General features: G+C 37.0%; 3 protein-coding genes across 3 annotated transcripts; 1 reads left to right on the top strand and 2 right to left on the bottom strand.

The window, feature by feature from the left end:
* The first annotated feature begins 18,111 nt into the window (after window positions 1-18,111).
* LOC144201803 (mitogen-activated protein kinase 14A) lies at window positions 18,112-27,359 on the top strand. Its single transcript, XM_077724589.1, has 12 exons — window positions 18,112-18,331; window positions 19,168-19,297; window positions 22,090-22,148; window positions 22,351-22,462; window positions 23,654-23,683; window positions 23,807-23,854; window positions 23,962-24,076; window positions 24,148-24,219; window positions 25,399-25,478; window positions 25,574-25,652; window positions 26,927-27,100; window positions 27,210-27,359. The coding sequence occupies exons 1-12, from the start codon at window positions 18,207-18,209 to the stop codon at window positions 27,269-27,271; spliced, it is 1,086 nt and encodes a 361-aa protein (XP_077580715.1). The 5' UTR covers window positions 18,112-18,206; the 3' UTR covers window positions 27,272-27,359.
* Window positions 27,360-29,442: 2,083 nt separating this feature from the next.
* LOC144201796 (keratin, type II cytoskeletal 8-like) lies at window positions 29,443-35,613 on the bottom strand. The gene is made up of 9 exons (XM_077724577.1): window positions 35,040-35,613; window positions 33,972-34,180; window positions 33,819-33,879; window positions 32,485-32,580; window positions 32,231-32,395; window positions 31,390-31,515; window positions 31,065-31,285; window positions 30,922-30,980; window positions 29,443-30,194 (listed from the first exon to the last, which is right to left on the bottom strand). Exons 1-9 carry the CDS (start codon window positions 35,508-35,510, stop codon window positions 30,004-30,006), a joined length of 1,599 nt encoding a protein of 532 aa, XP_077580703.1. The 5' UTR covers window positions 35,511-35,613; the 3' UTR covers window positions 29,443-30,003.
* A 12,055-nt stretch (window positions 35,614-47,668) lies between these two features.
* krt8 (keratin 8) lies at window positions 47,669-55,472 on the bottom strand. Its single transcript, XM_077724563.1, has 8 exons — window positions 54,965-55,472; window positions 52,165-52,373; window positions 51,434-51,494; window positions 50,603-50,698; window positions 50,284-50,448; window positions 50,064-50,189; window positions 49,714-49,978; window positions 47,669-48,515 (listed from the first exon to the last, which is right to left on the bottom strand). The coding sequence occupies exons 1-8, from the start codon at window positions 55,379-55,381 to the stop codon at window positions 48,232-48,234; spliced, it is 1,623 nt and encodes a 540-aa protein (XP_077580689.1). The 5' UTR covers window positions 55,382-55,472; the 3' UTR covers window positions 47,669-48,231.
* Window positions 55,473-72,089: the final 16,617 nt, after the last annotated feature.

The raw sequence follows: 72,089 nt of genomic DNA, 5'->3' as shown, positions 1-72,089 counted from the left end.
AAGAAATAAAAACAGCTTACTGGCACACACAGTGTGTATTTCTGCTAAAACTACAGACTTGTTTTATCCCAAGCATGTTTCATCTGAAGCCAAGGCACCCATGCAGACTTAATCCTGTTGGATCCAGCAAAAAAAGGCACCAGTGAGGGGTGCTTCTAATTCACCTTTCGTTGTTGATGGCAAATTAGAGCCGTCAAAAGCTCTTGCTTCGTAAATCCTGTGTGCAGGTCGTTTTTTTTAGGTAATAATTTGTTTAAGAACAGACTAAAATGAAGAATATTTTACAAACATATCATGCAATGTAGAAGATTTGTGGAACAAAGAGAGGGTGTTTATGTGGCATACAGTAAGTACTGAGATAGAAAAACTATGGGCTAGAGCAAGGGTGTTAGACTCGGGTAGGTTCGCGGGGTGCTTTAACGTCAACTTGATTTCACGTGGGCCGGACCATTTTAGATATAATATTTGGATTTTTTTTTACAAATGGATTAAAATAACTATTAAAATCACTAAATATTCAGTTTTTTATAGAACTAAAACAATGTTTATTTTAGTTTTTTTTTTTTTTATATATTTTTAGATTTTACAAAATGTTTTTTGAACCAAAAACACAGAAAAAATTGATGAAAAAAATACAATTATTGATTTAAAAGGGGGAAAATCAGCAAATATGTAATATTTAGATTTTATTTTTTGCTATAAATGGATTAAAAGAACTGGATCAAAATATTAGTTTTTTGTATAGATCTAAAACAATGGTTATTTTAGCTTTTTTTTTTAAATATATTTAATTATTTTTGAACTAAAAAACAGAAAAATGATTAAAAAATTACAATTATTGATTTAAAATGGGGAAAATCAGGAAATTCAATAAACATCTATACTCTTCATTTTAATTTGATCCTAAAACAGAAAATCAGCACTCATAATTTACTTTCCCGGGCCACACAAAACGATGCGGCGGGCCACATTTAGCCCCCGGGCCGCATATTTGACACATATGGGCTTGAGGTAATATGAAGAACAAAAAAGCGCTTGTTCTAATAGATTACTTTGACTGAATCGATTTCCTCTTACTTTTCCTATTGACAAATGACTGGCGTGTTGAGTTTGTTGAGATATTCTGGCCTTCTGTCAGCAAGGCCAAGTGACGGACAGCTTCATTAGTAAGTAAAAGAACGCCCCTAGAGACACGCCTTCAAATCCGGCCTCCCGCCTTGTCAGCTTCCTCGGTATGGAAAAAGGAGAACAATCTAAGCAGGTTGTTTTTGAGTGGGAGGTCTTCAATTGTCAAATGCTTAATAGACTGCACTCTCTCCATCTTGTTCAGTTTCAAACACACACACACTCATACACACACATGGATTCTCAGTGTAGTAACCCTCACACTAGGCATTGCCCTACTATCTGAATTGCTGGCAGAAAATCAAAAATGATTGATGGTCGGAGCGTGGTTGTGTAAAGCTCAGAGGTGTGTGACTGTGATCTGAAGACAAAGGAGTTATTGCCAAAGGGTTGAACACCCGATAAAACCCACAGGAAAGCAAGGATAGGATGCTAGATGTCATTAATCACAAGGACAACACCCTTTTCATTCACATGTCATCACTTTGAAATGAATGGCTAGCAATGTCACCCTCAGCTGTAGTTAGGCCCCAACTGCACACCTACAAATGCATCCAATCAAACGAGTTGGTCAAGGCAGGCTTTTATACCTGTGCCACCATAACAATCATAAATATAAAGTATCAAAAACAGCTGTGGTTAGACTACCACCAAAGGCCTTATGTCCAACAAGCTACAGAACGAAAAAAACATGTCAGGCTTGACAATTGTCGACCAAACTGCAAACTGGAAGCATCAAGATGGCTTTGTCTGAGAAGGGCATGGGCATGGACCCAATACTAATGTGGCTAATGGCTTAGGGAACCCCATTGCTTTTTTTAAATGAGGCCACAGCACCCCTCGTCCAGTGGGGGAAGAGAGGAGAGATAAGGACGAGGCAAGACGAGAGGAAGATTTGGGAGAGCAATATGGATTGTATGTGATGTTAAAAATACAAGGGATAAAGACACCTTCTGTGTGTGAGGGGAAAGAGTGAGAGTGTGAAAGAGATCAGTCTACATAAGGAGTGGTGAGCAAATTAGAATGTCCCATGAGGCCTTGACGACACCTGGGTTCATCAATGTTTGATTGAACCTGGGGGTTTGGCTAAAAGAGAGAAAGAAGAAAGGAAAGAAAAACTATTCAGGGGTAGAAATGACAAAAAAATGGAAATTGTATAGGTTTTTTTTTTATAGAAAAGGAAAGACTGGAGTTGACAGTCTATATGTGATGTGTTTTACAGAGGGCAGCATCAGAAGAATAGATTTTGGGAATTATCAATATATTTTTGCATCGTAACTGTGGTACAAAAGCAGACTTGTAACTCAAAACCTTCAGATCCAATTATCATCAACGATTGTTTAAACTACAACCAAGTCCATTTGTAAAGGAGCAAATTTTCTATTTTAATCTGAAGTGTATACGGATTTCTATCATCAATTTTTTTCGTGACCGGACATTTGGTCACCGGACGTTTGGTCACCGGACGTTTGGTGGGCCGGGACGTTTGGTGGGCCGGGACGTTTGGTGGGCCGGGACGTTTGGTGGGCCGGGACGTTTGGTGGGCCGGGACGTTTGGTGGGCCGGGACGTTTGGTGGGCCGGGACGTTTGGTGGGCCGGGACGTTTGGTGGCCCGGGACGTTTGGTGGCCCGGGACGTTTGGTGGCCCGGGACGTTTGGTGGCCCGGGACGTTTGGTGGGCCGGGACGTTTGGTGGGCCGGGACGTTTGGTGGCCCGGGACGTTTGGTGGCCCGGGACGTTTGGTGGCCCGGGACGTTTGGTGGCCCGGGACGTTTGGTGGCCCGGGACGTTTGGTGGCCCGGGACGTTTGGTGGCCCGGGACGTTTGGTGGCCCAGGACGTTTGGTGGCCCGGACGTTTGGTGGCCCGGGACGTTTGGTGGCCCGGGACGTTTGGTGGCCCGGGACGTTTGGTGGCCCGGGACGTTTGGTGGCCCGGGACGTTTGGTGGCCCGGGACGTTTGGTGGCCCGGGACGTTTGGTGGCCCGGGACGTTTGGTGGCCCGGGACGTTTGGTGGCCCGGGACGTTTGGTGGCCCGGGACGTTTGGTGGCCCGGGACGTTTGGTGGCCCGGGACGTTTGGTGGCCCGGGACGTTTGGTGGCCCGGGACGTTTGGTGGGCCGGGACGTTTGGTGGGCCGGGACGTTTGGTGGCCCGGGACGTTTGGTGGCCCGGGACGTTTGGTGGCCCGGGACGTTTGGTGGCCCGGGACGTTTGGTCGCCGGGACGTTTGGTCGCCGGACATTTGGTCAGCTGTCAAATGTACTTAGATATTAAACAGTATTTAGATATTAAACTCTCTCACGAATATAATTTTGAGAGCTGGTTTCAACAGTAAACTCTCGGTCACCATTTGACCGGCGACCAAATGACCGGCGACCAAACGTCCGAGCACCCATTTTTTTTAGCGCAACATAAAATGAAAAGGAAGTATAAAACTGCAGTTCTGTAAAAAAAATAATATTTTAACATACCAGATTCCCTCCAAGTTGATGAATTTGACTTCTAATGCATAAAATAAATAATCTATATATGTCAAGCAACTTGAGGAAGCAATGAATTGGCTCTGACTTTTCCCTGGCACGAATACTGAATATTTGAATAAAGGCTTGGATGCACGCTCAATGTCAGAACTGATGTTTGAGGATGCAATATTAATAAGAAGAATCTGAGTGAGTGTTGGTTAAGATTAATTATGTTATTATCTTTGAAACAATGCCTCTCCTATAGTATTCTGTGTAACTAAAACATACATTTTTGTCTTGTCTTTGAATCTAAGCAAAGTCTTAATGTTAAAAACACCCCTGCCTGTTGAAATGATTTAGTCCATATTTTTCCATTGCACAATGTTATCGTATTTCATATATATGCAGTTTGAACTTTTACATTTCAAGATAAATTGCGTAATGGGGAAGGAATTCGGTTCATTACATTTAAACATGCGCGTTTGTGTCCACCATTTTTTTTTTTGCTAACAAAGGTTCCTGACTGGTGATCACCTTGTGAATGAGGCAGATTTTCTATCTTCCTCATTCATCATCCTGACACAAACATGTGGTCAAAAAATGATCCTTGTCATCTACCATGGTTTGTTGTTGGTTTCAATTAGTGGACTCAACATCCGAGATTGGGCCATAGTAGTTTCTATTGATTGGCTGACGGCACACAAAGGCAAGTGTCAAGGGCAACTGGGGTCAAATCATGCACCCTGGAAAAGAAAAGACTGCAACAAATGGCAGCTGGGAGGAACAGAGGGAGAAGAGGGAAGAATACAGACATGGTCTGTCAAGATTTGGCACAGTAAAAAGAAAAGGGAAAGGAACTTCCATTTAGCCACATAAAGGCATGGGTATAAGGGGGCGTCTAATGGAATACATGATAGGTTACTGTTGACATTAATGAATAGGCAAGAATTTGATTTGAATTGTTCACGCATTAGTACATTCCTGTCATTGGATGTTCTGAGAAATATTTTAGATTTGACTTAGTTGTGAATTATTTTCTTGACCTTGATTATAAGATGTCATCCTTTAAACACCTCAGTGACTCCTGTTTAGCTTTTATAGTGCTCGGACGTTTGGTCGCCGGTCTTTTGGCCGCTGGTCAAATGGTGACAGAGAGTTTACTGTTGAAGCCAACTCTCAAAATTATATTCATGAGAGAGAGTTCATAATATCCAAGAGAGAGATTATAATATCCAAGAGAGAGTTTAATATCTAAGAGAGTTTAATATCTAAGTACATTTGACCGGCGACCAAAAGCCCGGCGACCAAGCGTCCGGCGACCAAGCGTCCGGCGACCAAGCGTCCGGCGACCAAGCGTCCGGCGACCAAGCGTCCGGCGACCAAGCGTCCGGCGACCAAGCGTCCGGCGACCAAGCGTCCGGCGACCAAACGACTGGCAACCAAACGTCTGGTCACGAGCTTTGATAGCTAGCCGTTTCAAATATCAGATCTCAAGTTGGCAAATATTTGTTAATAAATTACTTATCTGCAAACACAACCTTAACATGAAGTTCTTAATAGAAAATTAGTCAGTTCAAAGTAGTAATGCAGAAGTTTTTTTCAAGTCGAGCCCCACAAACTTTAGTTTCTTGAAGTACTACAAGACCACATAAGAGAGGTGGGGTTGCCACTCTGTTTAACCACATTTTCCATCGCATGAAAATGCCACGTAGCTAGTGGAAGTCCTTTAAATATGGTGCCATCCTGTTAAAATGCACTTGATGAGCTGTCCCAGTGACAATTCACCGACCACCCAAATACCATGCAACATTTTTTGAGTGTGCCAAACAACTGCCTATTATCACCATGGACTGTGTGTGATGTTTTAGTGGGCGACATTTACATTCATGTTGGTAATCCTGAAGAAAAATATGATGGAGTTTTAAATAACCCGGGAGAGATATTGCCTATGTCAGCATGTAAAAGTTTTACCACCCAACAGAGGACACATTGGATCTATTAATATACAGTGTTCCCCCGCTACTTCGCGGTTTAGCTACCGCGGACTCAGAGCTTCGCAGATTTTTTTGGGAAAAAATAAAAATAAAAAAATACAAATATTACATTGAAACAACATATTTTACAGTTTTTTTTGTTATAACATGAATTTCACTCTCTCTACCCGTATTCTATATGGTGTACTGTATACAGGGGGGTAAAACATTATTTAAAAAAAAACGTTTAAAAACAAAAACAAAAAAAATGTTGGATTTAAATTCAAATTAAGCATTTTTGAAGGGGAATCCCTACTTCGCGGAAATTCACTTATCACGGGTGGGCCCGGTCCCCATTAACCGTGATAACCGAGGGAACACTGTATATACAAAGGTGTTAACATAATGTTGCTCTTTCTGACCATCACTATGTTTTGTTTAAGATGGTTGCCTTTCTCAACAACAACCTTTGCTCTTAGCCCCAGTTGACAAACTTGTTGATTGGATATAGCTAGAATCCAAGCACCCAAAAAAAATCAGTAATTTAAAGCCACTATTTAAAATTCAATCCCAACCTGAAAGATACATTTCACACTTAATGGGATTACCCATTTCCTGTTAAGATGCAATTTACCGGCAAGTGAAATACAGCACAAATAATGTAGGAAATGGATCCAAATAACATTTTCCACCATTTAAGATGAGTAAAGTGGAGTCATGGCTGACTTAGGTGTGATTATCTTTAAGTCATACCAGTTATTTGCAGTATTGGCAGAAAACCAAATGTTTTGAGTGCGGTAAGAATTATTTTACACAGACAACTGTGGCACAAAAAATACATGACCTTTACATGACAGTAAGAGTCATGCCTACCTTCAAAGAAGAGGAAAGAAGAGGTTCCCATTTATGAAGTATGACAGGCTTATTAAATAATAACCACATCAGTTGTGTGGGGATGGCTGTTGTGCTTCTAGAATGAGTGGAATGTCAGAATTCATTTTACATGCTGCTTCTGAAAACAGCATGAAATATGAAGACGAGCAATAAAAAAGTACAACAGTTCAAAAATCTCTTTACCACAGTAGGTTTGAAATTGTCAATCCCAATTTGGTAGAAATAAATATCAAGGGCTGTGTAGGGTTTATTATTAGAGCGGTATGAATGGAATTGTTATGTTTTTCCTACTTCGTTCTTGCGGGTTTCCCAAGAAAAGTGAGTAATGACCTGGTTAAACAGGCATAAGTAAGCTCACTGTGCAGTTGGTAAACAACAGAAGGGTTACTAAAAAGTGTCATAGTTATGTTACCTTTCACAACTATTGGCAATTGAAACCCAAAGGAATTCTCAACCGGAGAACACAGTACTGTTTTGTTTAGGTATATTCAACTTGTCAATTGCAAGTATAAAGTTGATTGCACTCTATTACTGCTTTCAATTAGACATTTGTCACAGCCGTTATGATTGCTGGAAGGTAAAAAAAAATAAATATACCGTATTTTCACGACTATAAGGCGCACCGCATTATAAGGCGCACCCTCAATGAATGACATTTTTTCCATATATAAGGTGCACTGTATTATAAGGCGCACTGTCTATTTTGGAGAAAATTTAAGACTTTTAAGAGCGCCTTATAGTCGTGAAAATACGGTAATTGCTATTGACCTTCAGGTATGAAGCACTGACTACTTTACAGTCACCTGTAGAGCCAGCCATTGTTGATGTTTTGGATTTTTTTGTATACAATCTTACAGTGGGGGATGAGCTATATGATGGAAGATTTTGTAAACTAAGATGGCATCTTCATATTTAACCGTATTGTTTCAGTTCAGGCGTTTGTGTTTTTTTTAATATCCGACAATGGTGGTTTTTGGTTTTCTGTTTTTCTGTTTTTTTTTTCCATGTATAAGGCGCACTGGATTATAAAGCGCACTGTCTATTTTGGAGAAAATGTAAGACTTTTAAGTGCGCCTTATAGTCGTGAAAATACGGTACACCATATTTTACAAGAGTTTTAAGGTATTTTTAATCTGCACTGTGTGAAATTATTGAATGGTTACAGCCTCACAGTATTGGAGTCCTGGGTTCGAATCCAGGTCATTCCTTCTGTGAGAAGTTAGGGTTCTTCCAGGGATTACATGTTTTTTTTTCAATTTTACTCAATTAACCAATTGGGATATTTATTTAGAAATACTAGTAAAAGCCCTTGCTTTTTGTGTTAAGGAAAAAAAAACAACAACCCACCACTAGAATGTTTGTACTGGAATTTTCAATTAAGGTCGTGGCTAAGATACCACAAAACCCTAAAAAAAAAAAACGCTTGTGTGTTGATTTCATACTGGGTGGCGGGCAGCCTAGAGGTTTTATAATTTAATCATCAACCTTATTACTTTCCCCACAGCTTTCTTATTAATCAGTGGGAGACTTATGAGGGCTTTATCCCGCCAACATCAGAGCCATAAAAAAGTACAGTGCAAGCTGATTCCCCACTGTAAATGCCGCAATAATCCTCCCAAAAAAGGGAAACAAAACCCATAAATTTTTAAGAATCACAAAACAGCTCTATTTTATAAACAGCCACTATTAAAAATCCAGTTGTGTGTGGAAATAATGTCCTTCTAGTCAGCAAATTCTACCGGAACTAGAACAAACAAGTCTTTCCTACTACAGCAATGTTAATCACTACATAAAACCAAAGTAGAGCTATTTCAGCCAAACGAACGGTCACACCAAGAACATGGTTCAACAAGGATAGATAGCTTGGCCCTTAGGGGGAAAAGATTCCTATTCATCCTTTTCTCCTGAGGACCCTGAGGAGATCTGACGAATGTACTATCGCACATCCAGACTGACATGTTTAAATCCCCTTTGCAGCTAATAAACATAAGAATCAAATGAACCTTCTCATAATAGCAGAGACCTGCAGTCTCTAAAGTCAGCTTTGCATAGACTTAGAAATAGCCTGAAGACCTGCTTTATATCTGTACAAACATCTAATCCCAAATCCATTTGCTATAGCGACAAGAGAATAAAGCAGTTAAGCCGAGTTCGCTTGATCAATCAATTCCCAGCAATTTATCTTGACAATTGTGCAAACGATATTGATTAAGCAGAAGCTTGGTAGAAAATAATCATTTAGATATAGCTATTGTAAAGAGAGCCATTTGGCTACTGTAATAAATATGACTGGCAGCTGCTTTTACTGCCATACCGTAAAAATGCAATGAATGTCCTTCTTGATCAAAAGGAATTCTCCAGCAGTGAGTGAGTCCAGTTGCTGGCATAGTTCTGTAAAAGCAACTGTCCTGGGGTTTGTCAGTGCGTATTAGGGCCAAAGGCTTAAAAGGAAGCAGGTTTACGTTTCTGGCTCGGGCAACTGAGCTTGCAACAGGAAAATGACCAGAGGGCCTAAAGAACAGACAGTGAGCACTTAGGATTGTGCTTGATTATCGTTTGATTCCATACTGGATTACTGTAAGGAGAAGCAAATTCAATTGTGGAGAAGACCATTTACTAAATAAGGGGACATTACTACCCATACCAATCTGGATATTCATCAGATAAGAAAATGAGTTCCTGCAACACCCCAATCACCCATTACTCATTCAAATGAAAGTATTCCAGAAAATAATGTACCGTATTTTCACGACTACAAGGCGCACTTAAGTCTTAAATTTTCTCCAAAATAGACAGTGAGCCTTATAATCCAGTGCGCCTTATATATGGAAAAAACAAAAACGAAAAACCACCACTGTCGGATGTTAAAAAAACACAAACGCCTGAACTGAAACAATACTGTTAAATACGCAGATGCCATCTTAGTTTACAACATCTTCCATCATATAGCTCCTCCCCCACTGCAAGATTTTATACCAAAAAAATCCAAAACATCAATAATGGCTGGCTCTAGAGGTGACTGTGTAGTGAGTGCTTCATACCTGGAAGTCAATAGCAATTACCGTATTTTCACGACTATAAGGTGCACTTAAGTCTTAAATTTTCTCCAAAATAGACCGTGCACCTTATAATACACTGCGCCTTATATATGGAAAAATGTAATTCATTGAGGGTGCGCCTTATAATGCGGTGCGCCTTATAGTCGTGAAAATACGGTGTGCAGTTTATAAAGAACATTAAAATCTTCAGTTTTTTTGCTTCAAGAGTTGAGGTTATAGTCCGAACTGAGTCTCTCTCTAGCAAGGGTCTCCAACTCTGGTCCTCGAGAGCCCCTATTCAGTCTGTTTTCCATGTCTCTCTCCACCAAAACACCTGAATCAAATGATCAACTCATCAGCTAGCAGTCCAGCAGCTTGATAATGACCTGATTATTTGATTCAGGTGTGTTGGTGGAGGGAAACATGGAAAACTGATTGGATAGGGGCCCTCGAGGACTGGAGTTGGAGACCTCTGTTCTAGAGATTTGGGTAAAAGGGACAGGAGCTGGGCAAATGTGCCTATTTGGCAAGGGGTTGCTTCAGTATAATAGAACCACACACTCCTCTTAGTCTTTCTTATGTACTGCTATAAACAGATTAGATTTTGAAAAGTGGATTACCTAACTCTGGTTTAATCTTTCCATGTTGCATTCGATTAAGATGTAAACAATGGTTTAACTTGCCGATTTCATGAAACCAAAAAGTTCTTTCATTCTAACAATGCTCAACAACCAATACAAGAGGGATGTTTTCTATATTACATGATGAACATCTGAGGAAGCAAAATAAGGATAATGGAAAGACCAATCCAGGAAACTTCTATATATTAAAGCAGTGGTCTCAAACCGGTCCTCAAAGGGCCGCAGTGGGTGCAGGTTTTCATTCCAACTCAACAAGGATACCTTTTGCAAGTGCAATCAGTTAATTAGAGTCAGGTGCTACTTATTTTAAAGATACCTGATTGGTTAAAATGTCGGCACTGGATCGGTTGGAACAAAAACCAGGACCCACTGCGGCCCTATCTGGAACCGGTTTGAGACCACTGTATTAAAGAGAATGTGCATTCAAAGTAAAAATGAATAAATTGTTTGATTGAGTGAAAGTAAAGACATAACATTTCAAAAATCAAGGTGAATTACTTATTCTGCCCATATTGTATTCTACCAGATTGTGGTCAGAAGACACATGCAATTATTTTTAAATCTTGAAATTGAGGACATGAGCTATTAGTGGGACACACCATAGGCACTCAGCATCAATACATTTTTTCACAAGGTGGAGGAAAAGATGTCTACAGAACTCATCTATTATGACAGTAAGGCTTCCTGACCGTGAGAGCAAAACACCTGGACAAAGACCAGATAACAGAAAACAGGCACATGGGATGATGTATTTGGGTCATATGGGTCTGTAACGTAGTACCACACTTGATGGTGAATAAAATGAGAAAGTAGCAAATATGCCGGGCAGAAAGCAATCATAGGCATGCTGAGGTTTTAACATACAAGTATTGTGGCAAGCTAGAAAGCAAAAGTTCCAGGTGTTGTCCCCTGACCCTCTTCTTTACACCTGTCCAACCCCAAAAAAATTCACAGCAGCTGTGACAAAGAAAAAATAGTAGCTTTCTATAACTATAAGAGAGTCAGAACCCACTTGTTCTGAGCCTGTGTATTAACTCTCAAAAATATGTCAGCTATTTAGAAACAAATGGTCAAAATCACTGGAGTGTTCCTAATAAAAAGCTTAAGAAATCTGACAGTGTAAACAGTGACTGTGAGTACTGTACATATGTGAGGGATTTGCCCCATTGTTCTTTATGAACAGTCAACATGAGGAGCTGTTAGGGATTTGCATGTAAGTACAGTGAATAGAAGCTTGCTAGTCATGAAAAGAAGCATTGAAAAGATTGCCAATGCAACAGTCAGCCAAACACCCTCATAGACTTAATTAAAACCCCACATCTAATCTAGAAAGTAGATACAGAAGGGTTGTATATCTGAATGAAGTATTTGAAGGTCATTTTTCCTCAAGTGTTATGGATAGGTTAAGAAAATATGGTTCCGTGAGTTCTTTATCTAACCAGCGATGCCTGTGGCCACAGTAGTGCTCCAGCAAAAGCACATTCTTTACTCCCACACCCCTCTGTAGCACAAACACTAGAAGAGAAGAATGCACCATGCAAGACCACCAGCTGCTGCAAGGGCTGATGGGTTAACGCCCAAAATACTTGTTTAATATCCAGATCAACAGTTGGACACACATCAACCTCCACCTGATCAATCTGTTTATCAGGACTTTTTCATCATGAAGTGAAAATGCTGACCTGCCAACCTTATTTAGGTCAGCAGTATGCAAAGATTTCACTGGCATGGTTGAGAACAGAGATGGAAATCGTCCAGTGAAGTACTCACAAAGTATTTGCTTCAAAATACCCCACTATACCCCACTGTACCCTGCTATACCCCACTATACCCCGCTATACCCCACTATACCCCGCTATACCCCACTATACCCCACTATACCCCACTATACCCCACTATACCCCACTATACCCCACTATACCCCACTATACCCCACTATACCCCACTATACCCCACTATACCCCACTATACCCCACTATACCCCACTATACCCCACTACACCCCACTACACCCCACTATACCCCACTATACCCCACTATACCCCACTAAACCCCTCCGTACCCCACTATACCCCACTATACTAATAACTTAAGAGTATGACAGAAGTAAACAGTCTCTGTCTTTGATAGGTTAGTAATTCATGTAAATCTATTTCATTAAACGTGTAAAATATGTTTATATATAGGATATTTGGATCAGCAATTGTTCCATTCATGGTCAATGAGAAAATATACTTAGATTAAGTTACTATTATTTCTGTCCAATGATAATCTGTCCAATATTTAAAATAATATAATATCTGGGTTGTCCGGCGGCTGAGTGGTTAGTGTGTCGGCCTTACAGTTCTATAAATTTGCCTCTAGGTAAGAGTATGAGCGCGAATAGCTGTTTAACTCCTTGTGCCTTGTGATTGGCTGGTCAATAATTCAGGGTGTCCCCCACCTTTTGCCCATAGTTGACTGGGTTAGGCTCTATTATCCCCCAATGACCTTGGTAAAGATAGGCGGTTCAGAAAATGAATATATCTGTAGATTTGTTAATAGTGGGTTATTAAAATGAGCAAAAACAATTCCACACTGTGCAATGTGTGCCTCGATTGGTTAGCTGAACTATTTTCACTCAAGAATCCATCACTATTTCATATTTTATTTCAGTTTTCAAGGGCTGACATCTTCATGATCATCAAAATTCCCCCATAGATAACACCTAAGGTCAAAATACATTTCTTGACTATATAGATTGAACATCTGACTGAATGTATGAACCACAAAACCCATTTTGCATGCCCTTCAGTGACACCTGAGATTGAACAGATGCAAGGGAGGGTTTATTTGGTGTCCCTTTTCAAAAAGCATTGGACTCCTCTTTATTCATTGTCCTGGAGCTACTCAAAGGCAGTTGATCTGACTTGGCAGCTATAAATTTTGAGAGCCAGTTGACTGCTGCATTCAGGCTTTCACAGTCTTACTTTTATGATTCATAGAAAGGCCTAGAATATGGTTGTCTCAGCTGTAGAGCATCACTTTTCAGTGACCAGCTGCCAGTTTAAGTGCCTTTCAACCTATTCCTATGCACTTGGTATGGGGTTGAAGGTCCAGATGGTAACCAAACCACTTCCTGGATGCCACTTACTTACAAATGAGCAATAGAATAATATCATATGATATGCAAAATTATGCCAAATCTCATTTTCTTCTGAAAATATTCCTTTACAATCCAAAATGGTTAATTCAATAGCAACCTACAAACACTGACGCGTACAGAAACAAAGGTAACACAAAAAACTGACTACAAATGTGAAGATATTTCATTCATGTCTCCTTTAAATAAGTGAAATGGGTAATATGGGTAATGTGATATGGAGGTGACACTCGGCCAGCAGATGGCAAGCTATCAAAGAATGTCTGGAAGCTGGGAACACCCTGAGCATAAGCAGAGAAAGGAGTAGGCTGAGGAGTATCTGGGGCTGGCATATGTCATAGAGAAGAATCCTTATGAAGGCTGCAAAACAGACATAATCCTTCCCAAATAACCTGGATCATCACATTCTTCGCTAAGTGTATGGCAACACTAAGGGCACACATTAGGGAGATTATAAAAGTACAATGACATTAGGGTTTAAATGGGTGAGAAAGACCCTCATTGCACTAGTCCAGGTGACATATGGACAAACTATTAACAAACAAATCAGGGATACAGTGAGCTGGATCTTCTCTGAACAGATATTGGTCTTTTACATCAGTGCTTCTCAAATAGTGGGGCGCGTGGTGCGATACCTGGGGGGGCACGTGTAACCCTGGGGAACAGGATTTTATTTGTCCGTACTAGTATAAAGTGTAATTGCGCATCCACTACAGTAGCTGGCAGTGGCGCTCTCATTTATTTTTAATTTCAGGCATTGATGCACTTAAAATCTTTTCTGTTGCAGACTTAAAACAAGATTTAATAAAGTTATTCTTCGTAAGTTTGACTATATTTCTTTCTTTTTTTCCATTTTCTTTAATGGTAATAAGGATAACATGTTGTACTTCTAACAATTTTATGAAATGATTTTATTTATAGTCACGGTGGGAAGTGGGGGGGGGGGGATAGTTTTCTTCTTGCTAGGGGGGGCCTAATAGAAAATAATTGAGCACTGTTTTACATCAATATTTTCAAGGGATGTTGTATTTTAATATTACTTTCTTCAGGCAACAGAAATCTGAGTTGCAGAGTTCATTCTTACGAAATAGTGATGGTAGGGGGAACACACGGCTGTCTGTATTTCCATAGGTAATTTTCAAATCCACATCAACATCTGACTAACCCTTCTCTTTTTGAAGAGTGTTGAAAAGTAAACTGGAGACATCAAAGTGTAATACAGGCCCCTTTTTCACAGAGCTGGTGTTGGTGCTCATTCCAGGCTCATGCTTGGCTTAGCACCATTTTTTTCCCTTTTAATCAAACAAGCACTGGCCCAGGGGGGCTGAAAACTGGTGCTTAGCGAGCACCAACCCATGGCTGGGCCAGGCAAGGGCCAGCTAGTACTAACTACATCAGGAGGCGGGGTTATCGCGACAACGAGAAGCTGTGGATAAGCGACAGTCAACTGGTAGAGGTCCATGAGAGCAGTAGTACGGAAATAGAATCTAACTTCAACTCTATTCGCAGCCGTCGTCCTAGATTGAGTTATGACTGTAGCTTACATATGGGTCCAATAAAAGATCTCATCTCTGTGAGAAACTTATAAATAGTGTATAAGTTTCACCTGCAGACAGCTGGAACAAGAACAGCCCATTAAACGTACTGATTTTAACTATATGTCCAATCAGAAGGAACAGGGGAATAAAATATAATTTCCATATGGCTGCCAAGGGAGACATTTTTGTACATGTGGTTATGGATTCCACATCCAGGTCAACGCTGAAGCACATATGCATCACCACTACATTTTTTCATATTGTCCAACTTGTAAATGCCATTGTAAACATTGAATCTAATGAGACAATAACTAATTCAGTCGCTCTTATACTTTTCGTTGAGGAGTTAATGGAACGATTACAGTGGTAGAAGGGTGTGGAGGGGGGGTATCAGCCTTATTTTGTCCAGAAAAAGCACTCACGCCAAAATTGCACAGAGCAATGAGATTTCAATTTTGATTGATTGGAAGAAGGTGGTAACAAGCCTCCCAGTGAAAATGCATTGGACATCTATGCTTGCCATATCTAAATACTGTTTAATATCTAAATACTGTTTAATACGCCAGTACAATTGACCGGCGACCAAACAGGAAAAGTCAGAGCCAATTTTATTGCTTCCTCAAGTTGCTTGACATATATAGATTATATATTTTATGCATTAGAAGTCAACTTCATCAACTTGGAGGGAATCTGGTATGTTAAAATATTTAATTTTTTACAGAGCTGCAGTTTTACACTTCCTTTTCCTTTTATGTTGCGCCAAAAAAATGGGTGCTTGGACGTTTGGTCGCCGGTCAAATGGAAACAGAGTTTGAAACCAGCTCTCAAAATTATATTCATGAGAGAGAGTTTAATATCTAAGAGAAAGTTTAATATCTAAAAGAGAGTTCAATATCTAAACTGTTCAATATCTAAGTACATTTGACCGGCGACCGAAAGGGACCAAACGCCCGGCGGCCAAACGCCCGGCGGCCAAACGCCCGGCGGCCAAACCCCCGGCGGCCAAACGCCCGGCGGCCAAACGCCCGGCGGCCAAACGCCCGGCGGCCAAACGCCCGGCGGCCAAACGCCCGGCGGCCAAACGCCCGACGGCCAAACGCCCGACGGCCAAACGCCCGGTCACGGATTATCCTCCTATGTGAACATCTTATTTTGGGTCACACTAGTATACCAAATGTAAATATGACTGTACATTTTTGGTTTGTTTGTTTTAATCATCAAACATACAGGTATTATAAACTCCTCATACAGCAAGATTACAATAATCAGCAAGTGTACTTCAACAGCCAGTATATAAAGTATGATTCTAGGGAGTTTTAACAACTGCTGCGTCAGCTGATCAGTTTTGCAAGTGTGCAACAGACACTATAAGCAGGTGAGCAAGGCATTAAGGCATTTAGCGCACACGCCTGACACATGCCTTTGTCAGCTGACAAAAGAAGGAGTCCATCCAGGGGCGTGTGGTTTGTGTGTAATCAAGATGCACACGAGACAGTGAAAGAAACATTTAAAAAATAAATAAAGAATAAAAAAATACGTTTCCTTTAAGAGTCCTGTATGAAAACGCAAAATCTAAAATAAAAGTAACAACGAGGACCCGGCGATTGAATCCGAGCAAAATCAGGGATTCCAAGAGTGGCCAATTGCAACCCCAAAAAGTTATTAATCTCATGATTTTCTTGGTTATTTTTCAAAACGGAGTAGACGGTAAACTTACCTGTATTTTGGCCGAATAATGTTACTTGTCTGTCCGAGATGTGGAGAAAATAAGTGGCTCCCTTCTCATCTCGAATCCCAAGTAAGAAAGTCGATCCACCGCAACACACTTTGCTGCTATTTTCCCTTAAATAAACGCCTAAAACTTGTGTTCCGTTTTCTTTTTTTTCCAAGGACAGGTCGCTGGTTGACTTTTAGGATATAAAAGTCCAAAGTCCAAAACGTGTTGAGGATTGCGTGCGTTCTCACAGAAACCAGAAGCTGATTCGTTTCTTCAAGCAGGTTGCTGTTCTACGAGTGCTCAACGATTCGCCTCAGTAACTTGAATAAAGCGCAGTAAATTTGATGGAGTAAAACGGGGCGGGACAGGAAACGACGTGTCAGGATGTCAAAATAAGATCTCCTTGTAGAGTGGCCACGTTTCTGACTGAATCCAGCACAGTATTTTGGATTTCTTATAGTCCTAAGGACCTTTATAGTGGTAATCACTTGGTGTTGGAGTAATATATACGGGTAAAGTTAAAACATACAAAACAAACAAACAAAATCTCATATTGAATTAGATAATAAAGGAGATCATGTCCAAACTTCAAATTAACCATGCGTGCTGAATTTATTCCCCCAAAAAAGCATTTTGTAAAATCATTTTTTCTAGGTTGTTTGCTGTCGCCCTCTGCTGGACAGTGTATGTTACGTCTCCAATTTATCATTTAAAGTAGTTTGTGAAATAAAGTGAAATAAAGGCTCATTCTTTGCTGGGTCTGAAAATGTAAGGTTGTCAATTGTTGCCTTGATAAATAGTACAATTCAATTTGATGGAGAAGATACTTCATGGTGTGTTTGCATGCTTTTTAGAATACTTAATGTAATTCTGATTGAAATAAAAAAATATTTTTAGAATTTTTTAGCAAATTTGCTGTGTTAGGTAACAATCTCACACCAACAATCAATCTATCACTTATATATATATATATATATATATATATATATATATATATATATATATATATATATATATATATATATATATATATATATATATATATATATATATATATATATATATATATATATATATATATATATATATATATATATATATATATATATATATATATATATATATATATATATATATATATACATATATTTAAAAAATATATATAGACATATATAACATATATATTAAAAAAATATATATAGACATATATATAAAATATATATTAAAAAAAATATATAGACATATATATAAAATATATATTTAAAAAAAAAATATAGACATATATAAAATATATATTAAAAAAAAATATATAGACGTATATATAAAATATATATTAAAAAAAAATATATAGACATATATATAAAATATATATTAAAAAAAAATATAGACATATATAAAATATATATTAAAAAAATATATATAGACATGTATACACATACATATATACATATGTATGTATGTATGTATGTATATATAAGATGTGTAGAAGTGCATGTGTGGTTGCTTGCATGCGTCTTTATATGTCACCTGGGGGGCGCGGTTTGGACGGGGGCTCGGCAAGCAGGCTTGGCTTTACTCTTTGCAACCTTTACTAGTGTCTCACCTGACAGGTTGCACGGATACACTCACATTTTGGGTGCTCACTAGGCTACCTATAGTGGACACTGGCATCATGGACACCTTGTCAACCACCTCACCGGGTTTCCAAAAATTGGAGATCCAAAAGACGACATGGGAAATCCCTAAAAGATACACGGCTCTGCGCGCAGTTGGAACCGGTGCCTATGGAACCGTCTGGTAAGTCGAAATTTGGACAAAACGCCATCCATATACCAGGGCCATGTCCTTTAACTTTGTCCCAAGCTTGTTGTAAATGACAACAATGCCATACAATTGTCAAAACTTGTCATGATTATAACATTAAAACTCAAATAATATGTTTTATAAGAAGTATCTACTGTATTCTGTTCAAGATTTTGACATATGTCTACCATAACACCCATCGAAGACATTTCAATTCGTCCCATTGTTTCTAATTTGCCAAATAATCCTCATTAGATGTTCTTCAAGCGAGACTATTGTCGGAGAAGTCTCCACATGCCTCAAGTGTACATTCCACTCCTCGGACTGTTGCACCCGCAGTTATCTACCATCTGCAAACAAAACAGAAGTACTATTGTATGCCTTAGGCAAGTTAGCAAGTCAATGCAGGTCTGCTTAAATGCAAAAGTCTTCTCTACAAGCAGAAAAGCACTTAGCCCACATGATTTCCCTTTTATCAAATGATAAACCACTGACTAACAACCTTGCATGCCGCCAACAATATCGTCCATTTAAGAAATAAACTCACATGCACAATACTACATCTGTCTTTACCTGTTCATTTCACAATGAGTTTATAATTGTACTCCAGGCTATTCCTACACTTTGTTACCCATTTCTTATTCATCATTTATAAACTCCTAAATCCAATACTTGGACTTGAATGTAAGTGGAAATGTTTCTTTAGTTAATAAGTACCATGCAATCGACTGTAGTGAAATTCTGTCAATAACAATTGTCATTAGATCAATATTATAAGATTTAATGGTTATAAGAGTTACTAATGCATTTTTTTAATGTATATTTTGTAGTTCTGCTATAGACCAGAGAAGCAAGGAGAAGGTGGCTATTAAGAAGCTGTATCGTCCTTTCCAATCTCTCATCCACGCCAAACGAGCTTATCGGGAACTCAGGCTACTTCGACACAATATGCATGAAAATGTATGATTTTGTTCCATTGCAGTCATTTATTCAATTGTAAAATGTAGAGCAGGGGTGTCAGATTTGGGTTGGTTCGTGGGCTGCTTTAATGTCAACTTGATTTCACGTGGGTCAGACCATTTTAGATATAATATTTAGATTTTTTTTTAAATAAATGGATTAAAAGAACTGGATTAAAAGCCCTGGATATTCAGGTTTTTATAGATTTTAAACAATGTTTATTTTAGCTTTTTTTAAATATAGTTTTATATATTTTTAGATTTTACAGAATTATTTTTGAACTAAAAACAGAATAAATTGATTAAGAAATTACAATAATTGATTTGGAAGGGGGGATATCAGAAAATTTATTATTTTTAAAGAACCGGATAAAATCCCTGAATATTCTGTTTTTTATAGATATAAAACAATGTTTATTTTTGCTTTTATTTTAATTTCCCGGGCTACACAAAATGATACGACAGGCCCAGATTTGGCCCCCTGGCCACTATTTTGGCATGTGGTTTAAAGGATTGCAGGAACATTTTTATGCGGCCCGGACCATTTTAGATATAATATTTATATATCTTTTCTATAAATGGATTAAAAGAAATAGATTAAAACCCATGAATGTTCTATTTTTTTATAGATCTAAAACAATGTTTATTTTAGCTTTTTTAATATATTTTTAGATTTTACTAAATGATTTTTTAACTAAAAACACAGAAAAAATGATTAAAAAATTACAATTACTGATTTAAAAGGGGGAAAAAAATCAGGAAATTTAATATACATCTATACTCTTCATTTTAATTTGATCCTAAAACAGAAAGCCGGCATTCATGATTTACTTTGCCAGGCCACACAAAATTGATGCGACAGGCCCAGATTTTGCCCCCCGGCCGCCACTTTGACATTGGTTTAAAGAATTGAAGGAACAATTTTTTGTGGGCCAGACCATTTTAGATATAATATTTAGATTATTTTTAATTAAAGGATTAAAAGAACTGGTTTAAAAGCCCTGAATATTCTGTTTTTGATAGATCTAAAACAATGTTTATTTAGCCTTTTTTATATATTTTAGATTTTACAAAATGATTTTTGAACTAAAAACACAGAAAAAAACGGATTAAAAAATTACAATAATTTACTTAAAAATGGGGAAAATCAGGAAATTTAATATACAACTATACTTTTCATTTTAAAACAGAAAGTCGGCACTCATCATTTACTTTCCCGGGCCACACAAAATGATGCGACAGGCCAGATTTGGCCCCCGGACCGCCACTTTGACACATATGATCTAGAGTACAGATATAGTAATCAAAACTTGATGAGGAGCTATAGTTTCGTGCATGCTCCAAACTACTACAATTCACTTTATTTGTCTCATTCAAGCAAAGTTATTTTTGAGGACAAGCAACTAACTTTGTTAGTTCAACCACAGCCTACTTTCTGTGTCAAGCTTTAGGCTAAGCTTCAAGTGTTTGTTGTTAAAACCCACATGGCCCACTGAGTGTTTCTTTTGGGGAAAACAGGCTTCCTGTACATGTGGGGTATATAACTTTAATTTTGAGGCTAATCCAGGAAGAGATTACGTTATTATTGTTTTTGGAAAAATCCAAAGAAATGCATTAAGTTACATGGAAATAGTTTATGTATACACACAATGAAAATTTAAATTCACGATACAAATGCTAGACTGTATTCAATGCTTTGCTTGGGGGAAAAAGGATACTTTTTCTTCTAGAAGTATTGATTCATTGGCCAAATGGGGGACTGAATGGGGTTTGCTATCAGTATAGTCCTGTTTCCAAAAACACTATATCACAAAAACAACTTTTTCTGTTAATTTTTTAGTTCATATTCACAGTGCGTTTTGTTTGAGTAGCTATGATTCTTCCATAAGCTGAGAAACCTATAAATGGCATTATTCATCTTGCCATTAGGCTTTTGTTTTGAAAAGAAATCCCAATAATTATATTATTCCGCATTCGAACATTTTTAAAGGAAAGTTTTACATGTAAGAAATAAAATAAAATAAATAAAACGCTAAATATGCATTGCAGGCAATGTTCCCTCTAATTTTTCATTAGTCTGGGCAAAAAGACAACCTTCCCGAGCGCACCGAGTACCAGTGTTAGTGACATCATCATTGCTCGCCATGGGCACACCAGTATCACACCTGGCATAAGCAGGTGTATGTCAATGTTCCCTCTAATTTTTAATGTAAAACATTCTGTAAAACACACAAAATAACATAAGAGTGGACAGAGTTACTGCCACTGGCTGCCGCATAAACGGCACCATTATAGCGAAAGGAGTAAAAAAAAAAAAATTTTATTTACTGAGCACAATTTGATTGCTGCTGCGCAGAGAAGACGAGTACTGCGCAATTGCGCATGCGCACAGCTTAGAGGGAACATTGGTTGCAGGAGTATGGGATGATTTTTTTTTTTAAAACATAAACATCAAAATAGACAAAGAGAAAGACAGATAATACATTTGGAATTATGGGATTAAATGTTTCTTTTAAAAAAGCATGGATAGAAAGACACAAAAAAAGCACTATTCCACTTAATGCGTGCATTTAAATGCAATTTAGTGCGTAAAATCGACGGTTTGACACAATTCGGCTAAAATTTTGGGTATACATTTTGGAGATATGGATGATTTTTAAGTGACATGCACATTAAGATGGTTTTGTAGTTGTGTATCTTTTGATATGTGTTTATGTTAGTCACTTATTGTTGTGTGTCTACGTGAAAACCACTACTTAACCAAATTTTATTCTTGCTTTTTTTGTGCTAAAGGTGATATGCCTCCTTGATGTCTTCACACCAGATTCCTCCTTGGAGAAATTCCAAACTTTGTCAGTGAGCGACCACAATATTTTGTTATTTGCCTTAGCTTGTCAAGACCCTTTGAGAGAGTCTGTGCACATTCAAAACAAATTCAAGCATGAATGTTAAAAGCAAGTTTGCACATGTCTGTTTTGGTTGGCATGTTCTGTTGCTTATCGTGTGTGGTTCTCGATCATCACTGTTTTTCCTTTTCTTTTCACCAACATTTAGTTATATGGTGATGCCCTTTGTAGCACAAGATCTGGGCCACATCATGAAAAAGCGGAGATTAACTGATCGCATCATCACATACCTATTCTACCAGCTTCTAAGAGGACTTAAGGTATTAGTATATTCGGAATTCGTGACCGGACGTTTGGCCGCCGGTCTTTTGGTCGCCGGTCTTTTGTTCGCCGGTCTTTTGGTCGCCGGTCTTTTGGTCGCCGGTCTTTTGGTCGCCGGTCTTTTGGTCGCCGGTCTTTTGGTCGCCGGTCTTTTGGTCGCCGGTCTTTTGGTCGCCGGTCTTTTGGTCGCCGCTCTTTTGGTCGCCGCTCTTTTGGTCGCCGCTCTTTTGGTTGCCGGTCAAATGGTGAGAGAGAGTCTACTGTTGAAACCAGCTCTCAAAATTATACTCATGAGAGAGAGAGTTTAATATCTAAGTACTGTTTAATGTCAAAGTACTGTTTAATATCTAAGTACTGTTTAATATCTAAGTACTGTTTAATATCCAAGTATGGTTTAAAATCTAAGTACTGTTTAATATCTAAGTGCTGTTTAATATTTAAGTATGGTTTAATAGCCAAGTACGGTTTAATATCTAAGTACTTTTTAATATCAATGTACTGTTTAATATCTAAGTACTGTTTAATATCTAAGTACTGTTGAAACCAGCTCCCAAAATTATATTCATGAGAGAGTTTAATATCTAAATATCTACTGTTTTCAAAAGTACTTAGATATTAAATTCTCTCTCTTAGACATTAAACTCTCTCTCTTAGACATTAAAATCTCATGAATATAATTTTGGGAGCTGGTTTCAACAGAAAACTGTCACGATTTGACCGGCGACCAAAAGACCAGCGACCAAAAGACCGGCGACCAAAAGACCAAGCATCTTGGGTATTAGTCCAACTCTGTTGTTTATATATCCCCCAAAAGTTAGAGGTTTAGGGATGATGGATATTCAGTACAGTGATTCCTCGACATACGAGCATTTCGAGATACGAGTAAAATTTCAAGCAAATAATTATCTAATAGTTCATTTCAATGGCAAAACATTCATTCGAGTTACGAGAATATCGACACACGAGCCCAGTCCCGGAACAAATTAAGCTCATATCTCGAGGTACTACTGTACTTAGACACCAAGTAGAAAACACATACCAACTAGACTTAATTTTTGGTTTATTCCTACACACACAAAAATAGGAAAACCTAAATGTAACATGTATTTACAGAGAATTATTACACAATTCCCTGTGATTATTTGGTCCGAGTCTCAAGCAAGATTTATTCATGTTCTCATTTTTTCCAGTACATTCATTCTGCTGGCATCATCCACCGGGTATGTAATCTCCATAAAAAAACACTGCCTCACTCTTTAAACATTAATATGTAAGCAGATCAATATATATACTAACAGTAGTTCATCTATGCTATATTCATGTAATAGTGATTCTTTTTGTAGGACCTCAAACCTGGCAACCTTGCTGTGAATGAAGAATGTGAATTAAAGGTATAATTGGGTAAAATTAATGAAATCTGAAAAGGCGAGAATGATTTTTTTTTCTATTTTGGTCAAGGATTTCACGGCAAATATTTTTTATCTCATCCTCTTATTAGATTTTGGACTTTGGCCTTGCGAGGCATACAGAGAGTGAAATGACTGGCTATGTTGTGACCCGCTGGTATCGAGCTCCAGAGGTCATATTCAATTGGATGCATTACAGTCAGACGGGTAGAGTTGGGTGGGAAAGCATAAGTGATACTGCCAAAGTCATAGCAGTAAAATTTCTCTTCATATTACAGTGGATGTCTGGTCAGCTGGCTGTATCCTGGCCGAGATGATCACTGGCAAAGTTCTCTTTCCTGGAAACGACAGTATCCTCATGTAGTCTCCTTTGCAGGAATCACGCCATATGGTCGTGACTGGACGTTTGGTCGCCGGTCTTTTGGTCCCTTTTGGTCGCCGGTCAAATATAAGGTTAAACACTCACTTGGATATTAAACTCTCTCTCCTAGTTATCAAACTCTCTCTCTCTCTCTCTCTCTCTCTCTCTCTCTCTCTCTCTCTCTCTTAGATATCAAACTCTCTCTCCCTTAGATATCAAACTCTCTCTCTCTCTTAGATATCAAACTCTCTCTCTCTTAGATATCAAACTCTCTCTCTCTTAGATATCAAACTCTCTCTCTCTTAGATATCAAACTCTCTCTCTCTTAGATATCAAACTCTCTCTCTCTTAGATATCAAACTCTCTCTCTCTCTTAGATATCAAACTCTCTCTCTCTTAGATATCAAACTCTCTCTCTCTTAGATATCAAACTCTCTCTCTCTCTTAGATATCAAACTCTCTCTCTCTCAGATATCAAACTCTCTCTCTCTCAGATATCAAACTCTCTCTCTCTTTCAGAAATCAAACTCTCTCTCTCTTAGATATCAAACTCTCTCTTAGATATTAAACTCTCTCTCTCTTAGATATTAAACTCTCTCTCTCTTAGATATTAAACTCTCTCTCTCTCTCTTAGATATTAAACTCTCTCTCTCTTAGGTATTAAACTCTCTCTCTTAGATATTAAACGCTCTCTCACCAATATAATTTCGAGATCTGGCTTCAACAGTAAACTCTCTGTCACCATTTGACCGGTGACCAAACGTCCAAACACCCCATATCGTTATTGCCCTATAGTTCTCATGTTGTATTATTTGCTTGGATCAAGAGTGTCAGACTCGGGTTTGTTCGCGGGTCATATTAATGCCAACTCGATTGGAAATTTAATATACATCTATACTCTTCATTTTAATTTGATCCGAAATCAGAATCCGGCACTCATGATTTACTTTCCCGGGCCACACAAAATGATACGGCGGGCCAGATTTGGCCCACGGGCCGCCACTTTGACACATTTACCTTGGATGTAGGACAAGTGGGTCTGAATCAATATGCAATACTCAATGATAGTAATGATACGCATTAATTTTATCTAATAACATGAACACCCTTGAATTTGTTTTACCACCTTTGCCTCAGCACTCAGACTTTCTTTAACCAACATGCTTAGGTATGGATCAACTAAAAATGATCCTCCGCCTGACTGGGACGCCTGACTCTACTTTGATGCAAAAGATGCAAAGTAAAGATGTGAGTTTTTATAATGTATCCTATATGTAAATGCCAGAGTCCATATTTTATACCTAATATTCCAACGACTTGACAAAATTGGACTTGATTTCCAGGCACAGTCATACGTTCAAGGTCTCCCTGCCCAAGCAAAGAAGAACTTCAAACATGCTTTTCCATCCATGGAAGAAAACGGTTGGTTAAAATGCACGGTTCAAACTCAATATAATGATATTTTTGTACTATTTTATTTCATCCATTCAATTGTGGCGGCCATTATATCGACCTCACAGCTCGGGGTCCTGAGCAATGCTCTAAGCTGCGCGCATGCGAGATTGCGAACTACTCTCATCTTCTCTGTGCAGCAGCAATCATATAGCGCGCAGTAAATAAAATCCAAACTTTTTTTACCTCTTTCCCCATGGTGGCGCCATTTACGCTACAGCCGGTGGTAGTAGCTCTGTCCACTCTTATGTTTTTTTGTGTTTTACAGCATGTTTTACATGAAAAATTAGAGGGAACATTGAATTCCACCTGCTTATGCCAGGTGTTATACTAGTGTGCCCATAGCGACCAATGATGATGTCACTAACACTGGTACTCAGGGTGGTTGTCTTTCTGGCCATACCAACGAAAAATTTGAGGAAATATTGGTCCTTGGTTCAAATCCAGGTCACGTCCCACCTCTGTGGAGTTTGCATGTTCTGCGTGGGTTTCCTCCGGGTTTTCCGGTTTCCTCCCTCATACCAAAATTATGCCCTAATGAGGATAGAGCCAGAAAATTAGATGAGATTCCATTGTTAATATTTTTGCTAAAAGAAACAAGAAAATGCATTTTAATGCTTTATAGCAGGGGTGGGCAAACTTTTTAGCCCGGGGGCCACATTGACTTTAAAAATTTGACAGATGGGTCGGGTCAGCATAAGATACGATACATATAAAAAAGTGCATCCGTTAACAGTACATATGAAAAATAAACAGAAAAAAGGACGAAAGTAATAACATACTCATCACTCATTGAAGTAAAAAGTATAAAGTACAAAGTAAAGTCAAAAGGAATGTATTAAGAAATATTAAAATGTCATTTAAAAAAAGATAGAAGGGCTGTAAAACACAAAAAAACAAATAAGAGTGGACAGAGCTACTGCCACTGGCTTCCGCGTGATGGCGCCATCTTGGGGAAAAAGATAAAAAATAAAAAATTATTAAAAAAAAAAAACATTTGGACAACGTCGGCGGGCCGGATTAAAAGGCCTAGCGGACCAGATGTGGACCGCGGGCCTTAGTTTGCTCTATAGTCACGAGGCAATGGCGAATGCACTACTTTCAACTTCAGCACTACATTTTTACAACTACAGTATATGTTAGTGCATTTATTCAAGTACAATGTAATGAATAAATCACTAACCCTTGTTTACATCTTAAATAGTTGATCATTTTCAATAATGTTGACATCTTAACGCCTACAGCTGTGTCACTACTGGAGGGCATGTTACTATTGGATCCCGACAAAAGACTGACAGCCAAACAGGGACTGTCACACCCCTTCATGGCAGAATACCATGATCCAGAGAGCGAACCAGATTCTCGACCCTATGATGACTCTTTTGAGAACTTAGAGCTCGCCATTGGGGAATGGAAGAGTAAGTCAAATTGCGTAGTAAAGCATTTAATCAAATTATTGAATAAGACTATATTGCGGTTTTATACTATATTACTTTTATGTAACAAGGATGACACTTTTTCTCTCAGGTCTCATCCACATGGAGATCATGACCTTTGACCCTGATGACCCTAGTAAGACCGCCATATAGGATGACCCTTTCAGCCACAATCTATGGCAATTTTTTTCTGATTTGCTGTAGTTTGTTACATGTAATATAATATAATGTTTCACTTTCAGACTCATTCCCCTCAGTGTATTTTTTTAATGTGTGTGATAGACTACGATATATATTTGGTGTTATAGGAATGTATATACTGTATATCAGTGGTGTCAAAGAGGCAGTCCGCGGGCCAAATCTGGCCCATCGCATCATTTTTTGTGGCCAGAGAAAGTAAATCATGAGTGCCGACGTTTTGTTTTAGGATCAAATTCAAATGAAGAGTATAGATATATATTAAATTGCCTGATTTTACCCCTTTTAAATCAATAATTGTCATCTTTCAATCAATTTTTTCTGTGTTTTTAGTTAAAAAAATATTTGGTGAAATCTAAAAATATATTTTAAAAAAGCTCAAATAAACTGTTTTAAATCTATAAAAACTGAATATTCAGGGCTTTTAATCCATTTTTTAAATCCAGTTTTCAAATAAAAACGTAGAAAAAGCTAAAATAAACATTTTTGGATCTATAAAAAAAGAATATTCAGGGCTTTTGATCAAGTTCTTTTAATCCATTTATAAAAATTTAATTTTATCAAAAATCTTTTTTTTTTTGTTTAATTCCAATGTTGGCGTACATATGAGACGGTGAAGCAAATGCACATGTAGTGCATTTTTTTACCACTAGATGGAAGCATTGAAACAATAACCATAACCACTGATACACAGTTTGCAACCAGTAGGTGTCAGTGAGACACTTTCTAGGATAAAGCACAAAATGGCCTCGGATTTAACATGTTTGCACTTAGGGTTTGCTTATATAAATGCTATCAATTGTAGACAGAGACACTAACAGAATCTGACTAGTGACAAATACTCATTCCCACATCAAATAAGGATTATCGGTCTGTCATTTTGCTGCACCCACTTTTAATCCACTTTTCTCTTTTCCGAATTTGTGGTATTTTACTTGATCTGACTTGTTAAAACAACACCGGATGAGAAATTATTTTTAAAGTGACTAAGATTGACTCCCATTAAATAATAATCAGACCCAGGTGTTAAAGTGTCACTTTGTGTTGTCCGCAAAAATTTAATCATGTGTTGACTTCATATTTTGTGCTGAAATCCAAATAAAAATTACTTTGTTTTCCTTTATTTCCCAGATGTTTTTTTTAATGGATCATTCTCAATTTTTTTATGTAAATTAAAAATTAAAATGCACTTACTGTCTGTGCAGGCTGGTGGTAACTTAAAATGTTGAGTTAATATGAGGATATGACAAAGTGAAAACTAAAACAGGGAATCCAAAATTACAAAGGGAAACAAAAAGCTAGAGAATATACACCAAAAAAACAAGGGCAAGATTTGAAAAAAACACCTAACAGTCAACGTGACAAGAAATTGTATGGATTGGACAGAAGGGACTTAAATACAGAGTTATGGGTTAATTAGACATTGAGAACAGGTGGGTGAGACACAGCAGCGAATAGGTTGAGAGGGAAAAAAACAATAAGAAATCATGCAGTTTTTTGTTTTGTTTTTAAATTTAAAAAACAGTGTAAAAAGTTTTTTACCCCCTTACTATGTACAAAACAGATTTAAAAATTAGCCAGACAAATAATGCACACTCCTATTTTATTTTTAATGTCAATAGATTTCGACAAATAGAACAATAATATTTTTCTATTTTTTTTTTTAAATCTATTGACATTAAGAAAATGACCTATAGGAGAAATATTGAATATTTCTTGGTTTTCTTTGTGAATTAAAAAAGACAGAGAAAAATAAATATTCAATGTTTCTCTTTTTTTAGATCACAATTCCCTTATAGCAGACATTGGCAAACTACGGCGTGCGGGCAAAATGTGGTCCGTTAGGCTTTATAATCCGGCCTGCCGACATTGTCCATTTTTTACCCCAAGATGGCACACTATTCTCGTCTTCTCTGCGCAGCAGCAATCATATGGCGCGCAGTAAATAAAATCCAAACTTTTTGAGTTTTTTTTAACCCCTTTCCCCATGATGGCGCTGTTTACACGGCAGCCAGTGGCAGTAGCTCTGTCCACTCTTATGTTTTTTGTGTTTTACCGCATATTTTACATGAAAAAATAGACCTCAGTGAATATTGTTTTAAAAAATACTTAAAAACAAACACTGATTCAGCTTGACAGAGCTTTATTCCAGGCTTTGTGGCAAAACAACTTGGTTATACCTTTCAAATTAGTATTTTTTCCTTTCAGATTAAAGCAGAAGTGAGCCAAAATGCAAACATTATGTCAAGTTTACTCTTTCTATACTCACAAAAACAGATGTCGGTAATTATATGTGAAAGTGATGCATGCTGTACATGCTATGGAGACATAATATCTGTAGAAAAGATGACCAGGAAATAAAATTCTTTGCTGTGTAATAAGACTTCTGGACTTCCTCTTGTGCTTAACATGTTTGCTAAATAGTTGCATTACATAGTCATGTGACTACAAGTATATTCTTGTCTACAACTCAAAAGACAGCCATGAACACACAAGAGGAATGACTCATTTAATTTGCTCTTTATTTGGTTGGAGCTCTCACAATTGCTCTGCCGTGCTTTGACTTTGACGGAATCTCAGATTTGGGGAAGTACAGAGAGAACAGTAAAGGGATAAGTATGTGGAAGCTAAGATTCTTTTTTCAGAGGGATGGGAAAAGACCTATTGGGCCCCCAAGAGGACTGGGATTAACGGCGAGAACTGCGGGTGCTGGATCTTGATGTCATCATGGTAGTGCTACCACCACCGCTGCCGCCGCCGCCACCGATGCTCATGCGGCTCATGCTGCCGTAGCCACCACTCCTGCTAATTCCTCCGCCCATTCCTCCGCCCATTCCTCCGCCAATTCCCATTCCCATTCCCATTCCTCCACCACCACCTAGTAATAACAAGGAAAAAAATCTGATTAATATAATTTAACATGGCATTAAAAGACAGAGATACATTATATTCAAATTGTAAATCACCTCCAATGCTACTCACAATTGTACCATTTTACATCATAGAAGAAATTGAATCCGGATAACATATTGGCCAAAATTGTTATTTTGAACAAATATAAGCAAAGTAAGGCTCGCGGGCCAAATTCGGCCCGTTAGGCTTTTTAATCCGGCCCATCGACGTTGTCCAAATAATGTTTTATTTTAAATTTTTATTACCCAAGATGGCGCCATCATGCGGAAGCCAGTGGCATTAGCTCTGTCTACTCCTATTTGTTTTTTTATGTTTTACAGCCCCTCTATTTTTTCTAAATTACATTTTAATATTTCTTAATACATTCCTTTTGACTTTACTTTGTACTTTATACTTTTTACTTTAATGATGAGTGATGAGTATGTTAATACTTAAGTCCTTTTTTTCTGTTTATGTTTCATATGTACTGTTAACGGATGCACTTTTTTATATGTATCCTATCTTGTGCTGACCCGGCCCATCTGTCAAATTTTTCAAGTCAATGTGGCCCTAGAGCCAGAAAGTTTGCCCACCCCTGATTTAGAACCAATTAGTCAAATTTATTAACCAATTTTTTTCAGTACACAAACGCACAAAAGGGCTCAACGAAAACAAAAACAACAACAACAAAAACTCCCCATTTTAGTACTTACCGGAGGAACTATGAGATTCCGAGGAGGTAATATGGACAGTTGCATTTGCGCTGCCAAGCCTGTAAAGACACGCAACACTGAAGTACGGCACTACACATAAATCACAGGCATTTTAAAAGGTTTAAAGCTTTCAAGCTTAATACCTTTCCTCCTCTCCTTCCAGCAGTTTCCTGTAGGTGGCAATCTCAATGTCAAGAGTCAGTTTGAGGTTCATGAGTTCCTGGTATTCGCGAATCTGGCGGGCCATGTCCTGCTTGGCTCTCTGTAGGGCATCTTCCAAATCCTTGATTCGGAGTTTGGCGTCCTTGACTGCCAGCTCACCTCGCTCTTCAGCCTCAGCGATTTGAGTCTCAAGGTTGACGCGCTACAAATGGAAAGTTAGACAGTTAGACAAGTTAGACAAACAGGGTTTGGAAACTTTAAAAGAAAGGGCAAAATTAAGAACTAGACTTAAACTGAATAGTATACCTGTGCCTTGACTGCGTCGATCTCATTTTGAAGGCGGCTAATCATACGGTTGAGTTCTGCGATCTCGTTCTTAGTGTTGCGAAGGTCATCTCCATATTGGCCAGCAGAGGCTTCCATGTCCTTGTACTGGAGGGATGAGAGTGGAAGGCTTTGGTTAAGAATATTGCTTATACAGTGTTCCCTCGCTACTTCGCGGTTCAGCTACCGCGGACTCAGAGTTTCGCGGATTTTTTTTGGAAGAAAAATACAAATATTACATTGAAACAACATATTTTACAGTTTTTTTTTGTTATAACATGAATTTCACTCTCTCTGCCCGTATTCTATATGGTGTACTGTATACAGGGGGGTAAATTTTTAAAAAAAAATGGAATTAAATTCAAATTACGCATTTTTGAAGGGGAATCCCTACTTCGCGGAAATTCACTTATCGCAGGTGGTCCCCGTCCCCATTAACCGCGATAACCGAGGGAACACTGTAATTTGCTTGTTTTTACCTCTTAAACCTCTTATAAATAATGCCTATTTTCTCAGTGGGTGTGGCAGGAAAATAACCTTATACTTAAACCTTATACTATCCTTAAAAAATAGGATTTCCTGTAATTGTTTGGTAGCCATTTTGTCTAATAATGCCATACTGGCATCTAAAAAGCTCAGGTGAGAGGTTATTGACCCAAATTTTCAAGAGTTTCATGGCATTCCAAAAGATTGCCAGTCTCTAAATGGCAGGAATATTTTATTATACAACTAAAACAACGAAGAGGGAGGAGTCTACCAGTGTTGGCCAATTATTGGCTGATCTTAGCAGAGGTCTGCCATTGTTGTTTTGTTCTTTACCAACCTTTTGAGTGTACCACTCTTCTGTTCCTTGACGACTTTGGTTGGCAATGTCCTCGTATTGTGCCTTCACTTCTGCAATGATGGCGTCCATGTCCAGATTGCGGCTGTTGTCCATCTCCACGATAACTGAAGTGTCCTTGATCTGGCTCTGGAGTTCACGAAGCTCCTGATATACATAGAAAAATATTAGGCATTAATAATTGTGAAGCAAAGTAGGTATTCAATTTTGTACTCAGAAAGTTTTGTTTTTCATACAGCATCGTAGACAGCCCTGAGGAAGTTGATCTCATCCTGAAGAGAATCGACCTTTGCCTCAAGCTCAAGTTTGTTCATGTAGGCACCATCAACGTCCTATGAAAATAAGGGGTTACAATAGAGAAAAATGAATACAGACGGAAGGAAATTGATTACAATTGTTCGCGAGTTGAAATTGTTCGCGGGTTGAAATTGTTCGCGGGTTGAAATTGTTCGCGAGTTGAAATTGTTCGCGAGTTGAAATTGTTCGCGAGTTGAAATTGTTCGCGAGTTGAAATTGTTCGCGAGTTGAAATTGTTCGCGAGTTGAAATTGTTCGCGAGATGAAATTGTTCGCGAGTTGAAATTGTTCGCGAGTTGAAATTGTTCGCGAGTTGAAATTGTTTGCGGGTTGAAATTGTTCGCGGGTTGAAATTGTTCGCGGGTTGAAATTGTCCGCGGGTTGAAATTGTCCGCGGGTTGAAATTGTCCGCGGGTTGAAATTGTCCGCGGGTTGAAATTGTCCGCGGGTTGAAATTGTCCGCGGGTTGAAATTGTCCGCAGGTTGAAATTGTCCTCAAGTTGAAATTGTCCGCAAGTTGAAATTGTCCGCAAGTTGAATTTGTCCATAAGTTGAATTTGTCCATAAGTTGAATTTGTCCATAAGTTGAATTTGTCCATAAGTTGAATTTGTCCATAAATTGAATTTGTCCATAAGTTGAATTTGTCCATAAGTTGAATTTGTCCATAAGTTGAATTTGTTCATAAGTTGAATTTGTTCATAAGTTGAATTTGTCCATAAGTTGAATTTGTCCATAAGTTGAATTTGTCCATAAGTTGAATTTGTTCATAAGTTGAATTTGTTCATAAGTTGAATTTGTTCATAAGTTGAATTTGTTCATAAGTTGAATTTGTCCATAAGTTGAATTTGTCCATAAGTTGAATTTGTCCATAAGTTGAATTTGTTCATAAGTTGAATTTGTTAGTAAGTTGAATTTGTTCATACTTTGAAATTGTTCATACTTTGAAATTGTTCATACTTTGAAATTGTTCATACTTTGAAATTGTTCATACTTTGAAATTGTTCATACTTTGAAATTGTTCATACTTTGAAATTGTTCATACTTTGAATTTTTTAAAATTGAAGTTGATTCAGTGCTATATTTTGTATCATAATATATGTTTAAGGCCTATACAAGTATATTGAAGGTTTATATACAAGGTTTGACATAAACGCAATTTGCAGACATGTTTGTATGTACCGTTGTTCGTAACTTGAATGTTCGTAAGTAGGGGAGTGTCTGTACTTAAATATTTTCAGCACATACTCAGGGTTTCCATTTTTAAATAATTTACCTTCTTAAGGAGAACAAATTCATTCTCCACTGCAGCACGCTTGTTGATTTCATCCTCATATCTGAAAAATGACAAGCATAGATAAATTAGTTAAAAAAAAAAAAACGACCGTTGCTCTGAAATCCTGTTAAGAGATTAATAAATGGGCCACACTTGTTCTTGAAGTCTTCTACCAAGCCTTGCATGCTCTTCAGCTCAGATTCCAGTTTAACTTTCTCGTTGCCAAGTCCATCCAACTGTCTGCGCAGGTTGGCAATGTAGGCCTCGAACATGGCGTCAATATTAGAGCGGGTGGTGGTCTGGTCTTGCAGAAGACTCCATTTGGTCTCCAGCATTTTGTTCTGCTGCTCCAGGAAGCGTACCTGAAAGTAATTTTAGATTGTGTCTTAAATGAGCAGTATTTTTTTTAATGTACATCATTCTACCGCCCCAAAAGGCCATTTTGTGTAATTACATGGTCACTAACTAGAATATGAGATGACTATTATGTGATAATCTGAACAAGCATGTCTAAACTTCTGCTCCTTTTGCAATGAACATAAAATAAAAGCTGATGTAAGATGCCTGGGGGAAAGTTAAAACCCATCCCTCCATTTTGGCTTCCACGCCTTGTTTAGCCCCTCCCACAACTTAGTTCACTTTACTTTACCAATTGCCCATCCTTCAAAATGTTTTTTAAATGTCTTTGACATTACTGATCATTCATAATTACATACAATGTAAAAATATAAACATTATTATTCTGCAACAGACCACATTTTGCTCTCATGATAATGTAGCCAGCTATAGTCAATGTGTGTAATATTCAAAACTTTAAATGCACATTAGATCCAACCTTCATTTTAATGATCATTATAGTGTTTGCACATAGACCAGGTGTGTTGCATCACTCTGAAGTGATCTAAAGCCTAATGATTACTAACCTGATACCTTCGAGTTTAGTGGAATCAGTTACTGGATATGAGTACTATTATGTTTCTGCATCTCACTGTAGAGACAGATGGCAGATGGCCAACTATAGTCATGGATACATCCAATAAGAATTGACCTTTTTTTGCAGCACCTACTCTGCATTTTCATGAACGATATGTAGAACAAAGAATATTACTACGTCTTTCTTACCTATTATATCAAATATTCAATAGAGAACCGAATAACTTCAGTTTTGCACAAACACATTTTGTCTAAAATCGAACCTTTCAACCTAAAATTTCCACATACCTTCTCGATGAAGCTGGCAAATTTGTTGTTCAGACCCTTTATCTGGTCTTTCTCTTGGGTACGGACCACCTGGATGCTAGGATCGATCTTAATATCCATTGGGGCAAGCAGGCTGTGGTTGACTTGGACATTTGTGATGGGGGCTATCATCTGACCAAAGCCTCCAAGACTCATACTAGAACTTCCACTACCCATACCATAACCTCCAAATCCTCCACCACCACCTCCAGCAGCAAACCCATAACTTCCACCAGCACCACCAGCACCACCTCTAGCCCCCATGGACGATCTAACCATAGAGACACTTGAGGACATTATGGGACCTGTAGTATAATTAACTGCAGATTGGGAGGAGAATCCACGCCTACTACCGGCACGACCACCACCAAAACCATAATCACCTCCAATACTGCTGCTGCTTCCACCAGTCCCATAGCTTGTACGCACAATTTTCGAGCTTCGTGAAGACATTTTGAAGAAAAGAAAATCCAGAAAAGGATGAGTAGGGAGAGAGAGAGAAAGTTTTGGCAGAGCTGTGGAGTCCACTAAGAGGTGAGTCAAGTCCCTCTAAGTACCTGCTCTATGTCCCCGATGGGTTTTTATGGGGATCCAACAGCATTTTAGCTCCACCTTTTCTGCACCTCCCATCCATGCTCCAATCATTGGGAACGCAAAGGGCGCACCTGTAGAAAGGTGGGCTTTTATGAAAATACTGTATTTGGTGTTGAAATGAGCCGCCTTGACACACCTAACAAGATGAAGACACTAAGTGTACAGTACACTTGCAAATTGTGGGGATTTGGGAAAATTGTTGCTGTTATGGGGAAATTTGGCCAGTAGAAGAAGACATTTTTTGCATTTTGACAAGTTTTGCATTATAAATGAAACCGTTAGCCTTTGGTTCCCAGCTGTACTGACAAGTTAAATAAAACACATTTTTTACAATTGCACTACCTTTAAAATATTCATACCTTAAAAATAAAAGCAATTTTTTTTTTTAAACTAGATGGATACATGCGTGACCGGACGTTTGGTCGCCGGTCTTTTGGTCGCCGGACGTTTGGTCGCCGGTCTTTTGGTCGCCGGTCTTTTGGTCGCCGGACGTTTGGTCGCCGGTCTCTTGGTCGCCGGTCTTTTGGTCGCCGGTCTTTTGGTCGCCGGTCTAATGTACTTAGATATTAAACACGACTTAGATATTAAACTCTCTCTGATGAATATAAGTTTGAGAGCTGGTTTCAACAGTAAACTCTCTGTCACCATTTGACCGGCGACCTAAAGGGACCAGAACACCGGCGACCAAAATACTGGCGACCAAAATACTGGCGACCAAAAGACCGGCGACCAAAAGACCGGCGACCGAATGACCGGCGACCGAATGACCGGCGACCAAAAGACCGGCGACCAAAAGACCGGCGACCAAACATTCGAGCACCGATACATGATACCAGCCTTCATTTAGTACACACTAGCAATAACCTCCACATTTTGATAACATCTTAAACCTCATTCCTTTTAGTTTTTCAATTATAAAATGTGACACATGACCTAACACCAGAGATAAAGACAAGATACTTTCTTGTTCTGTTTCAACCTGTTGAAACCCATCACATCCAAATGAGTCTTTTTTTTAAGTGCCGGAGGGGAAGGCTCATCCCATAAGATTTGCTAGAGCTTTTCTTCCTTTCCCCAAAATTCTTATATATACATATATATTATCCATATTTATTTATGGTCTTCACACATTGATGCAATGCATTGCTGTATATGCATTTGGATTGGCTGCAATTCAATTGTACACAGAATTATTTAAAAAATGAAAAGATTTCCACAATACACTCAACAATGTCGACTCTAAACGTGTAGATTTTTATTAATCAACAATGTTAACTGTCAATGTGCAGATTTTTTATTAATCAACAATGTTTTCCCCCCCCTGAAACACAACTTTGATTAAAACACAATTGCAATACTGTTACATAACTATTCGTCTGCTAAGAACGTTTAAAAAATGGTCTCTTTTAATGAAATGGATTGTATATCCTGGAAATGATGAGTGACTTCTCAAGAGGTCTTGTTACCACATGCGGTGGAATGTTTGTAGACCAAAGTCCTTTGTGAAAATTTTCATGGGGTGGGACTTTTTTCACTGATAATTCCTGACAAGTAGATAGTGCAATTTAGTACCATGAATTGATTCCCTTGTGTAGTTTAGTTTTCTATGGCTTTACTTCTATTAGCTCAGGCAATGGACTCAAGACCTTGCGATCCCTTGTTTTACATTTTCCCCCTAGATTGGCCTTGTAAAGATAGAACAAAATAGGGTGGATTGCACCTTATAGCACCAAAGAAGGCACTTATTTTTTATTCTACCTGGATTTATCAAACTTATCATTGGAAAAATCATATGTTAAGGCAAGGGTGTCAGACTCGGGTTGGTTCGCGTTGTCAATTTCATGTTGGCCGGATCATTTTAGATATAAAATTTAGATATTTTTTCTATAAATTGATTAAAAAAACTGGATCAAAAGTCCTGATTATTCCATTTTCATAGATCTAAAGAAATATTTTAGCTTTTTTATATATTGTTAGATTTAAACAAAATATTTTTGAACTAAAAACAGAAAAAATTTATTAAAAATTATAATTATTGAATTAAAGGGGGAAAAAAGTCAAGAAATTTAATATACATCTAACCATGTTTATTTGAGCATTTTTCATCTAATCTCTTTCAATCATTATGTTCCATATTAAAGTAAAAAATATAAAATATTTTTATATATTTTTAGATTTTACAAAATGATTTTTGAACTAAAAACACAGAAAAAAATAGATAGATAATAATAGACAAATATTGATTTAAAAGTGGGAAATCAGGAAATATGATATACATCTATACTCTTCATTTTAATTTGATCCTAAAACAGAAAGTTGGCACTCATGATTTACATTCCCGGGCCACCCAATATGATGCGGCGGGCCAGATTTGGCCCTAGGGCCACCACTTTGACACCTGTGTATTAAGGACGATTAGTGGGCGGACTTTGAATTAGAAAGATATGACTGAATCGGGATGAAGAAACTGCCATGTTTGGTGATATAGAAAGCTTGACTCTCCCAAACTCAAACCACACCCTTGACCACAGTAGCCCAGAGCAAAGAGGCAAAACTGAACTTGCAGTGCAAAATATGAGCGTCGTTCAAATATTTCTTTGCAGATTTTATTACAGTAAGAAAAAAAGAACTTGCGCCCAGGTGAATGATGGAGAAAGAGATCAAATATTTCATCTTACCCGTGTGGAATTGAACCCAGGACCCCAGCGATGTAAGGTCGATGTACTAACCCAGGGGTGGGCAAACTTTTGGGCCCGGGGGCCAAATTGACTTTAAAAATTTGACAGATGGGCTGGGTCATCACAAGATACGATACATATAAAAAAGTGCATCCGTTAACAGTACATATGAAACATAAACAGAAAAAAAGGACTAAAGTATTAACATACTCATCATTAAAGTAAAAAGTATAAAGTACAAAGTAAAATCAAAAGGAATGTATTAAGAAATATTAAAATGTAATTAAAAAAAAGATAGAGGGGCTGTAAAACACAAAAAATAAATAATAGTAAACAGAGCAACTGCTACTGACTTCCGCATGACGGCGCCATCTTGGAAAAAAAAAACATGATTTGAACAACGTCGGCGGGCCGGATTAAAAAGCCTCGCGGGCCGGATGTGGCCCGCGGGCCATAGTTTGCACCAACCACTCGCCAGCGAGCCTCCTGGCCACCTGCATTTTTGGCTGTCAATGTTATTTAGTCACTCCCGGTCTTCAAAAATAATTAAAAGTGAACAATATATATATATACAATTGAGTTTTTACATGTTTTCCCTATGCAATCTGTGTAAAAGACTTAGACATTACACACCACACTATTACATATTGTTCTTCCCCTATGCCTTGCCAAAATGCTTTGCAAAGTGATATAATACATGGTGACCCAAAAAGATGCATACCCATATTTTATTCGATTAAAAAAAACATTTTTTTAACGAATGTCTCAAACATCTGAGGAACTGGAAACTGCCATCACAGCAAAAATAAGAGCCATCCCGAAAGGGGAGTGTGAAAAAGTGACGAGTACAGTGTTCCCTCGCTACTTCGCGGTTCTGCTATCACGGACTCAGAGCTTCGCGTTTTTTTTGGAAAAAAAAATACAAATATTACGTCGAAAAAACATATTTTACAGTTTTTTTGTTATAACATGAATTTCACTCTCTCTACACGTGTTTTATATTTTGCACTGTATACAGGAGGTAAAAAAAATAAAAAATAAAAATTAAAAAAAAATACATTTTTGGGAATTTTGGAAGCATTTTTGAAGGGGAATCCCTACTTTGCGGAAATTCACTTATCGCGGGTGGTCCCGGTCCCCATTAACCACGATAAGCGAGGGAACACTGTACAGGTTTGCTTGCAACGGAATGGTGGACATTTGGAACACATCTTGGGAAAGCCATAAATTGACTAAAAAAATGGACAGAAATAGCTGAAACTCTGGTGAATGGTCTTCCATAAACTGAATAATGTGTGGTTGTAATTTGAAATAAATAGCTTTTTAATCAAAGTCAAAATAGACATTTTCATGGGTACGCATCTTTTTGGGTCACCCTGTATCTGTAAGACAATGCCAATAATGTGGGATAGTTGGAAAAAAATAAGAATAAAGTATATCAGGTAGAATTCAGCCCTTTTGGGCAAACTAAGGAATCAAATGTCCCATCATACATAACGTTGTTTTATGAAATACAAGAGATAGAGAGAACACAACTTAATAAGCCAATGCCTTAGCATTGCTTTGCCTCTACCTGTTCAGAGAGAATTTGCCTGAAGCAGAATTATTATATAACATTCATTATGGCTGCAGCTGCTTCGTGTTTCTTGTTTTTTTTTTTTTGGATGGATCTTCACTTGTGTCCTGGGGATATAAACAGAACAGGGTGCTGCATTGGCTTGCCATAAAGCAGAGGTCGGGAACAATTTTGACGAAGAGAGCCACAAATAATTCATTTTTTCCAATGTTATTTCTTGTGAGCCATACTATGTATTTAAAAGTCAAAATACATACATGTAAATAAGTGCATTTTTGATTTTTTTTATAATTTTACCACTTTTAAAGTGGAAAAAAAATAATATTTCTAAAAAAGATTCTTATGTTGTTGCCAATCAATGAGAGGATGTATTCGAGAAGAGTCTACAGTGAAAAAAATGGAGATTAAAGCAGTTCTAGATGTAGTATCTCAGTTCTGTCACCAGTGGTTTCCATATTTTAGCTCACAGGTTAGCAAAGAGCCAAATGCACTCATCATAAAAGCCACATGTGGCTACCGAGCCAAAGGTTCCCTACCCCTGGCGTCAAAGGACTGAGTTGGATGCATTCAGAAAAATATTTAAAGTAATAAAACATTATTGATTTGAATGTTTTTTTTCAATCTTGGGAACATAAATGAACATTATTGTCATTAGGCATTTGCACACTAAACCTGTACAAATAAAAGCTATTTATTAATTTATTAAAATAATATATATATATATATATATATATATATATATATATATATATATATATATATATATATATATATATATATATATATATATATATATATATATATATATATATATATATATATATATATATATATATATATATATATATATATATATATATATATATATATATATATATATATATATATATTTATTTTTATTTTATTTTTTAATTAAAAAATATATATATTTTTTAATTTGTGTTCTATTAGCTCTCACCCAGTTGATCTTTATAAACCATGTATTGAATCTTGAAAGGATTTTAATCGATTATTTTTTGTTCGATTTCTGTCACTATCATTACTGTAGCATCCTTTTAGCACTCTGCAGGTCCCAACTACAACCATATTTAATTCCAGGTTACTCTTCGTTCTACTACAGTTGTCTTGTCTAGACCTGCTTTATGTTAGCAGTGGTATTTAAAAGATACAAACTTTGCCCACGGGCATCATGCAGCCAATAACTTGAGTTGTAATAAGAGTGCTGACTTAATACAAAAAAAAATAAGAAAAAGAAAAAGGCATACCTCCTGTACATGTCTCATACAATTAATCATTAACTAGACCAGGGCTAGGGAACCTATGGCTTGGGAGCCATATGCGACTCTTTTGATGGCTGCATATGGCTCGGGAGCCATATGTGGCTCTTTTAATGGCTGCATATGGCTCAGGAGCCATATGTGGCTCTTTTGATGGCTGTATATGGCTCAGAAGCCATATGTGGCTCTTTTGATGGCTGTATATGGCTCGGGAGCCATATGTGGCTCTTTTGATGGCTGTATTTGGCTCGGGAGCCATATGTGGCTCTTTTGATGGCTGTTTATGGCTCGGAAGCCATATGTGGCTCTTTTGATGGCTGTATATGGCTCAGAAGCCATATGTGGCTCTTTTGATGGCTGTATATGGCTCGGGAGCCATATGTGGCTCTTTTGGTGGCTGTATATGGCTCGGGAGCCATATGTGGCTCTTTTGATGGCTGTATATTGCTCAGAAGCCATATGTGGCTCTTTTGATGGCTGTATATGGCTCGGGAGCCATATGTGGCTCTTTTGATGGCTGTATATGGCTCTCCACTAACCTGTGTGGTAAAATATGGGTATCGCTAGTGAGAGACCTAAGTCCCAAATGCACCAATGGGAGCGTCACGTTGGAACTGTGGCGCCAAAACTATCTCCAGCGCCTTTTTAATCATAATTTTTCTTCATTAGACTCTTCTGCATGCATTCTCTCATTGATACTCTTTGATTAGCAACAGTGAAATAATGTACTCAAAAGTATTCAGACACTTTTTTTACTTTCAAAATGGTGAAATGAAGAATAAATGCACACATTTTCACATATTTTTACTTTTAAATTCTTAGTATGATTCTCAAGGAATAATGTTTGAAAATATGAATTGTTTATGGCTCTCTTTGTCAAAAAGGTTACCGACACCTGATCTAGACTATAACTGTGATTACAGTGTTTTTCATTATATTCGAAGTTAGGGAAAGGTCAGAGCATTTTGAATTTACTGTAGTTCATCACTGGAGTGCTAAATTATGCTTTGTACATTGCCATGAGTAGAATAGTCATAGTATTTGACTTTTACCAGCACTCCAAATTTTAGAGTAAGGCTTGGGTGTGGCCTCTTCAAATTTTCATCAGGACTAATGTGGGCAAATCCACTTGATAAGATTTTGCACACCTTTTTTGGAGTTGTTGTTGCCGTTAATCACACACCAACCCATGTTATACTTTTCCCCCTCCAACCAACTGTAAGAACATGCAAACTCCACACAGGATTTGAACATAGGACCCCAGAACTGTGAGACACACACGATAACCACTCTCTCCACCGGTCCAACTTTTACTGTAAGATAAAATACTCCCTACATAAAAATGTTCCTGCAATCTTTTAAACCACTGGTGTCAAAGTGGCGGCCCGGGGGCCAAATTTGGTCCGCAGCATCATTTTGTGTGGCCCGGGAAAGTAAATCATGAGTTCCCAGTTTCTGTTTTAGGATCTAATTAAAATGAAGAGTATAGATGTATATTAAGTTTCCTGATTTTCCCCATTTTTAAATCAATAATTTTAATTTTTAATCATTTTTTCTGTGTTTTTAGTTCAAAAATCATTTTGTAAAATCTAAAAATATTTAAAAAATGCTAAAATAAACAGATATATAAACAGATATATAAAAAACTGAATATTCGGGGCTTTTAATCTAGTTATTTTAATCAATTTATAAATTTAAAAAAATCTAAATATAAAATCTGAAATGGGTCATCCCATAATTGTAATTTTTAATCATTTTTCTGTGTTTTTAGTTCAGAAATCATTTTGTAAAATCTAAAAATATATAAATGTATATTTAAAAAAAGCAAAAATAAACATTGTTTTAGATTTATAAAAACTGAATACTCATGGCTTTTAATCCAGTTCTTTTAGTCAATTTATTTTTAAAAAATCTAAATATTATATCTAAAATGGTTTGGCCCATAATTGTAATTTTTAATCAATTTTTTTCTGTGTTTTTAGTTCAAAAATCAATTTGTAAAATCTATAAATATATAAAAATACATTTAAAAAAAAAGCTAAAATAAACATTGTTTTGAATTTATAAAAACTGAATATTCAAGGCTTTTAATCCAGTTTGTTTAATCCATTTATAAAAATAAAAAAAATCTAAATATTATATCTAAAATGGTCCGGCCCACCTGAAATCAAGTTGCCGTTAAAGCAGCCCGCGAACCAACCCGAGTCTGACACCCTTACTTTAAACCCATAATAATCTTCTTCACTCATGACTCACACATTTCATCCAGACTTTTAAAGCTTCAGGATTTTTTTTCTTTTCTTTTGGGATCTGTGGGATAGGATGGTATGACTGTATGCTATCACTTCACTTTGGATGGAGACCAGATTCATATTTACGTGCATTCAGGCCTCTACATGCTCTGCTCCACCCTCAATGGTATTTATCTTAAGGGTCTTCTTTTCTGTAATTAGATTCCATTCCGCATCTTATCTTCACTTTCGTCCTGTAAAAGTCATTCCACTTGACTTTAGGCGAGAGGCACACCCTGAATTGGTCATTAGCCAATCACAGTGGATGGAATCCTATTGTAAGTAAATTAAGTAAAACATGGAATTAAATTAAATTTCAGTAAAAATGCATAGTTTTGTCAGTGAAGAAGTTCCTTAATTACAATTTTCATTGGTTTCAAAGTTCAACAATTGAAGTTTTCCTTATGTCTTTTTTTTACTAATGTACATTTACAACATTTAATTCTCTCTGGGAACTTCAAATAATACAAATAACATTCATATTGTTGAATTTAAATACACTAAATATATTTAGATGAATCAAAAGAGGACCAAAACTTAACACAGAGAGGAGTGGGGGGAACTTAAACTTAACTACGGGACAAGTCAATTTGAATCTGAAAGTAAAGTGCTGCCCCCTAGTCGTTATTTGCGTACTGAGAACTTTAAAATGATCATATAAAACAGGGATCAGGAACCTTGGTGAAAGAAAGAGCCATAAACAATTACTATTTTCAAATGTTATTGCTTACAAGCCATACTCACAGTTTAAAAGTCAAAATACCGTATTTTCATGACTATAAGGTGCACTTAAAAGTCTTAAATTTTCTCCAAAATAGACAGTGCGCCTTATAATCCACTGCGCCTTATGTATGGGAAAAAAACAGAAAACCAAAAACGAAAAACCACCACTGTCGGATATTTAAAAAACACAAACACCTGAACTGATACAATACTGTTAAATATGTAGATGCCATCTTAGTTTACAACATCTTCCATCATATAGCTCCTCCCCCACTGCAAGATTTTATACCAAAAAATCCAAAACATCAACAATGGCTGGCTCTAGAGGTGACTGTGTAGTGAGTGCTTCATACCTGAAAGTCAATTGCAATTACCGTATTTTCACGACTATAAGGCGCACTTAAGTCTTAAATTTTCTCCAAAAGAGACAGTGCGCCTTATAATACAGTGCGCCTTATAGTCGTGAAAATACGGCACATTAAATTTGCAGTCATTTTATCACTTTTAAAATACAAAAAGTCTTTGAATTCCTTCGACAACGTTGTTACGTTATTGCTAATCAATGAATATCAATGAGTTCAATATGTATCAATGAAATCAATGACACAGTTCAGACGTGACGTTCCTATTGGTGCGTTCAGGACAAGTTTCCATATTTAAGCCATATGCACCCACCATAAGAGCCAAATGTGGCTCCCGAACCATAGGTTCCCTACCTCTGATATAAAAGTTCCACCAGGCCAACAGCAAACAATAATTCCCATCTATTTGCAAATCAATTCATATTATGGATCAAGAATACTACCATTTTGTCAACAGTTTTGCTATTTTCTGAACTATCTGCAAGCCTATATATTTTTACTTTTGCAAAACCCTTTAAAATCTTTTTCAGCTGAATGCAGAGTATCCATGCGAATTGTAAAAAAAATGGTGCTGAATCAAACAGAACCATGTTGATGCATTCTAATCACAGTGTATGTTTGTCCAACTTACAGCTGCATCTTTAAACTTGTTTAATACGAACATATTTCTTATTTAAAGAACGTTTATTGTGCTAAACGCTTTAACTACAGTTTGGCAAACACAAAGTCTACTTTGTATTTCTGTTACGAGGACCCCTGTGAGTTATCTTTCTATAGACAAGCCAAAAAGGAGAAAGCAACAAAGCTATAGAAAGATGAATGTGCATTGATATGGTGGTCCCTCAGCAGCCACTCTGGCCATCTCTAAGAATCCTTCTTACACACGCCAACACAGTCTCCATAAACTAAGCTAAATAAATGGGTAAAGACAATGCACCTTCTAGTAATCCCCATTTTTTCTGTTTTATACTGTTTTTAGGCTTAAGGACAGTTTTTTCCCACATCCATCAGGACTCTAAACTTGCGGTAGCACGACACACAATCCCTTCTGTGTAATAATTTCGAGGTGAGGTAATATGAAAAGATATATGCCTCCTACTGGCTGACTGAAGGTAAGTGAAAGACAGTGAGAGGTAAGTGATCCGCTCAGGGGTGATGTGATGTATCCATAACGGCAGAATGCTAAATTACGAGTCCGAAATGATCACTTATTTGGGTCTTTTGTCGAGAAAATGCACCTTATGGAGAAGCACTAACAATTTCGTCATAGGCAGTTTCAGGGTATGATGACAATTAGGCTTTTGTCGAGTCAATAATGATGACAAAGCTTATGTCCGATTATTATTATTATTTTCACGGGGGTGCTGGAGCCTATCCCAGCTGAGACGGACAACCATTCACGCTCACTTTCATACCTATGAGGAATTTAGTGTCCAATCAGACTACAATGGATGATTTTGGAATGTGGGAGGAAACCAAAATACCATGAGAAAACCCACACAGGAGAACATGCATACTCAACACAGGTGGATTGACCTGGATGTGAACCCAGGAGACCAGAACTGTGAGGCTGACATGCTGACCACTCAAGCCACCGGAATTTGGTTAAAATTATATCCAATGGGCAAACACTGATATTTGCCCAAAATGGAACCTATCGCAGTTGACTTTGGAAAAAGGCAGAATACAGTTTTTACTGCGCAAATGACTAAGTGGAGTGAAGTTTGAAGTGAAATTAAAGTAAATATATTTATATTTATATACATAATGAAATGTATAGTGAAGTATAGTATCATATTTCAACATTTCCTTATGTAATTGTATGGGTGAAGGTCCAAGCTAGATTGATTTAATGAACTGTACTTTGATGCATTTAACTTCTACCCAGGACAACTCAAGCACTACAAATGAAAGAGAAACAGTACTATAGAATAATAGCATTCATTACCATTATATCCAAAAGCTGTCCCAATGACTACGATGTAGTCCACGGGTGTCCAAATTGGTCCTTATAAGGGCTCCAGTAGATGCAGGTTTACATTTTAACTGTAGAGGAAGACACATTTTCCCCAATCTTGTGTTTTAAAAGTGTAATCAGTTGATTGTTGCCAGGTGCTGCTGGTTTCAGAAGACACCTGATTGGGTAAAATGTCAGTGCTGGATCAGTTGGGGCAAAAATCTGCACCCATCGTGGGCTTTTGTGGAATAGTTTGGACACCAAAAATGTAGTATATCTGTCTTAGTATAGAGTAGCAGTTCACAGGCATGAAGTTAATGAGTGATGAAGGGGAACGGAAAGAAAATGATGCTGTCAGTCAGATGGAAAATGTGATTTATACATCTGTAAGTCAGTGACTAACATTAAAATAATCATTTATTTTCCGTATTAATCATTTCATTTTCCCAATTTGCATGGTACAACAGAGCTTATTTGAGTAACAGCCATCTTAGTGTCCTGTGATTGGATTGGATGGCCACCAATGTTCCCTCTAACTTTTCATTGGTCTAGGCCAGGGGTGTCAAACATACGGCCCGCGGGCCGGATCCGGCCCGTCTGGTGGTTTGGTACGGCCCGGAGAAGAAAGCTGCATTGTATAAAAAAAATATGAATTTTCTTTAAAATCTGTAGTTCTTGTATTGTCCGCTAAGGGGTGCAGTGTTCTAGTACGTGCAGACAACTTGAATTGACATTTATTTATGTTCTTATGTTTTTCTCTTGTTCATAATATATTGTTCATAATGTGAAAAGAAAATTCTGTTAATAAACATTTTGATAATTTACTCATTCTTTGCACTAATTATTGGTATTAGTGACTAATACAAAAGGAAAAAAGTGGGTTTATTGTTAGTTCTATGTAATTTTGCAATGAGTTTACTGGTCCGGCCAGGCTTGATCTCAAATTAAGCTGTATTCAGCCCGCAGACCAAAGGGAGTTTGACACTCCTGGCTTATAGGGAACATTAATGGCCACCAATTTTCTAGGTGTAGCCCTACTACTGCTCATAGTCAGTTGGAATAGGCTTCAGCACCCTAACAACCTTTGTAAGGATAAATAGCACGAAAAATGAATAAGTGTGAACTGTGAGTTGATAAATGTAAAACCAGCCCGTCTTGTTGAGACACTTTTTTATTTGGTGTGGTAGCAAAAACAGCACCTCGGGACAACACTATCGTTGAGCGCTCTCTTGGGAGGTCACACAGTTACGGGACACACGCACAGGAAAGACATGCACTACAATACCCACTGCTTTAGCGAGTATTTTATAGACATTAGTTGTTAGACCATTGACTTCAGCACATTCATATTCCTTCGACAACACCACTATTCACCAGAAGGGGGAGCAGTCCTTTTGTGAATGGGAGTAGCTTTTTATACGTAAATTCAAATTTGGGATTTGCCTTCATTTTTACGTCACTTTCAGAGACAACACTCAGATATATCAGACATACAAAATAGATTCTTTGGTCCCTTTTCAGGTAATTGGTAGCCTAAGGATACTTTATTGCTTGGTGTTTAAGGCTCTGTGGTAGTAGTAGAATGACTTATAAGTTTCAGAAATGTTAATTACAAAAAAAGGTAAGTGGGGAGTTGAAATGTAAGTGTAAAAAAACTACCAGAGAAGGGAAAATGAAGCTCAAAGGCACGTCAAATTGCCTGGAAATTGGACAAACTCAATCCTCGATGACTTCAGAGGATTCGGACACCACTCGGCCGTCCTTGGTCTCGATCATCTTGATGACTACGTTCTTCTTGCTTTGGGTGGTGCTGTAGCCGCTGCCGCCGCTGAAGCCGCCGCTGCCACCGCTAGCGTAGCCGCCGCTACCGTAGCCGCCACTGCTGCTGTAGCTACTGCTACCGTAGCCGCCACCGCTGCCGTAGCCGCCGCCGCTGCTGTAAGAGCTTGAGTAGTTGCCCGAGTAGCCGCTCTTCAGGGTATCCATGCCGCCATAGCTTGCTGTAATAAACAAAATAAGTTAGATTGGTAGGGTTGAGCGATTTGGGCCATCATGTTCTTTGCTATGATGCAAGAAGATGTGAAGGACCAATGTACCGTATTTAACGACTATAAGGCGCACTTAAAAGTCTTAAATTTTCTCCAAAATAGGCAGTGCGTCTTATAATACAGTGCGCCTTATAATAGAGTGTGCCTTATAATACAGTGCGCCTTATGTATGGAAAAAATGTCATTCATTGAGGGTGCGCCTTATAATGCGGTGCGCCTTATAGTCGTGAAAATACGGTACATATTTACAACCTAAAGTTGTAGTATTTATTCCATTATTCCTCTTTTCTCTTCACCTTACAGCATATGTGTCAAAGTGGTGGCACGGGGGCCAAATCTGGCCCGCTGGATCATTTTGTGTGGCCCGGGAAAGTAATTCATGAGTGCCGACTTTCTGTTTTAGGATTAAATTTAAATGAAGAGTGTAGATGTATATTAAATTTCCTGATTTTCCCAATTTTAAATCAATAATTGTCATTTTTTAATCCATTTTTTCTGTATTTTCAAAAATCATTTTGTAAAATCTAAAAATATATATTAAAAAAAGCTAAAATACACATTGTTTTAGATCTATAAAAACAGAATATTCAGGGCTTTTAATCCAGTTTTTTAAATCCATTTTTAAAATAAAAACAGTTTTAGGTTCAAATTAAAATGCAGAGTATAGATGTATATAAAATATCCTGATTTCCCCCCTTTTAAATCAATAATTGTCATTTTTTAATCAATTTTTTTCAGTGTTTTTAGTTCAAAAATCATTTTGTTAAATCTACAAATATGTAAAAAAAAGCTAAAATAAACTTTGTTTTAGATCTATAAAAAACTGAATATTCAGGGCTTTTAATCCAGTTCTTTTAATCAATTTATAAAAAGAAATCTAAATATTAAATCTAAAAAAACTGATTGGTTGGGCAATGAGAATATTTTTTTATATATATATTTTTTGTTTCATAACTAATTTGTAGCAATCTATACCTAGTTACTCGTATAAATCTACTACTACCAGTATATTTAATCAGAATCATTGATTGTGAAGGCCTACTATGCTGTTTTGTAGAGTAAATTAGTGAGTTCTAGCATTTTCTTGTTGTAGGGTCTCCCCACTGGCTGTAAAATCCCCAAATAGTTTCCAAAAAAATGCAACACTCACTGCTCTGTTTGGAGATGTTGATAGACTGAATTCCATTTGCCAGTCTGTCCTCCTCTCCCTCCAGCAGTTTCCTGTAGGTGGCGATCTCGATGTCCAAAGCCAGTTTGACGTTCATCAGGTCTTGGTACTCGCGGATCTGGCGGGCCATGTCCTGCTTAGCTCTTTGCAGGGCCTCCTCCAAATCTCTGATGCGAGACTTAGCGTCCTTAACCGCCAGCTCGCCACGTTCCTCAGCCTCGGCGATTTGAGCTTCCAAGTTAGCACGCTAGCAAAGAATTAAAGGGAAATGCTGAAGGATCTTGTTTTGGTTGTTGAGGTTTTTTTGTGTGAGGTAAAAGGTTTATTTATACCTGTCCTTTGACTCCATCAATCTCAGCTGTCAACCTCTGGATCATGCGGTTAAGGTCTGCAATCTCTGTTCTGGTAGCCCTCAAGTCATCTCCATATCTGTTGGCAGATGTCTGCATCTCCTCATACTAGTTGAAAAACAAAAAATGGAGTGATTCGGAGATCATAACTGATAAAAAAACAACAACTAAAAGTACAAATGAGCTAAAAAGTTCAATTTACCTTGGACTTGTACCACGTTTCTGCCTCAGCACGGGTGCGGTTAGCAATGTCCTCATACTGAGCCTTCACTTCAGCCACAATAGAATCCATGTCCAAGTTACGGCTGTTGTCCATCTCTACAATGACTGAAGTGTCCTTGATCTGGCTTTGGAGCTCACGCAGCTCCTAGATGAACAATTGAAAGGATTTAGATCTACCTTGCTTATACTATATGAGTTCAAATTGAAAAAAAGCCAAGAAAAACCATTCAGCAAAGCAGAACGTCTGGCAGTGTTTTCATATAAGTGGCAAATGCTTATTATGAGATGTTTTTCCATACCTCCTCATAGATGGATCTGAGGAAGTTAATCTCATCAGTCAAACTTTCCAACTTGGCTTCAAGCTCCACCTTATTCATGTAGGCCTCATCGACATCCTGAGGACAATGCAAGATCGTTTTTTGTCAGTTTTTGACCACATATGGGCAAACTATGGCCTGCGGGCCACATCCGGCCCCCGAGGCCTTTTAATCCTGCCCGCCGACGTTGTCCAAATAATGTTTTATTTTTATTTTTTCCCCAAGATGGCGCTGTCACGCGGAAGCCAGTGGCAGTAGCTCCAACCACTCTCATTTTTTTGTGTGTTTTACAGCCCCTTTATCTTTTTTTAAATGACATTTTAATATTTCTTAAAACATTCCTTTTTACTTTACTTTGTATTTTATACTTTTTACTTTAATGATGAGTGATGAGTATGTTAATACTTTAGTCCTTTTTTTCTGTTTATGTTTCATATGTACTGTTAACGGATGCACTTTTTTATGTGTATCATATCTTGTGCTGACCCCGCCCATCTGTCAAATTTTTAAAGTCCGAAAAGTTTGCCTACCCCTGGTTTAGACACTGAAACAAGTTTTTAAACAATCCAAATACAGGAAAATCATTGACTAAATGATTCTTAGACAAATTGCACAAGTTGTACATAGTTTTGGAAAGATAAACTAGAATCTTGCATATAGTTGAATTAAAATATGTGAAGCTGACCCTGCTACAAAAGGCCAACATGCTACACTTCATTATTTTCATTTGTCAATGACATTTTAGTGATCCTGTCTATACCAAATTATTCGACATTTGCGTCTATAAATACAAAAAGATTAAATCCCACTGACCTTCTTAATGAGGACAAAATCGTTCTCACACTCTGTACGCTTGTTGATCTCGTCTTCATACCTGGCAAAGAAATCAGACAATAAGTACTAGTACATACATATATTACCGTATTTTTACGACTATAAGGCGCACCCTTAATGAATGACACTTTTCCATATATAAGGCGCACTGTATTATAAGGCGCACTGTATTATAAGGCGCACTGTATTATAAGGCGCACTGTATTATAAGGTGCACTGTATTATAAGGCGCACTGTATTATAAGGCGCACTGTATTATAAGGCGCACTGTATTATAAGGCGCACTGTATTATAAGGCGCACTGTATTATAAGGCGCACTGTATTATAAGGCGCACTGTATTATAAGGCGCACTGTATTATAAGGCGCACTGTATTATAAGGCGCACTGTATTATAAGGCGCACTGTATTATAAGGCGCACTGTATTATAAGGCGCACTGTCTATTTTGGAGAAAATTTAAGACTTTTAAGTGCGCCTTATAGTCGTGAAAATAAGGTATGTACTATCCTGACTGTATTTCTATGATTCAGTTTGTAATATTAATACACAAATGCAACACTAGGCGGTGCAAGTCATCCACCCTAAGAGCGCTCTGGGGAGTTTTCTTAACACAGCTGGTTTGAGGAAACAAATGAACTGCATCCTGCTGTGTAGAATAAATGAATATTTATGTGTGTATATGTATTTTTAATGATGTGGTGGCACTTACTTGTTCTTGAAGTCCTCCACCAGGCCTTGCATGTTGTGCAGGTCAGCCTCCAGCTTCATCTTGTCGTTACCCAGGCTGTCAAGCTGTCTGCGCAGGTTGGTGATGTAGGCCTCGAACATGGCGTCAATGTTGGAGCGTGTGGTGGTCTGGCCCTGCAGCAGGTTCCACTTGGTCTCAAGCATTTTGTTCTGCTGCTCCAGGAAACGCACCTGAGGGAGAGGAAAATGTCAATATATGTCAGGTTTATAATGTTTTGTATATATGTGTAGGCCAGAGCATTTTAGGTATAATATAAATAAATGGATTAAAAGAACTGGATTAAAAGCCCTGAATATTCAGTTTTTAATAGATCTAAAACAATAATTATTTTAGATTTTTTTAAATATATTTTTAGATTTTATAAAATTATTTTTGAACTAAAAACCCAGAGAAAAATTGATAAAAAAATACAATTATTGATTTAAATGTCAACTTGATTTCATGTGGGCCAGACTATTTTAGATATAATATTAAGATTTTTTTTATAAATGGATTAAAAGACCTGAATATTCCGTTTTTTATATATCTAAAACAATGTTTAATTTTGATTATTTATAATATATTTTTAGATTTTACAAAATTATTTTTGAACAAAAAACTGAAAAAATGACAAAAAAATTACAATTACTGATTTAAAAGGAGGAAATCAGGAAATTTAATATACATCTATACTCTTCATTTTAATTTAATCCAAAAACAGAAAGTCCGCACTCATGATTTACTTTCTCGGACCGCACAAAATGATGCGGCGGACCAGATTTGGCCCCCGGGCCGCCACTTTGACACCTGTTATACAGGATACGGAACAAATGCAAAGTGTGGGGTTTCATTCTATATTAATGATTGATCATATTTACTTAAACTTCACTTCCAGTCAAAATGGATTCGACCTCTTACACAGTCAATAGCACTAAAAGATAAACATTCATAGGTAGACCTTCCAATTTTTAATGGATTGGATGTCCATTACGCCTCGATTAAAGCATACATTCTAATACATATTTGTGAATATAGTCACCCTTTTCCCCAAGTAATAGAACTAGTATATCTGCTTAAACTCAATGTGATACATAAACTCCTGCCACTTCTTAACATTAATCAACCTCGCCATGCTGCTGCATATTTGCCTTCTATAGCCTTTGTTGATCTTATCTTTCTTTGCAACTTTGTAAGGTTGCCTTGAAAGGAAGCCTTGACGTGGTACATGCATCCTGACAGGAGATGACGGGGGTGGGGGGAGTATAATTCGAGGGTGGGATAAAGAGGTGAAGTCACCCTTGCTGGAAAAAGTTAGCGATGGAGGAAAAGAGTGAGCTAACCCATTAACCCTGTCTCTTCCTGTTTTTTTTGTATGTAAATGGAGCTTTGCAGGCAAATGATGGAAGCGGAATGTTTTAGATCAGGGGTGTCGAACTCCCTTTGGTCGAATACAGCTTAATTTGAGATCAAGTGGGCCGGACTAGTAAACTCATTGCAAAATTACATAGAACTAACAATAAGCTCACTTTTTCCCTTTGAATTAATCACTAATACTAATAATTAGTGCAAAGAATGAGTAAATTATCAAAATATTTATTTTAAAAAAATCCTTTTACATTATGAACAATATATTATGAACAACAGAATAACATAAGAACATAAATCAATGTCAATTCATGTTGTCTGCACGTACTAAAACACTGCGCCCCTAGCGGATAATACAATAACTACAAATTTTAAAGAAAATTCATATTTTTTTTATAGAATGCAGCTTTCTTTCCCGGGCCGTACCAAACCACCAGACGGGCCGGATCCGGCCCGCGGGCCGTATGTTTGACACCACTGTTTTAGATAGATACTAAGAGAGAGAGAGAGTAAATATTTAACTAAGCAAAATGTGTGACGGAACTGGTCGGGAGTCAAGGGTCCACAGGGGGGGACATTTTTCCAGACACGTCAGCAAAATTTGGGCCTTCTGTTTTTGACTTCTTATACAAGGTTAGTAGTACGTTTCTTGTAGCTAAACAGCTGCTGTTGAACAGAACATGAGACCAGTAGGCCTTTTTAAATATTAACTCAACACTAAGGCCTTATGAGGCCTTGCGGTCCTGAGAGTTACATGGAATTTGCAGATAAAATGCGATGGTGGGTGGGGAGGTTCCATTTTCCGTGCTAAAGTCCAGTGGTGGGGGCTTTTGCAAAGGGTGGGGTGGAGGGGGGGACGCCACAAGGGCAATAAGAATGGGCCCCACCCATTTTAACAGACGATAGCAGTCCCAAGGTAACTTGTGCTGTGAGCCTGCCTGACTGACACGCCCTTTGCTATCTCGCTTACGTTCTTTTGTATTGGGAAAGCTATGTTTCTGCATGAGTGGATTACAACGTTTTAAATGAATGCAGGAGGTTCTAACGCCACTTTTTTTTTGATGAAGAGAGCCATAAACAATTTATATTTTCAAATATTATGCCTTGAGAGTCATACTCAGAATTTAAAAGTAATAAAATACATGAAAATGTGAGCATTTATTATTGATTTCACTACTTTGTAAGTAAAAAAAAGTCTAAAATCTTTTGAGAAGATGATTTTACGGTTTCTAATCAATGAGTATCAATGTGAAAATGCAACAAGAAGAGTCTAATGAAGAAAAAATATGACTTAAAACCCATATATACCCATCAAAAGAGCCATATAAGGCTCCTGAGCCATAGATTCCCTACCCCCATGTTATAACGGATGCCTTTAACTTGGTCTGCTTTAACTTTTTAAAATAATTTTGCTTACCTTGTCAATAAAAGAGGCAAAACGATTGTTGAGGGTCTTGATTTGCTCTTTTTCTTGGGTGCGGACAGCCTGGATGGTGGGGTCAATGGCCAAGTTGAGTGGGGCCAATAGACTCTTGTTGACAGTCACGGCAGTGATGGGTGCCTGACCCATTCCCAGTCCCATACCACCACCAAGACCCATGCCACCACCGAAACCCATGCCTGCGCCGCCCATGCTGGAGCTCAGTCCGTAGACGCTAGAGCTGGTGATTCCGGCCCCTCCGAAGCCCCTGCTGCCACCCCCGTAGGAGCTTCTGGCACTGTAGGTCTTACGGGAGCCCATTCCTCCTGATCCGGAATAGGAGCTGCTGCTGAAGTTCCTTGGGGCAGTTGAGCTCCTCACAGTGTATGAGGTGGTCTTGTAACTAGATGCCATTGTGAGTAAGATTTTTTTGAAGTTTGGCGAGGCAGAAAGGCGGGCAGGTCGGCGCAGGAAAGGGAGACCCGAGTGGATAGGAAGAGATGGAACTAGTCAGGAGTTTTAAAGTGCTTGTTTTTTGTGGGAGGAGACTGGGGAGAACTGCTATTGGCTGGAAGGGCTGGGTAAGGGCTTAGAGGCAGGGCTGTAATATTACACTCCTATGACACATTGTCAGCCACTGAAAAGTATTAGTTGACCTTCTTGCAGGCCTCCGTGACATAGAAAAGGTTTTTTTGTGTGAGTGAATTGACAGTTTGGGTTAGGGTCCTGTCATAAGCAGGTGTATGTTTACTATACATACATGATTTGGTAATAATAAGATTTAATGGTTAATATCTATGAATGGGTGGCCCGGTGGATGAGTGGTTCTTTAGACACTCATATATGTCCATTTTTTTTGGATGTCATTTTTTGGACGGTCATAGACGTCCAATTTTTGGACGCTCATGGACGTCCAATTTTTGGATGGTCGTGGACGTCTAATTTTTGGACGGTCGTGGACGGTCAATTTTTGGATGCTCATGGACGTCCAATTTTTGGACGATCATGGACGTCCGGTTAGGGTTAGGGTCCTGTCATAAGGGTTAGGTTAGGGTTAGGGTTAGGGTTAGGTTAGGTTAGGTTAGGGTTAGGGTTAGGGTTAGGGTTAGGTTAGGTTAGGGTTAGGGTCAGGGTCCTGTCATAAGGGTTAGGGTTGGGGTTGGGTTTAGGGTTAGGGTCAGTGTCCTGTCATAAGGGTTAGGTTAGGTTAGGGTTAGCGTTGGGGTTAGGGTCAGGGTCCTGTCATAAGGGTTAGGGTTGGGGTTAGGGTTGGGGTAAGGGTCCTGTCATAAGGGTTAGGGTTAGGTTAGGGTTGGGGTAAGGGTCCTGTCATAAGGGTTAGGGTTAGGTTAGGGTTAGGGTTGGGGTTGGGGTTAGGGTTAGGGTTAGGGTTAGGGTTAGGGTTAGGGTTAGGGTTAGGGTTAGGGTTAGGGTTAGGGTTAGGGTTAGGGTTAGGTTAGGGTTAGGGTTGGGGTAAGGGTTAGAGTTAGGGTCCTGTCATAAGGGTTAGGGTCAGGGTCCTGTCATAAGGGTTAGGGTTAGGTTAGGTTAGGGTTGGGGTTAGGGTTAGGGTTAGGGTAAGGGTAAGGGTAAGGGTTAGGGTTAGGGTTAGGGTCCTGTCATAAGGGTTAGGGTTAGGGTCCTGTAATCAGGGTTAGGGTTAGGCTTAGGGTTGGGGTTAGGGTTTATTTTCTAAGTATATTTGACAACCATAACCCTAATAATTAATTAATTCTAGCAAAAAAGAATATGCATGCAAAGTAATTTTAATAATCTTTTTAACTAACCATAACAAGGACCTTTGAATGTGAGATATTTGTAGCTGTGTATATTGATGTAAAAGATTTTGGGTGGATTTTGATGAAAGTTGACCTGAGAGTGGACCTGTTGGCTTTGGCAAGGTAGGCGGCGTCCAATTCTAGTCAAATAACATCCATCACCTCTGTGGTATCCTGCTCGTAGATGTTTTGTGGTGGTCTTAGCAATTTTTCGAGGCTTTAGAGCTCAAGATTCTTTCAGTATTACCATCGAGTGCTTGGTAGGGCAGTGAGCAAATCCAGCCCAGGTGAATCGCAATGTGAAACAGCTGGCTTTCATTACAGTTGAACATAAAGCAGGGTAGGTTGTACACAATGTAAATCAGCATGAACTTTTCGTAATTGTTAAAAAACTATTACAGACAATAGCTAACTGTTTGTGTCTATCACTTTATAATAACCACATTGTGGAATGCATCTGCCAAACATTTCTAAATCCAGCTCAGTCAAGATGAAAATTACTTTCGTTGATTTACTTGTTTTTCATATCCTTATTTGGCAATATTTTCTATTCTTTTGTATTCCAGATTCGGTTACAGTGCTTGATAAATTCACCAAGAAATGCTTTGATGCCAACAATATTATGTAAATATTATGTTTTAAACCAGGGGTGTCAGACTTGGGTTGGTTCACGGGCCTCGTTAACGTCAACTCAATTTTATGTGGACCAGACCATTTTAGATATAATATTTAGATTTTTTTTTAATAAATGGATTAAAAGAACTGGATTAAAAGCCCTAAATATTCAGTTTTTTTTAGATCTATTTTTTTTAATTTTAGCTTTTTTGAAATATATTTAACAAAATGTGTTTTGAACTATAATCACAGAAAAAAAATATTGAAAAAATCTATTCTCTGCATTTTAATTTGAACCTAAAACTGTTTTTATTTTAAAAATGGATTTAAAAAACTGTATTATAAGCCCTGAATATTCATTTTTTATAGATCTAAAACAATGTTTATTTTAGCTTTTTTAAATATATTTTTATATTTTATAAAACAATTTTTGAACTAAAAACAGAAGAAAAAAATGTTTAAAAATTTACAATTATTGATTTAAAAGGGGTCAAATCTGGAAATATAATATACATCTATACTCTTCATATTAATTTGATCCTAAAACAGAAAGTCGGCACTCATGACTTACTTTCCCGGACCACACAAAATGATGCGACGGACCAGATTTGGCCCCCGGGCTGCCACTTTGACACCTGTGTATTAAACTTTACTGTATCTTACTATTTACCACTAATCCTCAATTAAAACTGTTTTTTATACACAATTATATCTTGCATGAGATTCCTTGTCTATTACAATCCTATAGTCAACTCATAACTTTCACAAGCAAAGAGTACATAACTTCCAGAAATGTCACTTCACTTTTTTCCTCAGTATACTGTGACCTCCCAAGACCCACCCCGAGTTCTTATCCTCCCTCCCCCCAGTTCCTCGCCATGATGAGTCATATCTTACATGAACTAGTCAAGCCCTAGCACCACAGCCTCTTTCTTCCATTTTTTTTTCATTTCCCATCATTCCATTTTGCCGCCATTGGCCCTCATCGTCATGGAAATATACCAAAATACAACTCCCTTCCTCCCCCTAAACCGCAGCAGATGCCAGCAAAAGTAGAGGCATTCGACACAGCCCTGCGAAAAGGCAAAGAAGGATCTGAGACATAGCCTGAAAACATGAACCATGTGACTGAAAAGTAAAAGAAAAATCTTCAGACTAAAAGAGCTCATCAAATAGTTAATCTGTGAAAATCACATGGCGGCTATGCAACCATTGTGATTGTGAGTAAACACGAAGTTTTTAATCATGTGGGCGTTTAGTTGAAATTCACTGATTCAATTGACATTTTTGAATCATAATATGACCAAATATGGACTCCCATATTTTGAGTTTTTTCCCGTTTAAGCCACATTTTCATCTGTCAACCCAGAAAAGTGAATACCGTATTTTCACAACTATAAGGCGCACCGCATTATAAGGCGCACCCCGAATGAATAACATTTTTCCATATATAAGGCGCACTGGATTATAAGGCGCACTGTCTATTTTGGAGAAAATTTAAGACTTTTAAATGCGCCTTATGGTCGTGAAAATACGGTGATTGCTATTGACTTCCAGGTGTGAAGCACTCACTACACAGTCACCTCTAGAGCCAGCCATTGTTGATGTTTTGGATTTTTTTGTATAAAATCTTGCAGTGGGGAGGAGCTATATGATGGAAGATGTTGTAAACTAAGATGGCATCTGCATATTTAACAGTATTGTTTCAGTTCAGGCGTTTGTGTTTTTTTAGTATCCGACAGTGGTGGTTTTTCGTTTTTGGTTTTCTGCTTTTTCCATATAAAAGGCGCACTGTAATATAAGGCGCACTGTCTATTTTGGAGAAAATGTAAGACTTTTAAGTGCGCCTTATAGTCGTGAAAATACGGTAATTGCTATTGACTTCCAGGTATGAAGCACACTCACTACACAGTCACCTCTAGAGCCAGCCATTGTTGATGTTTTGGATGTTTTGTATAAAATCTTGCAGTAGGGGAGGAGCTATATGATGGAAGATTTTGTAAACTAAGATGGCAGCTGCATATTTAACAGTATTGTTTCAGTTCAGGCGTTTTTGTTTTTTAATATCTGACAGTGGTGGTTTTTCGTTTTTGTTCTCTGTTTTTTTCCATATATAAGACGTACTTGGATTATAAGGCGCACTGTCTATTTTGGTGAAAATTTAAGACTTTTAACTGCGCCTTATAGTCGTGAAAATACGGTAATTGCTATTGACTTCCAGGTATGAAGCACTCACTACACAGTCACCTCTAGAGCCAGCCATTGTTGATGTTTTGGATTTTTTTTTGTATAAAATCTTGCAGTGGGGGAGGAGCTATATGATGGAAGATTTTGTAAACTAAGATGGCATATGCATATTCAACAGTATTGTTTCAGTTCAGGCGTTTGTGTTTTTTTAATATCCGACAGTGGTGGTTTTTCGCTTTTGGTTTTCTGTTTTTTCCATATATAAGGCGCACTGTTTATTTTGGAGAAAATTGAAGACTTTTATGTGTGCCTTATAGTCGTGAAAATACAGCATATGGTAATATTACTGTTTAAAGGTGTTTTTAAAAAGCTTTATGATGGTAACTCTTGGACAAATATTCCGTTTAAACTGTAGTATTGCACCATATTATTCTTATTTGCACCAATCAAAATAGTTTGTTGTACATATCTCATCAAGTTTCTCAATGCTATAAAAATACCAAGGCAAAACTAACTCCTATCAAGGGAATTGTCAGACAATCTATGGGTCACATCACACTGTAGTTATGCGGACATTAGCATTTGTCAAGTTGACGCGGTTATACTGCATTCCTCTCTACTGATACATTTCCTAATAGATTCAATGGTAGATTTTAAAAGTTACCAACTGTTGCCTATCGCAACATCCACACTTAAGGGTGTGTATCATCAGTTTAATCAAAGGCATGGGAGGACATTCTTGTGACCGCAGAGAAGCAGTGATCTAGAATTTACCAAAATATGAGTGGATACCAACACACACACATACACACACATGCATACAAGATGGACTTTAACCCTAAAATCCATAAAAAAATCAGAGATATCTGTCAACTCTTTAGCATGCTGCAAACAGCCATTCTGTGGGTATGCGTGTCTGACACTGTAAGCTTATGGGCGTATCCAGCCCCCGACCACAAAATGGTGGAAGAATGCGTGAAGAGTATTAACTCTACTCATGTCATATGTGATTGGTTCTGATATAAATTTTCTTGGGATGTTATATTGTTTTTGCAAGACTGTTCTTCATATGAACTTTGACATCAAGGTGTGGTGGAGGCAATCTTGACTGATGTTTCCAATCATTTGGTTAGTTTTGCATGACAGTCATGGCATATTTCAATAGATAAGTTTAGTGAAAGATTTAAATTCAAACATATGTATATATATGTATATATGTGTATATATGTATACATGTATATATGTGTATATATGTATACATGTATATATATGTATATATGTATACATGTATATATGCGTATATATGTATACATGTATATATGTGTATATATGTATACATGTATATATATGTATATATGTATATGTGTATATATGTATATGTGTATATATGTATATATGTATATATGTGTATATATGTATATATGTATATATGTGTATATATGTATAGATGTATATGTGTATATATGTATAGATGTATGTGTATATATGGATATATGTATATATGTGTATATATGTATATATGTGTATATATGTATATATGTATATATGTGTATATGTGTATATATGTATATATGTATATATGTATATATGTATATATGTGTATATGTGTATATATGTATATATGTGTATATATGTATATATGTGTATATATGTATACATGTGTATATATGTATACATGTGTATATATGTATACATGTGTATATATGTATACATGTGTATATATGTATACATGTGTATATATGTATACATGTGTATATATGTATATATATATATATATATATATATATATATATATATATATATATATATATATATATATATATATATATATATATATATATATATATATATATATATATATATATATATATATATATATATATATATATATATATATATATATATATATATATATATATATATATATATATATATATATATATATATATATATATATATATATATATATATATATATATATATATATATATATATATATATATATATATATATATATATATATATATATATATATATATATATATATATATATATATATATATATATATATATATATATATATATATATATATATATATATATATATATATATATATATATATATATATATATATATATATATATATATATATATATATATATATATATATATATATATATGTTCTTTTTGACACATTTTGCATAATCTTTTCTATTTTTTTATTGTGAGAACAGGCCATGTAGAAACATTTTATTGGTACTTTTACTTCAAATGCCAAAAAAAGCACAGTTTGGTTTTGTGATTTCTTTTTTACAACTTGATTATATTTTTTTAAGACCATGAAAACATCAGATTGTCCAGCAGCCCTTCCTTTCAGGATACACTATAATCACCAGTTTCATAAGAGACCTTTGTTTTTTTTTAAGACTCCATTGTGTTAAGTGTTTGAACACTGCACGCCACTAAAGTTGGGCAGAAGGAGCTTCCCTCTCAGATGGCTTTTCAGGTGGGGTTTTTTGTCTGAAGTCAAAATCTGAGACCCAAATCACTGTGAGCATATGGGTTGAAAAGAATGGATGCATGATAACAATAATAATATGTGTCACCTTTTTGTCAAATATTGTCTACAGCAAGGTTGTCAGACTCGGATTGGTTGTGGGCCGCTTTAACGGCAATTGATTTCACGTTGGCCGGACCATTTTAGATATAATATATTAAGATTTTTTATGAAATAAATGGATTAAAAGAACTGGATTAAAATCCCTGAATATTCAGTTTTTTATAGATCTAGAACAATGTTTATTTTAGCTTTTTTTAAAAATATATTTTTAGATTTTACAAAATGATTTTTGAACTAAAAAGACAGAAAAAAATGATTAAAAAATTACAATTATTGATTTAAAAGGGGAAAATCAGTAAATTTAATATACATCTAATCTCCTTATTTTAATTTGATCCTAAAACAAAAAGTCAGCACTCTTGATTTACTTTCCCGGGCCATACAAAATGATGCAGCGGGCCATATTTTGGCCCCCGGGCCGCCACTTTGACTCTATAGTATTCATTGCAGTGAAATGTTGTTTTCTATAGAACCTTTGTGATATTGAAAGTTTTTAGTCATTCAAATGTTTGAGGCGTGACACATACTTTAGAGGAATCAGAACAGAACTTCCCTTCCAAGTGATGTAATGATAGCATGCAGTGTAATCCCGAACACGATTATTCAGTTGGGAGTGACACAGGGTGGGAGATCCAAATGCAAATGCTGACATGGTGTTGACCTTGTTCTATGGCAGTCATGTCGGTCTTGTGGTTAGCTTTTGAGAAAATTACACAGAATTAAATTCCTTCATTAATATCATTTGGTTGGGTCCTTGTTTAAAATCCAGGTCAGTCCACCTGTGTAGAGTTTGCATGTCTTCCTCGGGCCTGCGTGGTTTTTTTTTGGGTACTCCAATTTCTTCCCACATTCCAAGACAAGACCTGCATGGTAGGGTGGTTGTACAATCTAAATTGCCCATAGGTCACATGTGTCAAACTGGCGGCACGGGGGCCAAATCTGGCCCGCCGCATTATTTTTTGTGGCCCGGGAAAGTAAATGTTGAGTGCCAACTTTCTGTTTTAGGATCTTAAAATGAAGAGTATCGATGTATATTAAATTTCTTGATATTTCCCCTTTTATATCAATAATTTTGATTTTTTTAATCCATTTTTTCTGTCTTTTTAGTTCAATCATTTTGTAAAATCTAAAAAAATATTTAAAAAAATGCAAAATTAAAATGAAGAGTATAGATGTATATTAAATTTCCTGATTTTCCCTCTTTTAAATCAATAAGTGTAATTTTTTAATCCTTTTTTGTGTTTTTAGTTCAAAAATCAATTTGTTAATTCTAAAAATATATTAAAAAAGCTAAAATAAACATTCTTTTAGATCTATAAAAAAACTGAATAATCAGGTCTTTTAATCCAGTTCTTTTAATCGAAAAAATCAAAATTAAAAAATCGAATTAAAAATCTAAATATTGTATCTAAAATAGTCCGGCCACTATATCTAAAATGGTCCAGGTACACATAGTTAGCTGGAATAAGCTTTAGCACCCCTTGGGACTCAAGTGGTATGGAAAATGAATGTAAAATTAATTCATTAATAATAAAAACAAAAGTTTTGAATATAAATCACACACTAAATAAATTGGACATTAGGTGTTCCACACTAACGAGTGGAATGCATTGCCTGTCATGCTGTCCTCCATTGCTGGTATTTTTAGTAAGAATTATTTACGATGTTATCAAAATTACCAGACAACAGTGTACACAACATTTTACTCAAGAATTGGAAATGATAGGCATGTGATAAACAATGAATATGAAAATGTTACTTAAGAAGAGAGCAAGATGCATAAAAGCTATTTCTGTTCTGTTTATGAAAATGGTTTCACAGCAAGAATGAATTCCACCCCACATTGCAAGAAAGCATGAGACGTGGCTTTGTGTTGTTACTGTTACCATGACAACAAAAGCTGGTAAAGAGGAAGTCACTATTTAACCCTTCATAGGGAAGGCATTGAAATATTAAATGTACACACTCAGTGAAGTATGAGTAAAGAGAGTATCTCATATGTTCCATTATAAAACTTAACAACAGACTTCTAAAGAACATGACATGATTGAAAATGATTTCAAGACCATATGATAAAGATGAGGAACCCAATGTGGCAAGGGTTTCAGACTCGGGTTGGTTCGTGGGCCGCTTTAACGTCAACTGGATTTCATGTGAGCCGGACCATTTTAGATATAATATTTTGATTTTTTTTTGATAAATGGATTAAAAGAACTGGATTAAAAGACCTGAATATTCAGTTTTTTTAAGAGATCTAAAACAATGTTTGATTTAGTTTTTTTTAACATATTTTTAGATTTTACTAAATGATTTTTGAACTAAAAAGACAGAAAAAATTGATTAAAAATTACAATTATTGATTTAGAAGGGTGAAAATCAGGAAATTTAATATACATCTATACTTTTCATTTTAATTTGATCCTAAAACAGAAAGTTCTTTTTTTATAGATCTAAAACAAAGTTTATTTTAGTTTTTTTACACATTTTTAGATTTTCCAAAATGATTTTTAAACTAAAAAGACAGAAAAAAATGATTAAAAAATGACAATGATTGATTTAAAAGGGGGAAAATCAGGAAATTTAATATACATCTATACTCTTCATTTTAATTTGATCCTAAAACAGAAAGTTAATTTGTTATAGATCTAAAACAAAGTTTATTATGGCTTTTTAAAATATATTTTTAGATTTTACAAAATGATTTTTGAACTAAAAACACAAAGAAATGTATGAAAAAAATGCCATTATTGATTTAAAAGGGATAAAATCAGGAAATGTAATATACATCTATACTCTTCATTTTAATTTCATCCTAAAACAGAAAGTCAGCACTCATCATTTACTTTCCCGGGCCACACAAAATAATGCGGCGGACCAGATTTTGCCCTCGGGCCTCCACTTTGACACATGTGCAATGGAGCTTGACTTTGGTGCAAGTCTGGGTTCCATTACCACTCGGTGGCAGTGTGATTTTGAGCATAAATAAACGTAAATCTATTTCATTGTGCCTTGCAATTGACTAGCAACCAATTCAGGGTCCCCCCCACCTACTGCCAGTGGTTCCAGCACTCCCCACGACACTTGTAAGGATAACCCATATCGAAGCCGAATGAATGAATGAATGAGAATGCTAATATTTTCTACACACATGCCACGAAGCCATGAATCATGCCTGCCCCATTCCTAGCTGCACATTGAACCAATAAAATTGTTTGGATTTACTCAAAGGAAGTGAGCGAGAATGGAAAACCAAAAAGTCCCATGGAAAAACTTGGCGGTACTACTTACTAGTGCCCACATAAATCGAAAACAGTGCCCTCCTAATTAGATACTCTCCATATTTTTAAATAACATCCAACATTTCGTGCTTTAAAAAGTCTCGATAGGCTTAATTGTTAACAATATATATCCAAGTCAGTTCACTTTTGTCCTCCTTTGAGCTTTACGCTTGTGTAGTATTTTTTTTCCCTCCGCCTTTCCTCATCTCGACAACTCATAACTACACCCAGTTGCTATGGCAACGGGGTTTACCACAGAGCACTGATGACTAAACCAGAAGCATATGTGACTGCTGTGGAAATAGCTTTGAGTTTAGTTGGTATGGATACTACTGATATATACAAAGACGCTTGACTTGTGAAAAATAACTACCGTATTTTCACGACTATAAGGCACACTTAAAAGTCTTAAATTTTCTCCAAAATAGACAGGGCGGCTTATAATCCAGTGCACCTTATATATGGAAAAAACAGAAAACCAAAAACCACCACTGTCGGATATTAAAAAAACACAAACGCCTGAACTGAAACAATACTGTTAAATATGCAGATGCCATCTTAGTTTACAACATCTTCCATCATAGAGCTCCTCCCCCACTGCAAGATTTTATACCAAATAATCCAAAACATCAACAATGGCTGGCTATAGAGGTGACTGTGTAGTGAGTGCTTCATACCTGGAAGTCAATAGCAATTGCCGTATTTTCATGACTATAAGACGCACTTAAAAGTTAAATTTTCTCCAAAATAGAGAGTGCGCCTTATAATCCAGTGTGCCTTATATATGAAAAAAACAGAAAACCAAAAACAAAAAACCACCACTGTCGGATATTAAAAAAACACAAACGCCTGAACTGAAACAATACTGTTGAATATCCAGATGCCATCTTAGTTTACAACATCTTCCATCATATAGCTCCTCCCCCACTGCAAGATTTTATACCAAAAAATCCAAAACATCAACAATGGCTGGCTCTAAAGGTGACTGTGAAGTAGTGCGTACTTCATACCTGGAAGTCAATAGCAATTACCGTATTTTCATGACTATAAGGCGCACTTAAAAGTTAAATTTTCTCCAAAATAGACAGTGCGCCTTGTAATCCAGTGTGCCTTATATAAGAAAAAAACAGAAAACCAAAAACGAAAAACCACCACTTTCGGACATTAAAAAAAAAAAACACACACAAACACCTGAACTGAAACAATACTGTTAAATATGCAGATGTCATCTTAGTTTACAACATCTTCCATCATATAGCTCCTCCCCCTACTGCAAGATTTTATACAAAAAATCCAAAACATCAACAATGGCTGGCTCTAGAGGTGTGTGTGCTTTATACCTGGAAGTCAATAGCAATTACCGTATTTTCATGACTTTAAGGCGCACTTAAAAGTCTTAAATTTTCTCCAAAATAGACAGTGCGCCTTATAATACAGTGCGTCTTATAATACAGTGTGCCTTATAATACAGTGCACCTTATAATACAGTGCACCTTATAATACAGTGCGCCTTATAATACAGTGTGCCTTATAATACAGTGCGCCTTATAATACAGTGCGCCTTATAATACAGTGCGCCTTATATATGGAAAAAATGTCATTCATTGAGGGTGCGCCTTATAGTCGTGAAAATACGGTACATTGTGTTTGAATTTCAATGTCCAATTTATAGGTCCATCTCCAATTTACATTAATATTGTGATGTCCAAATTTGGAGGTATGAGTGGGTGTTTATGTGTATGTGGGAAGAAGGGGGGCGTTCCATATGTCAATTTTTATACTGAGAGGAATGTCTGTGTTAACACCAAACAGTCCTGCGGGGCCATAGAACAATACAAAGACAAATATACACGGAATCTTTTAACAGAGAAGGGAAGTCTAGGAACTTCAGGTGGTTTGTTTATTGTTATACCTAAGGGTAAAAATTACTCAAATGTTCCCCCTATAAACTTCTTTTTCACATAAGTCTGTCTTGTGTACAATTAAGTCGTTAAACAACTACAGTAGTGCTGTCTATAGAAACCCCCTGAAGTACTTTCTCACTGTTTTTAGATAAATTCTTATTGTTTAAACCACTTTTGCACACAGAAGATTTGACCGAATCAAAAATATGCGATTTTCGATAGCTGTGCAAACAATAAGTATGTGAATGTGATGTAGTATTTATGCTAGGCAGTAGTGGGCAGGGCACTTTTACAACGCAACTGCGGATTTACACACTCCTTCAGCTCAAGCTGTCAATCCAGACATTGTTTTTCAGTACTTCTATGGCCAAGTGGTAAAGGTACCTGGTGCGTTTTCGTTTGAAAAAACAAGTAGTAGAAATACTACTTCATGTTACCATCGACAACGTAAACATGAAGAAAATGTGGACTGGGAGCTTCATCAATCTAACAGTTGTGAATACAATTCTACCTTTGTCTCAACTTGGCATTCAAGATTGTTTATGTAGGGGTGTGGAAACAAAAATATTTGGAAAATTGTTTATTTTTCAAATATACCACAAAACTCATTGAAATAAAAGGACCAATGAAATGAAGGGTTTTCTGTTTGTGAGGAGTATGCTCCTCTGAAAGACTTTTCAAGCTCAACCCCCCCATTAATTTTCATTACTGTATTTTCACGACTATAAGGCGCACTTAAAAGTCTTCAATTTTCTCCAAAATAGACAGTGCGCCTTATAATCCAGTGCGCCTTATAATCCAGTGCGCCTTATAATCCAGTGCGCCTTATATATGGAAAAAACCAGAAAACCAAAAACGCAAAACCACCACTGTTGCATATTAAAAAAACACAAATGCCTGAACTAAAACAATACTGTTAAATATGGAGATGCCATCTTAGTTTACAAAATCTTCCATCATATAGCTCCTCCCCCACTGCAAGATTTTATACAAAAAAATCCAAAACATCAACAATGGCTGGCTCTAGAGGTGACTGTAAAGTAGTGAGTGCTTCATACCTGGAAGTCAATAGCAATTACCTTATTTTCACGACTATAAAGCGCACTTAAAAGTCTCAAATTTTCTCTAAAATAGACAGTGCGCCTTATAATCCAGTGCGCCTTATTTATGGAAAAAACAGAAAACCAAAAATGAAAAACTACCACTGTCGGATATTAAAAAACACAAACTTCCTGAGCTGAAACAATACTGTTAAATATGCAGATGCCATCTTAGTTTACAAAATCTTCCATCATATAGCTCCTCCCCCACTGCAAGATTTTATCCAAAAAAATCCAAAACATCAACAATGGCTGGCTCTAAAGGTGACTGTGTAGTGAGTGCTTCATACCTGGAAGTCAACAGCAATTACCGTATTTTCACCACTATAAGGCGCACTTAAAAGTCTTACATTTTCTCTAAAATAGACAGTGCGCCTTATAATCCAGTGCGCCTTATATATGGAAAACGACACGTGTCAAAGTGGCGGCCCAAATTTTAACAACCACATATAGTGACTTCCATTTGGAACCAACTTTAAAGTCCCAGCTTAGCCAACCATGATCACAATTGCTTCTTTGAACATTTCTACTGGAGCATCACACACTTTTTTTTCCAGCTTGACTACCAAGGGGTTTTCCTTTTTTTTCCTGACCCTTTGAGAAGAACTAAAGTTTTTTTTGGGACATGCCGCAATGACATTCAAATTGGACTGCACACATTGGTACTATTGTTCTATTCCATGAATCCATTTTGCTACTCTGGCCTTTATTGAATATTGTGTCAAAAGACTGTAATCTGTTCATGTGCTTTTCTTTGTGAGATAATGTGATCCTGTCAACCTCAGTTAAGCAATCATCAGTATTGATACTTGTGCTCACATGAGTTTGTTATGGAATTGTAAATGAAGTTGTTGTTCTCAATTTTACTGCTCTTAATATTTTAGTTCATGTGTAGACATCCTAAGAATAATAATAACAATTATACTGCTAGATTTTATGTAAGCCAGACCATATTAGATATAATATTTCGATTTTTTTTAAATAAAGGGATTAAAAGAACTGGATTAAAAGCCCTGAATATTCATTTTTTTTATAGATCTAAAAAAAAATTTATTTTAGCTTTTTTAAAATATATTTTTAGATATTACAAAATCATTTTTGAACTAAAAACACAGAAAAAATGGATAAAAAATTACAATTATTGATTTAAAAGGGGGAAAATCACAAAATTTAATATACATCTATACTCTTCATTTTAATTTCATCCTAAAACAGAAAGTCAGCACTCATGAATTACTTTCCCGGGCCGCACAAAATGATGCAGCGGGCCAAATTTGGCCCCCGGGCCGCCACTTTGACACATGATCTCGATGGTGGATGTTAATATTGAGTGTACTATTCAGGGACTGATTATTACCTACAGGGGCACCAGCTCAAACCAGCAGGCGATAAATTAACTCAAGTGTTTAACCTGGACAAGGTTCGTAAACATAAATCCAAGCGATTTGTTGTCCCTTAGTGACAAGTGCTAGGTTGTGTTTGGCCTGGAATAAGTTTGTAAATAATCAGGGAGACCATCTTGGTTGCATGGATACCATGAAGTGTTGAGAACACTTTAAATTAGGCCTTTAGATAGTATGTATAGATAATCACTTAAATCTTTGAGATGTACTTTGGCCAAATAAAACTTTGTGATCATTAATATCCTCACAGATATGGTTAATATAGGGGTGGGCAAACTTTTGGGCCAGGGTGCCATATTGACTTTAGAAATTTGACAGATAGGCCGGATCAGCACAAGATAAGATACAGATAAAAAAGTGCATCCGTTAACAGTACATATGAAACATAAACAGAAAAATAGGACTAAAGTATTAACATACTCATCACTCATCATTAAAGTAAAAAGTATAAAGTACAAAGTAAAGTAAAAAGTATAAAGAAATATTAAAATGTAATTTGAAAAAAGATAGAGGGGCTGTAAAACACGAAAAACAAATAAGAGTGGACAGAGGCGCCATCTTGAGAAAAAAATATTTGGACATTGTAGGCGGGCCGGATTACAAGGCCTAGCGGGCCGGATGTGGCCCGCGGGCCGTAGTTTACCCCTTCCTGGGTTAATGTATAGGTCTTCCAAACGTAAAACATATAAATACACAAATAAGGCATATCGTTTTTAGTGTTGCTTGACCTTAATGGCGAAGTAGGTTTCCACTTAACGACGTGTCTCCTGTGAGTAACTGTAGACAGATCTATAATCTCATTGGTATTTCACTAGCACGACCAAATGTTGCAGAATACAGGGAAGGGACGGCATGTTCTGATAACATTGCAACAAGTGAGTTCGCTGCGTATTCCCTTTACACGGCCATGGCGTAAGATGTGCAATCGAATTTTTCTACTTGGGAGCATGCCATCAAAAGCTTGTGTCTTTCCTATCTGTTGTCACGCTCTCCATGAGAGGATGAGGCCAATCTGCAACATACTTCCCAATATACCGTATTTTCACGACTATAAGGTGCACTTAAAAGTCTTAAATTTTCTCCAAAATAGACAGTGCGCCTTATAATCCAGTGCGCCTTATATATGGAAAAGAAAACCAAAGATGAAAAACCACCACTGTCTGATATTAAAAAAACACAAACGCCTGAACTGAAACAATACTGTTAAATATGCAGATGCCATCTTAATTTACAAAATCTTCCATCATATAGCTCCTCCCCCACTGAAAAAGATTTGATACAAAAAATCCAAAAGATCAACAATGGCTGGCTCTAGAGGTGACTGTAAAGTAGTCAGTGCTTCATACCTGGAAGTCAATAGCAATTACCGTATTTTCACGACTATAAGGCACACTTAAAAGTCTTAAATTTTCTCCAAAATAGACAGTGCGCCTTATAATACAGTGTGCCTGATATATGGAATGAATGTGATTCATTGAGGGTGCGCCTTATAATGCGGTGCGCCTTAAAGTCGTGAAAATACGGAAGTCCCTGCAAATTTTTGTCCCAGTATCTCCATTTAAATGGCCACTTAGTGCCAGTCAGTCTGGAGAAACTATTGTCACAGTTTTAAGTTAATCAATACCCTTGATGGTTAGTTTCATTGACACTGAAACGTGATCATTCACCATCAATGGCAGCAAACACCTATTTAAATTCAATCCCTTCATTGAGATTGTTGATGATAAAACAACACACTGACGGCTCCCTTTATCAGAGAGCAGTGAATTGAGAAAAATGCTAAAAATGTTAAATGACCTTCTGCATGGTTCACTATCAAAGCACAAAAATCTTGGCATGGAAACAAATCATGGCAAAAAAATGTATTTCCTTATTCCAAACCCACACAGCTAAACTGACTTGAAGTGGTGTACAATGAATATAAATTACATTTGCCAGGTTTGTTACAGCTGTGTCATTGCAAATAAAACATGCTAAAATAGTGTGAGATTAGGGACACAGTATAAGAAGTGTAAGTCTAAGGCACAGGTGTCAAAGTTGCGGTTCGGGGGCCAAATCTAGCCCGCCGCTTCATTTTGTGTGGCCCGAGTAAGTAAATCATGAGTGCCAACTTTCTGTTTTAGGATCAAATTCAAATGAAGATTATAGATGTATATTATATTTCCTGATTTTCCCCATTTTAAATCAATAATTACAATTTTATCCATTTTTTTCTTTTTGTGTTTTTAGCTCAAAA

This window comes from Stigmatopora nigra, chromosome 1, assembly GCF_051989575.1.
Source record: "Stigmatopora nigra isolate UIUO_SnigA chromosome 1, RoL_Snig_1.1, whole genome shotgun sequence".
In the NCBI taxonomy this organism is placed as follows: Eukaryota; Metazoa; Chordata; class Actinopteri; order Syngnathiformes; family Syngnathidae; genus Stigmatopora; species Stigmatopora nigra.
The sequence above is the reverse complement of the archived record's forward strand: the minus strand, read 5'-3'. Positions and strand labels throughout refer to the sequence as shown.

Excerpts from the sequence above, each read along its gene's own strand:
- LOC144201803 (XM_077724589.1), top strand. The coding sequence starts at position 18,207 with ATGGACACCTTGTCAACCACCTCACCGGGTTTCCAAAAATTGGAGATC. Across the intron at positions 23,684-23,806 it reads CTGCTGGCATCATCCACCGG|GACCTCAAACCTGGCAACCT; the intron begins GTATGTAATCTC and ends TTCTTTTTGTAG. Across the intron at positions 24,220-25,398 it reads TCTCTTTCCTGGAAACGACA|GTATGGATCAACTAAAAATG; the intron begins GTATCCTCATGT and ends CAACATGCTTAG.
- LOC144201796 (XM_077724577.1), bottom strand. The coding sequence starts at position 35,510 with ATGTCTTCACGAAGCTCGAAAATTGTGCGTACAAGCTATGGGACTGGT. Across the intron at positions 34,181-35,039 it reads TTGCCAGCTTCATCGAGAAG|GTACGCTTCCTGGAGCAGCA; the intron begins GTATGTGGAAAT and ends AATTACTTTCAG. Across the intron at positions 32,581-33,818 it reads AATTTGTTCTCCTTAAGAAG|GACGTTGATGGTGCCTACAT; the intron begins GTAAATTATTTA and ends TTATTTTCATAG.
- krt8 (XM_077724563.1), bottom strand. The coding sequence starts at position 55,381 with ATGGCATCTAGTTACAAGACCACCTCATACACTGTGAGGAGCTCAACT. Across the intron at positions 52,374-54,964 it reads TTGCCTCTTTTATTGACAAG|GTGCGTTTCCTGGAGCAGCA; the intron begins GTAAGCAAAATT and ends CCTCTCCCTCAG. Across the intron at positions 51,495-52,164 it reads GTGGAGGACTTCAAGAACAA|GTATGAAGACGAGATCAACA; the intron begins GTAAGTGCCACC and ends TTTCTTTGCCAG.